Source organism: Heloderma suspectum, chromosome 3 (assembly GCF_057233095.1).
Source record: "Heloderma suspectum isolate Gila_16-S chromosome 3, 16-S_ref, whole genome shotgun sequence".
Taxonomy (NCBI): domain Eukaryota; kingdom Metazoa; phylum Chordata; class Lepidosauria; order Squamata; family Helodermatidae; genus Heloderma; species Heloderma suspectum.
The window spans coordinates 157,609,085-157,681,173 of NC_139460.1; the positions used below are offsets into that span (position 1 = coordinate 157,609,085).

The 72,089-nt window shown below is 43.8% G+C and overlaps 1 long non-coding RNA gene across 2 annotated transcripts; it reads right to left on the reverse strand.

The window, feature by feature from the left end:
• Nucleotides 1-7,382: 7,382 nt before the first annotated feature.
• LOC146350369 (uncharacterized) lies at nt 7,383-50,786 on the reverse strand. 2 transcript variants are annotated; one of them, XR_014789267.1, is made up of 4 exons: nt 50,590-50,786; nt 34,080-34,119; nt 11,588-11,725; nt 7,383-8,502 (listed from the first exon to the last, which is right to left on the reverse strand). It is a non-coding gene; the product is annotated as an uncharacterized LOC146350369 (long non-coding RNA). The 2 variants fall into 2 exon arrangements; XR_014789268.1 differs by lacking the exons at nt 34,080-34,119; nt 50,590-50,786 and adding an exon at nt 32,786-32,922.
• Between the last annotated feature and the right edge of the window lie 21,303 nt (nt 50,787-72,089).

Sequence of the window (72,089 nt, forward strand, 5' to 3'; positions counted from 1 at the left end):
CCCCCTTTCGAATTACTTGTTCCCCCTGAGCTTAGCTGCAATTGTCACAGTAGCTCAGGGGAAATGACTATTCCCAGCAACAACATATTGTTGCCTGTTGTAATGCGATGTATTTTGGGATGGCTTGGTCTTGTATGGGCAACTAAGGCCCACTGGCTTTATGAAAGACCTGGTGGAGATGAAAACGTGTTTGTTGACATGAATTGACACTGCTGCCTAAATTTTTGGCCTCCCCTTGTGAGTGTGGCTATGGGGACTGTCATGATGAGCGCCCGCACTTCAACATTTACCACTACACCGCTGGATACAACTCGAAGAAACAAAGTGACACATAACTATATCAATCAATGAAAGTGACATTTGAAATGTGCTGAGACTGTCTAAACCTAGGCTAACTTCACCATGGAGAAGACCCTATCTTGTGTACTTCCCACAGCAGTGAGACAACGAGACCAGCTTCTCCTGCAGACCCAAGGACATGGGCAGGCTGATACAGGGGGAAGCGTTCCTTCAGACACCTGAGGACCAAGTTGTTTAGGTCAGGGGTCCCCAACCTTTTGGACCCATGGGCACATTTTGGATTTTGATAAACTGTTGTGGGCACCACCACAAAATGGAAGATGTGGCTAGCCCCATAACAGCTGTCGTGGAGGCCTGGGTAATCAAATTGGTGGTGGGGGGAGATAGCAAGTCAAAGGTACAGAGGGGAGAGAAAGAACAAGGCTAGAGGTTAGGAGGAGGAAAAAACAGCGAGGTAAAGAGGTGGTTAGGGAGCGAAAAAGCAAGGCTAGATAGAGACTGGGAGTGGAGAGAAACAGGAAGATAAAAGAGTGAGTGGGAGAGAAAGAGCAAGGCTAGGGGGCGAGCAAGGGAGAGAAAGAAGAAGGCTAGGGATGGGGAAGGGAAAGAAACAGCAAGGAAAGAGGTTGGGTGGAAAGAAAAAGCAAGGCTAGAGCCTGGGAGAAGAGAGATAGAAAGAGCAAAGGGGAAAGTCTCTGTGGATGGAAGAAGATTGGGTGGGCCCAAGAAGCAACTCTTTCCTTCTCTTCTTGCCTGCTGAACAGCTAATCAGTGGCAGGTTCAGGAACAGAAAGGAGAACCTTTTTTCAAGTTTTTTTAACATTAAAAACAAACTTTTGAACGGGACAAGGAGGGGAGAGTTTCATGGGCACCATTGGAGGCCTCTGGGCAGCATTGGGGACCCCTGGTTTAGGGCTTTGTAAGTCAACACTAGTTCCTTGAATTCAGCCTGGAAACAAAGAAGCAACCAATGCAGCTCTTTCAGGACTGGTGTTCTATGATCCTTGACAGCTGTCTCCATCAGCATCCTGAGAGCTGCATTTACACCATTTTGTAATTTCTGGATCATCTTCACAGGCAGGCCCATGTAAAGTGCATTACAATAATCAAACGAGAGGTGACCAGACCATGTGTCACAGTGCCTAGGCTATCTTTGCCGAGGAATGGCCATAGCTGGTACACCAGCCAATCTCGGCAAAGGCAGTCTGTGCTGCTGAGGCCACCTGGGCCTCCAGTGACAAAGCTGGATCAAAGCTGAATGTCACCAAGGACAAACAAAGCCAATCAAGAGGCAGGAGATGAGGGCAATGTAAATGAATGGGCAAAGATTTTCATAGGCATTGCCAAAAAAAGAGGCAGCTTCTTTGACACTGCCAAAAATATTCCAGAACCACCATGAATAGCTTTGGCTCAACCCTCGCACAGCTCAACTCTAGCAATACTCATTTTTATGAAAAATATTTTACTCATGGGTAATATGCCGTATCAAATCTAAAGAGCCTCTTTAACGAGCATACTCAGCAGTCAATCTATCTTGGGTTCTATTTCAACCAAGGGACTTTGACTTGTTAAGCCAAATATTTAACTACCGCTTGGATTTCTAGTATCTACTTGAAGTCTTTATCAAGCCACTCCAATTCATCTTTGTCAAATAATAAATCCTTTGGCCACAGACCCTCATTCTCTCCACAGGTGTCAAAGAAATATATCGCTGCAATTTATAAACACCCGAGATGACAGAATCCCCATTAGTACAATTGTTAGCCAATGCCAAAAGGTAATCTTGTTACAAATATCACCTCCTTCTCATCTGTATTATTTTCCGGGTGGTCTGAAAAGTTGATTCAGAAAATAATGCCACAAACAGCAACTTGTAGTTCCCGAGGCCAAGTGGCCAGATGTGTCAATAACCAGTGCAAATTAGAAACAGATGTTGGTCCATCTTGAATAATAAATATAATGAGAATACTTCCTTTGGTCTGTTAGGTCTTCAGCAGACTATATATATATATATATAAATATATTCCTGAAATTTTATAATCCATTTCCTTGAGTTTATCTGTTCTTATTATCTTGACATGGCTGAATTCCAAAACGCATTTACCATGGCTTGGTATACCTCTAACAACAATGTGTCTGCACAAACATTGCTAACCATGTGACCTGATTGTTTATACATTGCCAGTGTCTTTGATCAGGTGGTAGAAGTAGTGATGGGAGTATAATAACCCGAAAATGACCAATCATAGAATCGTTTAGTCTATGATTCTAAATATAGTGTACGATCTTGCAGCAGGACATGGAGGCTGGGAAGGTGGGATGGAGACATGACCCATGGGCAATGGAAAAATGGTGTGTGCAATGTACTGAGTCAGAGGCATAAAGTATTCAAACCAGCAGGTAGATTTTGAACCAATAAGTGGTGGGTCGTGTTGCAGGAAGGGTGGCTGAATGCATTTTTCATCTACTGCTGTTGATTCATAACAAGGGCCAGGAGCCCAAAGGCATCCCTTAGCAGTGGCAGAGGCTGCATAGTCCTGCATGGTGCTGGAGCGATGCTTGGAGAGTGGATGGCAGCATCTAGCTATGGCATAAGTCAGGGGTGAAGAACCTCAGGCCTGTGGGCCAGATTTGGACTGCCTGGGCTCCCCAGATGGCCACGCCCCTTTCTCTGCCCCCACCTTTTCCCTCTGACTGCTGCCTGTTTGGTAGTTTTTCAGCTTTTGCATGCCCCCACCTCACCCCCCACCCCCAATTCTAAAAGGTTGAAATGGCTTTTAGGCTTAGTTACTGGCAGGAAGAACTTCAATTAAACCTTGCTGGTATTTGGGGGCATTTTGGCCCTGCCCCCTTTCCCTCAGGCCTTGCCGAGTTTTGCCCACCCCTGGAATGTGGACCCCAAGAGCTACTTCAAAACTGAATTTAGTCCTCGAGCTAAAAGAGGTTCAATACCCCTGGTATAGGCCATTTATGCAACTTGTCCATGCTAGGCACTAACAATAAAGCAACATCCTCTGGTAATGGCTGCCTCGTCCCCACCCACCAACCCGGCATTGCTGGTAGTGCATTAACTCCTCCCCCCGGCCTGTCTACATCTCTATTAGCAAAAACAAAAAAAGAACTTTTGCCTGGGGGGATCCTTCTTATAGGGGATTTGTCTGTCAGAAAAAATTACCTAGGATGTAAAATGATTTCCCACTAAAACTGACAACATTTCAAAGGTGAAGCAGCTCCCACCGTAGGAGGCTCTGTGAAACTCTTTTTTGACTGATGTCTTGTGTAAACAAAAGTGGCTCTCCTAACGTGATCAATAGTACGGTTACATTTTGGCTTCAGGACATGATCAGGAAGAGAGACATTGGTTCTCAGGGCTGACAAAGTCTGATAGGGCTGACAAAACCGGTGCCACCTCCAAAAGCTGCCACAGCTTTTCTCCCTTACTGACAGCTGATACTACAGCTGGCAGGGGAGGGCTCCCCCCCAAACCCATATTCATCAGGGTCATAACTGAACCCATAGGGACACAAAAATAGAATTATTTATCTTCTAACCCACGTCGTTTCATACCTGATGTGTTCTTTTACAATAAGGAATAGATCACTCAGGGGTGGGGTGTGTGTGTATGAATTTAATTTAATTTAATGTGTCTCTAAAAGGCCATTGGAATCGGTTGGACCCCGGATCTAATCTGATAGGATCTGCTAATATGGTGAGCAGTGCCCAGAGGCTCCTTGGGCAAGACACCCTCAGTGGGCTTCCTCCTTCAGTGAGTCTACCTTCTCACCAGCTGCTAGAGCTCCTCATCCTCTTTCTTATCATTGCTACCACTTGCTCACTTGACAGGCAGAGAGCCAGTGAGCAAGTAGGCAGGGGCATCTCCTGCTCCTCATCCTCACCACCACTGTTGCCTACCCTTGATACCATCCCTGATGGTAAGATTTTGCAGCAAAACTTCGGGTAGGACTCTGTAAGGCCCTACTCTGAGTCTCCCACCCTCTTTCTTGGCTAGCAAGCCCCATTTCCCTCCCTCCCTCAATGGAAGGCCTATCCCAGGCACCTGCTGGTCACCCTTTACGGGGGCCAGGAAGGAATCTTTTCGTGCCATCCCAATTGGCCAAGGATTGGCACATTTTTCGCCTTCTCTGGGGTAACCATGATAGGTTTAGGGAGCAATCCTATGGCCACCAGACACTGTCTAGAGGACCATAGGATATGCTCATTTCCAGGAACTGACCTTGGAGCCCATGCTCCAAGGTCAGTTTCTGTAAAACTGACCTCCCTGCTTGTCCATGCTGCCTCCGAGGAGAAGCACCATCCTCCGCGCTCAGAAGAGGAGCGTGGAGTGACTGAAAAGGGGCATTCCAGGGCAGGGAGAGTGGAGCTGCACGTACAACACATCCAATGTGTCGTACGGCAGCTTCTTCTCCCAGCTGTCGTTCCCCCCCCCCCCCCGCAGCTAGGCAGTTGAAAATGGCTGTCTAGCAAAAATAGCAGGGCAGGAGAGGCACAGAGGGAACGATCCCCATGTGCCTCTCCTGCTTTGCTTTGGATAGGCGGTCACCTCTGAGTTTGGAGGTGGCCACCTATCTTGATAGGATTGCACCCTTAATGTATATATTTAGACTCTCATAGAGGTAGTTCACCTTCAATCATGCATTGTAACCTGGCAGGCAAGACAGCATTGGGGGGGGGGGGGGAGAAGAACTAGGCCCACAATCATGCTAGAGACTCCTGTCCTAGAAACCAGGAGGGAGGAACTGCCTGTAGGAACACAGAAAGCTGCCTTACACTGAGTCAGACCATCTAGCCTAGTATTGTCAACACTGACAGCAGCGGCACTCCAGGGTTGCAGGTGGGAGTTTTTCCAGCCCTACCTGGAGATAGTGGGAATTGAACCTGTGACCTTTTGCATGCCAAGCATGGGTTCTAGCAGCAGGGCAAGGCCCAGCCAGCTGATCTTGGCAGCCGTTGGAGGTGGCACCTGCTCATAGCCTAACCGTTGCATGAGGGTAGAGGCTTTTACTGCAGGCTTTAGGCTCCAGAGTGAGCACAGCCCCTGCACAACACATGCAGCATGGAGAGCCAGGCCTGTTCCTGAGCATAGGGCATGGGGCCCCACTCTTTAACCCCCCCCCTTGACCTATCCCCCTCTGCTCCACTACTCCCAGTCAAAACCAAGGTTCCAGCAGCTTTGCATCCACTATCAGTGTCTACCTCTTTATTATCACCTCAAATGGCTGACTGCTGACAAGGGTTAGACCTCTCAGCAGGTAATACTGCTTGCTACACAAAATATAATAAACATTTGACAGCCCTTTCTGCAGAGTTTTCTCCCCCCTGCCCCCCACCACCTCCTTTTTTGGTTATTAGTTTTCCCAGGGCTGTCTCAGTCCGTTCATTGCTTCTCAAATTCAGTTTGCCAATTGTTTTTCGTTTTATGCAACAGGCTGTCGTTTCCTTTGAAGTCCCATCATCCTTACCTACAAACTTTGATGTAATGCAAAGCTCTTGAGTGGAGTGTGAAGATCAAAGGCAAATATGACAGTCTAGCTGTTGCTGCTGCTACTGGCCCTCCCAGGTTAGAATGGGGAAACTAAGCTGACATGCCCTGCCTGCCTTGGACCTGTTCCATGTGGCTTGTGCAAGAAAGCAAGGTGCTCCATGAGTGGAAAGCCCATCTTTTCACCAAACCAGTCACCACCCTCTAATTCTGCCTCCCCCAACCCGGTGCCCTCCAGATGTGTTGAACCACAATGCCCAGCATCCCCAGCCAGCATGGTGGGAGTTGTAGTCCAACACATCTGAAGGGCACCAGGTGGTAGAAGGCTGTAATTCATCCCCATTATAGGGCCTGGCTGCAAAGGAGAGGAAAGTGAGGCTCCAATCCTATACACACTTGCCTGGGTGCTAAACCCCATTGAACTCAATGGGACTTAATTTTGAATAGGCATGCATTGGATTGCTCTGTGAGTCAGGATACTCAGAAGAAATGGTGAGTGCTAGGACTCAGGAGGGTTGACCGGAGGCTAGCTGGGAGACAGTTGAGATGGAAAGGCCAGGTGGCCAAGCTATACAACCTGGAACAGGGGTGGGCAACTTGTGGCCCTCCAGACATTTTGGCAGACAACTCTCATCAGCACTAGCCAGCTTAGTCAATGGTGAGGGCTGATGGAAGTTGTAGGTCAAAAACATCTGAAAGGCCACAAGTTGCCAACCCCTGGGCTGGAATGGTCAATGGAGACCCTGGCCATGGGCGGGGTGGATCTAAGTGTGGCCTCACGAAGCAGAAGGGAGCTGTACAGTTAGGACAACCTGGAGTCAGAGACAGGGCCATGGTGTGGGAGTGAGGGGTCAAGGATGCACGTCTCCCTACTTGTACCAGGAGGGGGCTCATGTCAAAGGATTTGAGGGACAGTAGATTCAATGTCCTTCTCTGAGTCATCTCTCCTTTATGTGGGGTAGGGTGGGTATAGGGTTTTAGGTAGTTGTTCCAGGCAGTCCGGGAGAGGATGGGGCAGGCATCATATCCAGAAATGCTACTGACATCATTTAGAGATGGGAGAGAATTTGCCTTGGTTTGTTTTTTGATAAGAACTTACCAAACTGGCAAATGTCTTCAGTATATGAGATAGAAAGAACTTGAAATTTAAACAACATGAATGTGGGAGAAAGCAAAACTGACAGATTTGTCCACTAAGGTAGAGGACTTTGAGTGCTTAGCTCTTAAAAGTGTGCTTTCAAATCCCTGTGTGGGATGCTAAATTAGGTGTGATATGTGGTTGGCCCCTCTGTTTTTTGAGAGCCTCCTCATCTTTAACAGCTACACAGCAGGCAATGTAAGTGTACCTGTTGAATTTGGCTGATGCAGATGAGGGAGAATTTCATTCAATTCATCACGTGATAAGAAGCTAACAAAATTTGCTAATTTCTTCATACACAGGATAGAAAGAACTTGAGTTAAAAAAAAGCAAATGTGGAAGAAAGCAAAGCAGACAGATTTGTCCATCCCTAGACAGTTTTCCTCAAGCCTCCTCATGCCCTTACATTAAGCTCAGCAGCCCAATAAATACCTTTAGAGCATCCACATTCTTAATCTCACTTTATTCTGTACATTAAACATTATTCGTCCAATCCGTTTGTTCCTCTGCCAAAACCTCTTCCATCTTCTGCAATCAAACCTTTTTTCCCATAGCTCATGGGGCTTTCACCCACACCCTATTTTCTTACCAGGTTTCTAAAAAATAATAGAGCTATTCCCTCCTCCAATCAACCATCATACCGTCACTCCTTCCAGAATCAGGGCAGCTGCACTTCTCTACCTTCTGGACATGCCAGAAGGCATCTTTGAAGCTGTAGCTCAGCTCTCCCCAACTTGGCCTCCAAATGTTTTTTTGGATTACAACTCCCATCATCCCTGACCATTGGCCATGCTGATGGGAGCTGTAGTACAAAACATCTGGAGGGTGCCAAGTTGAAGAAGGCCGATGTAGCTAAACCATCGGTGACCTTCTCTTTTCCACTTCTGTCTGACTGGAGCTTCATGATGTGCCAAGGCAAGGGAGCCTGGGTGGCAAAGTTCATAGAAGATGCAAGGAAGGTATGCCCTCATTTATGTGTACTAAAGAACTATGCTTGTATAACCATGCCCAAGGCTGCTGTCTTTAAATATGCATATATTTTCTGTTCTCTATGCTTGTAACCCATGGCCAAACAAAATAGCCTTCTCATCTCCTTATATGTGTTGGTGGTTGCTCTACCTTGCCCTGCAATTATCAGCTAGCTCAGGAATTCTGAATTATACTAATGTCAATGAATCACACACAGTATCTGAGTACGTGTAAGGTAGCCAGTTCAGTCTATACATTGGTGGGTTTCAGCAGAACCCTCATCTGCTGAGAAACCACAGCAGGTTGCAGAGGATTCTAGGGCATATTATCAGGCACATACACAGTTCATGTCAGGCAGTAGCTATGGCTTTTGGGCCTCACCATTGCCTCATGGAAACTGAGAATGCAACCATGTTGAAAGGTTCCTGGTATGGCTTGGATCTGTACTTTTCATACCTGTTATACAATGTTCTCTTCCCAGGTTCATATCAAACAGCTGTTACACTTCTCTTGTTCTGCCACAAAATGGGCCATTTCCATTTCTGGAGTCCTCTATTGAAGGTGTCCTCTATTTGAAGGGCTGTGCATTCCAAGTCTGGTGTGAAGAGACAGAACCATAAGAAAGGAGAGCAACAGGGGCCTGGAAATTGCCCATCAGCAGTTAGCACCTGGTGACTAGACTGCTTTAGTTCAATAATATGGGCATGTTTGCAAAACAGTTTAGCACACAGAAAGTAGAAAGGAAAAATCGGCTAATCTTGTATCACACGTGTATACACATTTTAAGTTTTGCCTCTGTGCATTAGGAAACAGGCCAATCCTGAGCTGGAAAAGATACAGAAGGGAACAATAGGGGTGTTTCCATGACAACAGAAGGAGAAGCGAATGGTGGAGTACCAGATTTTTTAAAAGGAATCAGCTTTGTTGAGCTTTGGTCCATGCAGGACTCCACAAGCGAGTGCTCTGCACCAGTAAAAATTACTTCACAGGACATACTTCCCACTGGGGGTGGGGGTTGGAGTGAACATCATCTGACTGGCAGGGGGTGCTCAACCAATAAGAGAGGCTTCCCCCCCTCTCCCCCTCCCTTTCTCCTTTCCCCTGAAGCTCCACATGCACTTGCATTTCAGGAGCAAGCCTCATTGACCACAATGGGAGTTACTTCTGAGTAGACACACTTGTGCTGGGAAAGACTGGAGGTGGTGGGGAGAACACAGGGATTGGAAATCAGCCCCCTTTCTAACCCTATGCTGCACAGGATCTCTATAATGAAGGTGTGAAGTAGTTACTTCCTAAGGCAATAAACCAAACAATGGAGAATTGGAGCTTCAAGATCATGCTTTAGAGCATTTAGAGACTTTGTGCTTTAAACTGTGCCATTTCAATTGAGGGGGATCTCCTTGGTAAATTCTGATGTGGGCATTCAGGGGAGAAGCCCCATTGAGCACAATGGGAGTTACTTCTGAGTAGACCTTACTTGGTTTGTGCTGGGAAACACAGGGACAAGAAGCACCCCTTGACCAGGGTCAGTGTGAAAGGCACACCCCTGGGCAGTGGCAGCATAGCCGAGATAAATGCGGGGGTTGGGGCACACAACAACGATACCGCTGAGAACCCAACTTGAGGAAAAGAATCAGACTTTAAGCAAACTCAGGAAATCCAGTTTTTGTGTGATAAGCTCCATCATGGCTGCTGGGTGGCCACGACGTCATGTACCCCTAATGACCTCAACACACAACCAGCTCAGAGCAAATCGCTGGTGGAGATGGCCCCAACATCTCTTACGGGAACCTTAAAAAGTTAACCAGGACTTTTGTTTTGCTTTTTTCACTCAGGAAAGGAAAAAGACAACTAAGGTGGCAAGGAGATATGAGATAATACAATTATGAACAGAACAGAGATATTGTATTCCCCCTCTCCTCGTATTATTAACTCAGGGTCACCCAATGAAATTTATTGACACTAGTTAAGGACTACCAAAGGAGAAGGGATGTGGGAGTGTTTCCTCAAAGAGGTATGGTACCTCAACAAAAAAAGGGAACACAAATATCAAAGCATACTACTTAATTACAAAGCATACTAATGAATTACATACTAATGCAATGTACTTCAAGTGAAAATATACTGAGGTATATGAACCCTAGATGACACAGCACAGGATAGTCTCCAGTTCCCTCCAAAGCCTCTTATTTTTTTCATTGCTACTCCTTATGCTCCAAAACGCCTCCCAGTACATGATGCCACCTCTCTTTCTTCCTTCAAATCCCTCCTCAAAACCCACTTTTCAGTGGACCATTTGGCAAATCCCCCTAGTTCCCATGCCCTACGCTTGTAATCAAGCCTAACTACATGTAACTTGAATAATTACATACAGATCTCCAGATGTTTTGAAATTCAACTCTGAGAAGCTCCTGCCAGCATGGCCAATGGTCAGGAATGCTGGGAGTTGAAGACCAAAACATCTGGAGGTCTCCTTTCTGCCTCTTCCCTGGTGTAGTGGAGAGGAAATGTAGAAGAGTGACGCTCCGGGTCTTTTTTCAGAGCAGGAGCAATGACAACAATGGCCATGCTGGATGGGAATTACTGGAGATGTAATCCAACACATCTGGAGGGCACCATGTTGGGAAAGGCTGCTTTAAGGCATGAATAAAACTGTAAGTTATGGTACTCACAACCACAAGATGTAGTAGTGGCCACTAGCTTAGGGCTAAACAAGACATGACATTTGTTTATTACTTCAACTATTTGAAGATTCCCAAAGCTTCAGAAATTAATACTTGACTAATTTTAGATAGCTAGATAGATGATAGGTAGATATTCAGTTAGTGAATTAGAACAGCTTTATTCTTAAATATTTCTACCTCCTAGTTGGCCCAATAACCTTTCCTCTGTCTGAATTTGGAGAACTTTCAAATTATCATTTTAGTCTGCTTGAAATATAAGCACCTCGAATTACTCTGGCTTGGCTAGAGATTTGAAAACTGGAGTCTTAAGTTCAATTGACAGTAGGGTGGCCAAAAATCTTACACATTGCCCAAAAAATATGAAATGCATCATTTGTATATAAGTTAGGGTGACCTAAAAAGTCAGTCAAAAGAGGACATAGATTTTCATAAAATATGCACATGCTTGTTTATATGTATAGATACAAATTCAGAAACTATAATTTAAATAGAAATACAATATATCTCCCTGTAGTGGAGAAAACTGTGACCAGGTGACCTGTGTGGCTGCTCCATCCACTGTCCAGGTGCTAACTATTGATGGGCAACTTCAAGGTCCCAGATTTCTCTTCTGATGGTTCTTAATCTTTTAACTGGACTTGGACTGGACAGCCTTTCAAACAGAAGTGACCTTCAAATAGAGGACTGTCCTCTAACAACCCTTCAAACAGAGGACTGTCCTTCATAAAATTGGCTACAGGGGCACCCTAGTGGCCAGCCCCACACATCACATCCTTCAGATTATAGTAATCTGTTCATTTTATAACAGTTTTACAATAGTTCCTTCAATCATTCAGCTCACAGCTATAACCCACTTCTGGTGTTTGGAAACAGAACACATGGAAGAGAGGGGCTCAGGCCCTGCCCTCTCCACATCTACCTTTCCTGTGTTGATGGGGAAGGTGCAAGCAGAGGCTATAGCTGCATTTGGCTGAATATGATAACAATCCTCTGTACCGTTCAGAAGACTATGCAGGGCTCCCAATTCCGTGAAGACTAACTGCGTCTACTCAGAAGTGTCCTGTCTCTGCATTAATGTTCTCCTTCACTTTTTTGTCTTGCTTCTTCTTCTTTTGATCTTTCTCCTGTTTCCTTCTAAACAAAAAAGAAGATGGTGATCATACCATGACCCACCTAAGGTCAGAGTGCAACCCACTTGTGGGGCCTGGCCCACTCATTGGCCAATGGCCTAGGTAATTCACTGAGTCCAGAGTGGAACCATGGGCTACATTCTAGCTCAGTTCTTGGAAAATCCAAGGTTTTGATCCTCTGCTGCTGATACTTACAAAAGCTCTACCAACCTAGTGCTTTCAGTGCTGAAACAAAGGTGAGAGAACATATTTTGTATTCAACAAACTCCCCAAATTCCAATTCACAATTTTACATATTCAATATATGAATGCAGCAAACAACATCTTTAATTACGTAGGATAAATTTCATAGCCTCCTTTCCAATACAGAAATTTCAGGTTTGCTGCTAAATTACATTTTTTGTACTGCAAGGGGGGGCACTAAAATTCATTCTGCCATTTAAAAAAAACCTTTAAAAAACAAAGACAAAAAGGAACTTGCATCAAATTTGATCTACAAAATAGAATTGTGATCTTAATAATAAATTTTTAAAAGTTCACATGCCATATTTCTTTCAAATTCAGTTTTATTATTTGCGCGGTTATATTTTGTAATTAAAATGCATGTCGGGTTCACTGCATCTTGGTTGAGACTTATCCCATTATTTATTACTTTTCCCCTGTTGAAAATAAGGTAGACAGTAATTGGCAAGCAGGGAATCTAATAAGGGAAACCCAGAGATAGTCATGGGAGCAGGCATTTGAGCAAGTAGGCTTATACATCTTCAGCACAAGATGGTTTTGTTAGGTTCTACTACTGTATTTTAGGAATGTGCGAATCAGCGAAATCTGAGGTTGCCGAAGTTCTCCAAATTCCATCTTGAGGCTCGTTCTGACTCAACTCTGTATCAGATTGTGAACTTTGGGTTTTTGTTTTTGAATGTGTATTTTTGTGTGGCTTTTTCCAAATGTGCACATCCATGGTGCACATCTTTGAAATGTACGCATTCTTCTCCCATCAATTAAAGCATATTTGTGCACATTTTTCAATACCACACGTTTTTTCATCCACATTTTTCAAATGCACGCATGCTGTCAAACACATTTGGACAAATCACATCGAAAACTCAGAAATGTATGGACTTCAACCGCAGACTGCATCTGCATCTCTGCTTGGTCTGAATGGTGTGAACTGGATAAATCCTGATCAAAAACGAACTGAAATGAATTTCTCACACATCTCTACTTTTCGTAGATTCTTTTTGCTACCGGTCTTTTTCTCTCCAGTCTTTTTCTTAACTGACATTCACGTGAGATTCTTCAGGTAAAAGACTTCCATGCTGGCCCAGGTCAGATCGAACATTTTGCACTCTCTTATCCATGGTTAAGAGTTCAGCAGCCCCCATCGGGAGCACACTCCATCCCTCATCCTTTATGCTATGGGTGGACACCCTCCAGCCTGCAGGCCTTAAACCCGTCTACAGTGGCTTGGGTCTCTCCATGAGCCCCTCCCTCCACAAGGACATCCCCTGGCCTAGATGCTACTGGAGAGTAGTGATGGCGGAGAATTCCACCACAGACTCCAGTGAGGCAAGATTTTAAAGAATCTGGCCCCCCGGAGTCTGTGGCGGAACAGACCACTCACCTCCGCCTCTCCACAGGAGCCGTCCGGGTCGGATCCCTGTCCATGTTGAACCTGCGGAGCCGGCCACCAGCTCTGCAGCGCTGGAGAAAGTCAATACGGCTGGCAGCCATTGTCGTATCTCTGTCTAAGTCAGTCCCCCGGACACAATTGGCATAGTGGGAGCCATTTGAGGCCGTAAAGCTGGTTGATTAGCCTAAATGCAGCCATTTACGACTGCATTTAGGCTAATCGAGCAGCTTTACGGCCACAAATGGCATCCGCTACACCATTTGCATCTCTATTTTTGGCTGTGATAGGCTACATAAATATTTGCGTAGCCTATCACGTGAACAGGGACGCAAATGGCCATTTGCATCCGGGGGACTGACTTAGACAGAGATACAGCACGGCAATGGCTGCCGGCCGTATCGACCTTCTTCAGCACTGCGGAGCTGGCGGCCAGCTCCGCAGGTTCGACACGGAGCCGGCCTGGACGGATTCCGGGGGGGGAACAGATCACCTCCCCCCCGTTGAGGATTCCAGGGGGAGGAACGGATCACCTCCCCCCCCGGCGGACCCACCGCAGGCAGCAGGTAAGGGGATTCGTACATCCCTATTGGATAGCTTTGCAGGGAGGCGGGGAGAGGAATCCTCTTGTTATCTCTGATCTATGATTCCCATAGAAATTAAATGTATGATTTAACGGTGCTTAACTTTGGTTGGAATGTGTCCATAATGTATGTAATGGAAAATCAACCAATACCTATGAATAGTATTACTAGCATGAGTATAAAGAAAAAAAGTACATTTGCCAAAACAAAAATAAAACAAAACAATCTATTTACATCTGAAATTTCCCATTTAATTTGACCTGTTCTAAAGTCAGTTACAGTGCTAATGAGTGTATATCATTTATTCCTATCAACTTTGGCTCACACCATTAAGAAAAACAAATAATTACATTTTATATTCTATTTACATGCAGTAGCATGCACTTATCTTCTACTCAGTGGCATATGTCAATGTGAAGGGAGATTTTGTCTCATCATAATATGTTAATTAGCTTTGCATATTTTTTTAATTAAACATGGCCAAAGGGGAGAATAGAAAAATATTTCTATTCTTCTATATTTCATCTTCTTCACATTACTTGGTAATTATTGTCTGTGTTATGACACAAAGCATTTGGGCTTCTGAGCAACTTGCAGGTTTTTGCTTTCCAACTGCAAAGTACACAATTAAACCCAATGTTTAATTAAACTTGCATTGCTTGCAGCGGTTGTTTAATCACAAGACAATCAATGCCTGTTTCCAAAAATCTTAATAAACAAGAATATTTTTAAGTTAATGGCATGTTGGCACATCCTCCCAAGAAATAAACCGTGCAATGTATTAATTTTTAGTTTTTTGGAAATGTGTTTGTTCTTACTCTGCAAAAATTGCCTTAAATGAATGGTGTCTCATCTAAATTGTGAATTTCCCCTACCAAACAACCGTAGCCGTTTTAGAAACAAATTGAGATATACACTTGTTTAAAAACTGCATTCACAGCAGTGAGGCAGAAAGATTTGTGGGCAGGGGGAGGGGAAATTTAGCCAGAGGAAAGGTCTACACAACTTTATTTATTGTAGATTATGCCAGAATGAATCTCTTCATCTTGAAGGTGCCCTATGACTCCTTGGTGTGTGTGTGAAAACTAATGTATGGGCTTTATCTGGGCTAGAGTTTAGTGCCCTATCAGCAGCTTGGTGTCCTATCAGCAGAGTGGCAGTGGGATATTATGCCTGAGAGAGGTTCGTATCATCTGCAGTGGTGTAGTAGTAAATTCTGAAGTGCAGGGGCTCCTCATGACGATCTCCATAGCCACGACCCCAAAGAAAGTCCAGAACTGTTGATCCGTATCAACAAACCAGTTCTAGCCATTTTCTTCCCCACCAGGAGCAGCTCTTTTGTAAAGGTAATGGTTGCCCATTCAAGACCAAGCCGCCCCCAAATACTTTGCAATACAACAAGGAACATTATCGTGTTGCTAGGAGAAGTCATTTCCTCCCAGAACTGTGAGGACTGCAGCTAAACCCAGGGGGAGCAAGGAATTCTGGGGAGTGGGGGGCAGATGTCGTCAGCATCCCTGCTAATGTGCTGAGGCTGTGTCCATGCAAGCCCTTGGTGTGCTACACCGCTGATCATTTGCCACCCCTATTCCCATGCTTTAATCTACAGGGATACTTAGCAAGAGGCACCATGGCAACATTAAAGGCCTTGAGAGAAGATTGCCCCATCACAATTTTCCAGCTGCTTTGGCAGCCATTTCCAGGGCAGGAATATTTTAGGTAACCTTTCTGAGTTGCCACGAGGGTGAGGGTGCACCTTGTTTCTGGTTTAGGAGGTGGGATCCAGATGAGAGGAGGGTTTCTTCTTGGAGCAAGAGGGTGGGTTAGATTAGATGTAGGCATCCTGGAGTAGGCCCAGGGCCAGCCCTACTGTTAGTCAGACAGAGATGCAGGGCAGGCCCAAGACATTTTGTTGCCTGAGGCAAAGGACAAGATGTCGACTCCTCCCCATTCTGTGTACAGGAATTGGCTGGTTTGGCAGCTGAATCTTACTTCAATGCAGTGTTCAACACCTGAGGCAGCAGGGTAGTTTAGGTAGGCCAGGACAGGTTGAGTACACAGCTCAGATCTCCAACAGAAGGGAACAGCTGGAGAGCCCAGGGGGAATAGGCAGGAGGCTGCCCCTGCTGCTCCACACCATCTGCTGCCTGAGGCAATTGCCTCAATCTGCCTAATAGTAGGGCTGGCCTGGGAGATGGGTACTGCAGGTAGCTGATTTTGAGTGTCACAGAACAGCAGCAAATGGCTAGTTATTTAATGTATTATTGTTATATTTTTACTCATGGGAAGAGGCACGTGTGAGATTTTCAGTCTCAGGTCCCAAAATAACTTGGCCAGCTTTGGGTACTATTCACCTGGTCTGGGGCGCCATTTGCTATTCTGTCTCAGGCAGCAAAATGTCTTGGACCAGCCCTGAATGGGACCCTGGTAAAAGGAAAGGAGCCAGTCTAGCTCAAAACGGGGTACTTAAGCTGGAGATGTAGTGGCAGTGGGTGTGCTCAGAGGAGTTAGTGTGGTTTATTTGTGTATTAATTTAATATATTTTTTAGCCTGCCCAATAACAAAAAGTTTCATCTGGCTTGTGTGGGGGCTGCTGATGTTCTGAGATGTTTTTAGTTCGAGATTAGATATCTTGCTTTTGCTGCTCATACTGAACTGTGTTCTTATTATTGTTAGGCCCTATTAATGTAACTTCTTAGTGGACTATTTAATCGTAGTGCAACTTTGAATTTATTGGTATGAGTTGACTTGGTTTGGTTTGTTGATGTGTGGCTATGTGCCCTCTTTTACAGGGGACAGTTTGGATTTGTAGAGCTGCCAGAGGACTGGGCTTATTTGAAAGGCATCCTCTATTTGAAGGGCTATCCAGTTCAAGTTTGGTATGAAGATAAAGAACTATTGAAAGGAAGAGCCCAGAGCCTTGAAGCTGCCCATCAAAAGCACCTGGATAGCAGACTGAGCAGGTAAACACAGATCACCTAGTCACACTCTTCCACGCTAAGATGAGATGTACTGTATTTCTTTTTAAAGGATAATAATTATCTCTAAATTTGGATCTATACATATAAATTAGCATAGGGAAATATTATGTAAATCGGTGTCCTTTCGTCCTCTTTTTTGGTGATTTATGTCCTCTTTTTGGTGACCACCGTAACTGTACACTCATTTAAGTTTAGATTATTCATGTTGAAATGAATGGCTTAGACATTATATTTTGCTTTAAATGATTGCCCTTATTGTCATTTAAGTTGCATTGATATATTGCGTTGTGATATATTGCATCGAGAGCCGGTGTACTGGTTAGAGTGTTTGTGACTTAAGAAATCCAGATTCCAGTCCCTGCTTGGCCATGAGCTCACTGGGTGAGTTTGGGCCAGTTACTGACTCTCAGCCTAACCTACCTCACAGGGTTGTTGTGAGGATAAAATGGAGATGAGGAGGATCAAACCACCTTGGGTTCCTTGCAAGAGGAAAAAGGGCAGGTTATAAATGTAATTGATATAAATGTAAATAATAATAATAATAATAATTTGGATAGTGTTGGATAGTGGTTTGTGGCTTTTAAAACATTTGATAAAAATGTACTTTCTATGTGCATCTACTCAGAATTAAGGTAAGGTGTATAGGATTGCAGCCTTAGGGTTATTTCTGAGTAGATGTGCATAGGATTGCACTGTCAGAGATGTTAGGAACATAGGAAACTGCCTCACACCAGACCAGATGATTTGTCCATATAGCTCTGTGTTGTCCACCCTGACCGGCAGCAGTGTCTGGTCTCGGGAGGGATCTTACTCATCCTCTGCTACTTGATCCTTTTAACTGGAGCTGAACTGTCTGTGTGCAAAGGATATGATTTACCAGTGAGGTATGGTTCCTTCCTAACCTCATAGAGTTTAGGAATGAATAGGGCTTGAGCTGAACCTGCTACACTGTCCTGTTAGGACAGAGAATCACATTTCTCAATTTATGTTCTTTACAGCTATATTGCTACAGTCTGAGTTAACATTACAAAATGCATGGCTGCAAAACACTCAATTTACAAGGCAGTAAAAAGGAGCTAGGTATTAAGAAGCTGTAACCCCCTTTCTTGAGTATGAAGAAATGCGTTCGATCTCAAGAGCACATCTTATATACAGTCAGAGGGAGAGACAGCACATTTTCATAGCAATACCATCCATTTCCACCTTTTCTTAAATCAATTTTTTATTGTGAGTTTCAACAAAACAAACAAAAACATAACAAAACCAAAAAATTGAAAATATAACAACATACTCTAAAGTCCTCAGTTTCAAATATTACAACATTCTAGGGAGAAAAAAGGGAAAGAAAAATACATTACACATAAACTTCAGCAAAAGCAAACCAATCCAAATATAAGTCTATTCGCAAGTGATGCCTACATACCACTCTTTCAAACGTTGCTAATGTTGTCATTTCCTAACCCCCTTTCTTGAGTATGCATAAATGCCTTCGAACTCAAGAGCACATCTTATATACAGTCAGAGAGAGAGAGAGAGAGCACATTTTCATAGCAATACCATCCATTTCACCTTTTTTAACATGGTTAATCAGGGGCATCTTTAATTGATTTAAACTTTAAAAAATTATTAATCTAAGTGATAAATCAATTAAATGTTGCATCCCTAGTAGCTATGCATCAAATAAGTGGCATTCTACGGATCCAATCAGGTGAGTTAATTCTGTCATATCCAGAACTGTGCTGACATTTTTAATCAGGCTTATATTATTCAAGAGGGCCCACAAAAGGAAATGGGTGCTCTCTCTCTTTTTCTTTTTTTTTGGGGGGGGGGGGTCTATAACAGAGTCCGCCTAAACGCCTGTGTTCAGTTGGTTATCATCTGTCCCCTTAACCAAGGCTGTAGCCAAAACACGGTTGAAGTGGGCAGTTGAGTCATGACATCCATGAAATCCTCATTTTTCTGTTATGAAAATGTATCCCCATGCAAATGTCCACGCACTGTTTTAATATAAAGAAATGGAGGGGTGGGGGTGGATGGGAAGCTTATAAGCTCCAAACACTAAATATTAAACTAGTTAGGGTATAAACAGGCAGAAAGCTTGTAGGAAAAAATCCAGTTCAATGGTTGCCTATACACACACACACACACGTGTGTGTGCATATGTGTGTGTGTGTGTATTATATATATTACCCCTCACTTAACAATTTGCAGGTTGCAACTGAGGTTGAGCTTACAGGTGACAGAGTCCTGAAGAGGCAGAGTGGACTACATTACTTCAATTCAGACTACAGATGAGGCGATTCACTTTTTTTTTAATTAATACCCTGCATTTGCAGTGAAGGCTGGTGGCTCCAATGTCAGTGCAGCATTGAATCTGCTCTGGAAGCACCTTGGAAAATTCCTTTAGAGTTCTGACTGGTTCTGACTGAAACCCGGAGCGAATTCACCGCCCCACTGACGTCTGAGCCACCAACCTCCACTGTGTATGTTTAAAAAAAAAACAATTTTAAAACCATTTAAAATTCTATATATCTTCCCTCCCTATACATTGTTACTTGTGTCTCATGTCTTAAGTTTAGACTGTAAGCCTGAGAGCAGGGACTGTCATGCTAGTTATCTTTGCAAGCCATCCTGGAAGACTTTTTGGCTAAAGGGCAGTGGATAAATGCTAGACCTGTGTGCATATGGCCTCTTGAAATTCTCCACCTCACTTGCGGGCAGAGAAATTTGGGAGACAATTTCACCGAATTTTTCCAGAGGGTGGAGAAATTCTCAACCATTAGGGCTCCCTATTGGCAGGGCTTATAGAACAGCTTCTTTTTTGATGAAGGTTTTGGGTTTTTGTGCTGCAACAGCATCAACTGTCTTGGCAGGCAGGCCCTCAGTTTGCATCCACCGCAATTCAGGTGGGGCAGTGTTGTGTCCAGCTCCAGGGATGAGGTGGAGCTAGTGCTCTGCCAAAATCTGTCCTCCAGTTTCCTGAAAGCTTTCTTTCCCCATTGTCTCCATTCTCTTTCATAGTTCTGCCTCATGCAGGATGTTTTATAGTTTATTTTTGTGGTGTTTTTGAGCTTACCTAATCACAGCTAGCCTTCCAGGCTGCCCACACATCCTGATCCGAAAAAGCCCCATGGGAGGAATTACCTCATGGTGCCTTAAACTGGGCTTTAGTTGAAGTGGGAGAAGCTGAGGAGGCTACAGGCTGCCAGAGAGATGATTGTACAATGAAAAACAGGACTCTTGTGCTCACTTCTCGGCCACCTCCTAAGTAAGGTAAGCCCAAGAAACCCAACCCCAACCCATGAGAATTTCTCCAAAATTTCTTCATCATTGAATTTCTTTTTAAAAGCAATTTCTCTTCTATCAAATTGAATGAGAATGGTTGAGAAAAATGTGGGATAAATTTTCGGCACAGCACTAATAAATGCTGCAAATAAATAAACACACATCCCTGCAAGTAGATAACTAGCACAGCCAACTAAGCTGGAACTTTTCTCCTTGATGTAGTAGCTCCCACCCCCACCCCCCACACAGATATTTTACAGGGAGGCTCATTCAAAAATGCCATCCCCCACCTGCATACTGAAGTACTACAATCTACTTTACCTCCTTGGCATTCTAGCCACCTCATTCTGCTTCTGTGTAACCCAGACAAACTAACTCCACTGAAGAAACTTTTGCCTGAGATAATATGAAAGTTCTGTCTGTGGCGTGTGCTTGATGATGTGTCATCCACACATGCAAGTTGTCACTTCATGGCACAGTCATCCGAAGATGAGCGTGCACATGTGTGAACCAGCTTTCAGCTGAATATAAGAATTGTTATATTAAACACAACCTCCCTCATCTGATTAAATGAGGAACAACATTTTTACTCCTGTGCTTTAGGTGTGACATGTACAGTTTGTCTGGGAGCGGCAGTAAAAAGACAGATGGCTTTATAAATTAAAGCTGTCTTCACAGTGCTATTTCTCAAAATTAATCACTGTTTTCAAATCAACACATTCTGGATACAAAGTTGAAGCATGCAGAAAAATGTACGTTTCTGCGATCTTATCATGATCTCTGTACATGCATACACACCACTATCCTCATACACACCACTATCCTCTTCTCCTCCATGCCAAGGATAAGAATGCCTCCAGTCTGTTTCTGAGGAAATATTTACCTCATAACGTACAATGCAAGTATGGCCAATACCATCACCATGCCTATAAAGAACACAGACACTATTATTTGTTGACAGAGAAGTTAGAAACCAGGTTTCAGCTGCTCAGGGGAGTGAGGGAGAAAAAGATATGTGAATTCCACTGTATTCATTTTAACTTCCGTAAGTGGATTGGCAAATATGCCCTTGATGATCCTTTGAATGTGGTGATGCTCCCAAGAGAATACAGGTTGGTCAGATGGCTTGATGGTATGGATGATATGTCACTGTCAACTCCCCAATTCCATACAACTGCACTAAATGTTAACTTCATCTGACCTAGGATCCAGCTGTGACAAATGCTGAAGGATTAATCTCAACCAGGATGAATAAGTAGAAGGTACAATGGGACCTACTTGTGGATCTACTTGTAGATCAGCAAGGGTCTCCAACTCCCAATGGGTTAATAACTGCCATTTTAAAGACTAAATCAGACCATTAGAATCGCTGATGTGCAGTCACTCAGATGAGGTTTTGTATTTGTGTATAGAGTGTTTGGCTTTGGGGTGCAGAAAGTAACTGGCTCTACCTCCTGAGCCACCATTTTGTATCTGGCTGCAGTTGGTGGGCCTTGGAGTTGTAGTAAAAAAACAACAACACCTGACAGCAACAAAGTAGCTAGTCAAAAGAGGTGGGAGAGGGAGAAATAGCAAGGCTAGAGGCTGGGAGGGAGGGGGAAATAGCATGGCAAATCGGTAGAGGAATGAGAAAGAGTGAGGCCAGATGCTAGGAGGGGAGATAAACACTGAGGTAAAGAGGTGGTTGGGGAGAGAAAGAGCAAGGCTAGAGACTGGGTGTGGAGAGAAAGAGGAAGATAAAGGGGTCAATGGGAGAGAAAGAGCAAGGCTAGGGGCAAGGAAGAGAAAGAAAGAAGGTGGCTAGGGACAGGGAAGAGAAATAGCAAAGCTATGTACAATTGTTGGAAGGTTGTATTTTCATATAAAGGCATTTCATATGTATTCATTGCTATGGATATATACAAGCCTATGAAAGTATATTAAAATATGGAATTTTTAAAAAGCTTTATGGGTGTCCATGGGTGCCACATTGGGGACCCCTTTGTGGATGCAGCTGGAGGGCCCCACAGGCACCATTGCACCCATGGATGCCATGTTGGGGACCCCTGCTGTAAGCTCTTAGGACCTCAAACAAACCATTTCAAGCTCCACCTCCCCCCTCTCGGTTTTCCATTTTTCTTTTCCAACAGACACTCAACATACTTTGGATTCTGTTCAGGAATCGCTCATGGTTTTTGAGGGCCCTTGGACAGTCACCCTCACTAGGTGCCCTCTCTCATTGAGTCTATCTTCTCACCATCATTGTCACCAGCTGCTATTGTTCCTCATCTTCTTTGTCATAATGGCTACCACTTTCTTGGTTGACAGGCAGAGAGCTAGGGAGCAAGTAGAAAGTGGCATCTCCTGCTCTTCTTTCTCACTACCACTGTTGTCTGTGCCAGAGCAAGAGGCAGATGATCAAGCAGGTTGCAATGGTGAGGAAGAGGAGCAACTCCATGGGGCTCTTGTCAGTGGGCCTCTGCTGGGGTGTGGGCCTTCAGAGATGCCCAACCATGCCTACCCTTGACATTGGCCCTGGTTCTGGTGTCCACTGAACATGTTCCATCCTCAGTGGACTGTTTAAGGGTGTTGCCCCCCTTTGGTATTGTTTAGGATTTATGATGTTCTGCAAAACTCAGGATCCCACCGCCCCAAGCATGCCAACATCCTCCTCTTGTTTCTCAGTGGTCCTGTTTTGACTCCATTTATGTTCGCACAGGAGCACTGACTTTGCTATTAGAAGGACTGATGATATGTTAGGGTAGGGTAGGATATTGCACTGAGATCTTAACTGGACTTTTAATGTTTTGGGAAAAGATTTTATTCTAGCAGTCTATGTTTACCCCATTAGGTGTACACAAAAAATGTGAAGTGTGAATGCTACAAACACGTGTTGGAAAGCCCCTTTATCATATTCATTCCAGACAGAATGAATTGGCTGCAGGCAGCTCCCCACTGAGCATACATTGGATGGCAAACTCGGGCCTGCCTCTTTGTGCAACAGCTTATACAATTCAAGGACTAAAGAACTTGGCTTCCTGACCCAAAGATCACCCAGAACAATCCCCCAGAGTGAGTTCAAATATCTTGTACTTAAACATCCCTGGAAGATGAGGTCATAGCATGGCCTACTGCCAGATTATACAACAAGCCACAAACCAAGGGCAGGTGGGACCAGAGAGCACCACGTTAGAGGTGTTTGTGGGTCTAATAATTGCTTAATGCAAAGCATACTGTGGAAGCTCAAGCAAACTAGCCAGATCATACTCTAGAGGGACGGGGTGGCGTCGGAACTGCAGTCAGCAGGCTAATCTGCTCTGAGAAGAAATTTCATGCCCCCTCCAAAAACATGGCAATCACTTTCACTCTGAACATGAAAGCGAGTGGTGTTCCCCTTATCCTCAGTTCAGAGAAAATACATCATTAACAATTTTAATTACTTACACTATCTAATATTCCACTCAAGTTACCTCAAAGAACAGGGTTTTTTCCCCTAGCTCCACCAGTCCATTAGTCAGTCAGGCGTGAGATGAAAAGTCTTTATACAGCACACTTCAGAAGTGTTAACGCACACTCTGTTTTAAAGTGCCTGAGTTCCTTCACTTCCTCCGTTGCTCTAGGGGGAATGTTCTAGAGTTTCACTTCTCTGAAGGTTAGAATGTTCTGATCTCTACTCTAAACTTACTAATTGACAGCTTATACTCATTTATTCTAATACCCATGCTCCCTTTTAACTCTAAAAAAAACAAAACATAAAAAGAACACCTCTTCTTGTTACTCAATTAACTCTTTCATGTTTAGTTCAAAACAGCTATATGTGCAAGTGTGACAACACAGTGACGACAACAACAAAAAGGAGCTTCTCAATTCTGTTTCTTTAATCTGAAATGAGAAATGCAGAAAAAGTTGCTCTGAAAAGGAGTTGTTTCAACAAAGCAGTCAAACAGGGCTGGTTCTAGATAATCTGAGTGCTGCACCCCATAATGGTTCATGACTTCCCAAAGGATCTTTGGATGCACTCTTGAATTGCGTATTCCTTCATTGGTATATGACAAATAATTGCCCAAGTGGCTTGTGTTGCTGGCATGACTGGTCTGTCACATGGCGGGGAGCTCTGCCCTGGTCCCATAAAGGCAGGCAGGTTGTGCATGAAGTGCCACAGGATAGTTTAGCTCTGGAAATAAAGAACCTCATGGGATGAATCCCCATTTCTTTCTAACTTGTACCTGTCAGGACGAGAGGTGACAACTGGAAGGTGGGGGCGGCGTCAGGCAACTGGGAGGGAAATATCAGGTAGGGTGGCTACTTATGAATCACCAAAAAAGAGGAAATGTATCACCAAAAAAGCAGCCATCAATTTGCATCAATTTTTCATATGCTAATGTTAATATCAGGCTTGGACTGGACTGCCCTTCAAACAGAGCATGACTTTGAAATAGAGGACAGTCTTGTGGCAGCCCTTCAAATAGAGGACTGTCCTCTGTAAAAGAGGACACATGGCCACCCTAAATCTACACTGGCAAAAACCCTTCCCCGCTTCATCCCATCCCTTGCTGTTGGCACAGCCCTACAACCATTACAGGTCCCCATCTGTCTACCGGGGCCCAAACAGACATTACTGTAAATCTGTGTCTAGTCTTTTCTTTTTTACTCTACAGTAGGTGCAGGACCCCTAATTTAGATCTGAACCTCTCCACCACACCCACACTAGGGTCCTGATTTGGATGGAGCCCCCTGCACCTCCTCTAAAGTAAAGCTTCTAGATATGGATTTAAAGTAATCTCTGTTTCCACTCTCACCTGCAATACTGATAGGCAAAGGATTGACCCAGCCTCTGTTCAAAACATGTCAATTTGCAGGGAACAACTACATTGGATGTGTGCATCTGATTCCCCCAATCATTAAAATCACGTGCAGACTCTCCCTTAAGCCTAGCAAGTCTATTTAATAATTTACAGCATATTTATTTACTCATTATACTCTCTGTCCCCCCTCCCCCTTCTGAAAGCTCAGAGAAGCTTACATAGGGCTCCCTCTGGTCTTACCCAGGCACGGATTACATCCACAAAGGTAACTTTAGCAATGCAATTAAACCAGCCTTCCCCAACCTGGTGCCCTCCAGATGGCCTCCAATTATGTTGGCTGGGGGTTGGGCTGGGTTGTCCTAGATTTGGGAGTTGTAGTCCAACACTTCTGGAGGGAACCAGGCTGGGGAAGGTTGTTCTAGATTTGGGTGCATTTTAATTCACAGAAGCTATTACGGTGCATGAAAAGCAAACCAATCTCAGAAATCTACTGATTTTTTGAAATTGCAATACCAGGAAAGAACAAGCACGTTATTACTAAAGACATGTCCTTCTCATCTTGTATTATTATTATATCAACCTCTTTATGTTGCATATACATGCAAAGCCCCACAAGCTTTGTTATTTTAGCTGTCATCTTAAAAAAAAAACACCACACATATCTTCTAGTATTTTTTCCCCCTTTATGTTACAGCCTCATGATTCATTCTTGCCTGGCTACAGCACACTTTTCCACCCACATAGAAAAACATGCCAAACCTCTGAGGTTTTGCAATATTCTTTTGTAGCATTGCTTTTATCAGGCAATCAAGTCAATATTAATGTAATTTTTTTCCTAAAGCAAAAGCAACCTTAGCTGCCAAATGCACACAACAGCTCACTGGGTGATAAAGTATCAACACATAGTTCCCCACCCCCCCAATTCAACTGAGATATTCCCAAAGATTTGTGGCGTTCATTTTTTTTCATGCCAATACGTGCTGTACTCAAGCAAAAACATTCATAAGGCTCTGATCCTAAGGATCCAATCTTAAAACATGCCTATTAACATGAAAATTCCACACGATGTCATGAGAATGACTCATAAACAAGCATGATTGTAGCCCAAACCTTGTAGATTTCCTTTGTGAAGATAATCCTAAAACTATAAGGCAAGATTTTGTTATGGAATGAAGGGGATATAAATTAGGGCATGCTGGAACTATTTACCTCATTTTATGTTGGGTTTGTCAGTGTCAAAAGCACCTCCTGTTTTGGGTGATTTTTATAATTTTTGGCACTCACTGCAACCACAGGGTGCTTCCAGATTAGGCCTTTCTTGTGCAATCACCTTGCCTTATTCACAGAATTTCATGGCAGTCCAGACGACAATGTCTTCCATTTGTAACCTCCTATGTTTTCCCACTGCTTTTTCTGTCTTTTTCTTACCACAGAAAATGCGTTAAAGGGAGAAAGATGGAATAGCTGCACAACGCCTTTTTATTGGTAGTACTGGGGGATCCTTCACACAGAGGCGTGTCCTGCACTAAATGCCCTTTGTCCCATTTTTAAATAGATCGCAGATAATGAGCTATCAAATTATCCCATTGTGTTCCACTTCAGTTTCCTCCGAGTAAAAGTAGCAAAAAGGGGAGCAAGATCAATCAAAGATAATGGAAGATTCAGATACAGGGAGAAGGAGGGGGAAGGGGGTACAGGAAAAGGAAGTGGCTGAAAAAGGGAGTCGTTATGATCATGCATTTAAAACGGAAGCAGAAAGACCTGTTTTAAATGCAGGATTTTAGACTGGTGTAAAGATGCCCTGGGAGTCATCCATCTGGAAGCACCCTCAGTCAGATGATTTTGTTGATAATTTCATGATGCTAATGTCAAAGATGATAAACAAGATCATGTGAATTACCACTGCCCATTGGACTAAATGGTAATGTGGGTAAATGAGCCCAAGGACATAAAACACTTGTTTGTTTGTTTATTACATTTCATTAATCTGAGTTCTTTTTGTGGTGTACAAATTAAAAAGATAAAATACAGATAAGAATACAACAATAAAAAAATAAATTAAATAAAATCAAGATAAAACCAGCAGCAGAGGTGACATATTGTGAAGGTCTAAAAGAACTAGCAACAATTCCTAAAATGCCTGGGAAAATAAAAGGGTCTATATCAGGCACTGAAAAGATCATAATGTAGGCTGCTGGGCAGGTTTCTGTAGGGAGGGAATTCCATAAACAGGGTGCCACCACTGAAAAGGTCCTCCATTGAAAACACAAAGAAGGAAAACTATATAAGTAGAAGAAACTTCAGAGAAGGAAACAAAATAGCATTGAACAGTATTGGACAATATAAAGAGTTGGCAAGGTGGGTATTTTTTTCAATAATGTGCTTGGGTGTATCAAATCGACTACTTTCAAAGCAGGTATCAAAAATTTGTATTAAAGGGTGCAGCCCTTTAATAAATTGAGGGATTACTATTTCATAGGTCAACTAATTTTCAAAGTTGTCATATTCAGTGTTGTCAAAGTTAGTCATGATGCAACACATATAGTTACTGACAAAAGTAATAATTAGAAATAAAATAAAATTTTAAAAAATTAATTCAATATTTCACAAATCTGGCCCCATCACTTCCTGGCATATAGAAGGGGAAGAAATGGAAGCAGTGACAGATTTTACTTTCTTGGGCTCCAAGATCACCACAGACGGTGACTGTAGCCATGAAATTAAAAGACGCTTGCTCCTTGGGAGGAAAGCTATGGCCAACCTAGACAGCATAGTAAGAAGCAGAGACATCACCTTGCCGACAAAGGTCCGTCTAATCAAAGCTATGGTTTTCCCAGTAGTAATGTATGGCTGTGAGAGCTGGACTATAAGGAAGGCTGAGCGCCGAAAAATTGATGCTTTCGAACTGTGGTGCTGGAGAAGACTCTTACGAGTCCCCTGGACTGCAAGGAGGTCAAATCAGTCCATCCTAAAGGAAATCAACCCTGAGTGCTCATTGGAAGGACAGATAATGAAGCTGAAGCTCAAATATTTTGGCCACCTAATGCAAAGAGAAAACTCCCTGGAAAAGACCCTGATGCTGGGAAAGACTGAAGGCAAAAGGAGAAGGGGACGGCAGAGGATGAGATGGATAGATAGCATCACCGATGCAATGAATATGAACTTGAGCACGCTCCGGGAGAGAGCGCAGGACAGGAAGGCCTGGCGTGCTATGGTCCATGGGGTCACGAAGAGTCGGACACGACTGAACGACTGAACAACAACAACAACAATCTGTGCTAAAGTAGCTAAAGTACAGTCCAGATGATGAAATGCAGATAGAAAGTCTAATGTCACTAGGGAAATTCAACTTTGGGCACCAAAATCCACATTTTAGAAATTGTCCAAGAAAATGAACATGGACTTACTCTGAACCTGGGAAGTTCAATATGCAAAATTGTTGAATCATACTCCCAAAGGAGTTGAATGGAAAATTGCAGAAGTTCATCAGTGGAATCTTATGGTGAGGACAGCGGAGCAGAGAATCAGCATCCCTTCTTTTCCTTATTTTTTATTTTGTTGTATTTATTTTATTTTATTAATTGATTGATTACATTTATATAGTGCCCAATAACCGAAGTTCTCCAGGTGGTTCAGAAGCAGCATAAAGGCTAAAAGTGCCAGAAGACTTAGGAAGACTTATGAGACACAGCATTCAGGAAGCTAGACAATAACTTTTTTCAAGACACAGCATTCAGGAAGCTAGACAATAACTTTTTATGTCTCAAGAACATAAGAAGAGCCATGATCAGTCAAGAGTCCATCTAGTCCAGCATTCTGTTCACACAGTGGCTAAGCAGCTGCCCATGGGAAACTCACAAGCAGGACATGAGTGCAACAGCATCCTCCTATGCACATTCTCCAGCAACTGGTATACATAGGTATACTGCCTCTGATACTGGAGGTAGCATAGAGCCATCAGGACTAGTAGCCATTGATAGCCTTCTCCTCAAGGAATTTGTCTAACCCCCTTTTAAAGCCATCCAAACTGGTGGCCATCACTACATCTTGTGGTAGTGAATTCCATAGTTTATCTATGCACTGTGTGAAGAAGTACTTCCTTTTATCTGTCCTGAATCTCCCACCAATCAGCTTCCTGGGATGACCCTGGGTTCTAGTATTATGAGAGAGGGAGAAAAATGTCCCCCAATCCACATTCTCCACACCCTGCATAATTCTGTACACTTCTTAAACAAGAACAGAACAGCCACAGGAACTCCTGACTCCAGCCACATACAACTAAGTCCAGTGCCACCAGCAGAACAATCCTAAATTGGGGGTGGGAGTTTCGTGGTGGCTGATCTGCCATCTCCAAAGCCTTGATGGTCAGGGCAAGAGGTAGGCAGTTGTGTTATCTGTCTTTAAATTTTCCAGTGGAGCTGTTTTTGGTTTTAAATGTCCTTCCCACTGAAGCCAGTGGAAAGCACATGTTCCAAGGTGAGGGGCCCAATCCCAGGGTCTCCCCAGGGAGCATGAGGGCTTTGAATCCAGCCCTTCTAAGTCTTCCCTGGCCCCTGGAACACCCTGTTTGGGGGCCTACCTCCAGCAGAACCAGAACCAGAAATATTCCTTTGCCCCCAGTGCTTTCCATGAGTGTACCAGGGAACTCCAGGGTAGACAGACCCCTCCACCAGTGCAGCTCCTCTCCACTGATGGAGGGGCTCATCCTAACCTTCCTCAGACAGCCTTTGCTGTTGGGTTTATGTGGTATTGCTGCCTCCTTTTAGAAAGGCATTTAGCAGAGGGAAAAAGGCAAAGCCAAATGAGCATTCCACCAGTCCCACAGGCACACAAAGGCTGTCTTAATAATGACTTCTGGTCGGAGTCAATGTCGCCCTTTCAGCATCCCGCGGGGTCTCTGCGGGACGCTATCTCAAACAGCTTTTTAAAAGGTTGAAAAACCTTTTTATCTCTCCCCTGGAATTAAAAGGGGAGGCGGGAGCAGCTCTGGATGAAGTTTTGGAAGAACAGATCTCTCAGCGTGGTAACAGGGGGCCGTACTCTGAGGCTTGTCTGCCAGAACTTAATCATCGCTCAAAGCTGTCTGAACCTCCTAATTAATTAGGAGAAACTAGGGCTGACGTGCTCCATTGTTTTTGGATTAAGAAACGCCAACAACATCTGAGGAATGGATTAAGAAATATCAATAATATTTGAGGACCTGCAAGATTTGTTTGAAGAGAAGGATGATTACACTACGGCGAAAAAAGGATCTCTGCCCGCCCACCCCCCTACACCTCCCTTGGCAAAGGCTTCGAGAAGTGGAGATACAGAGGAGTACGGATGTATGAAAGTCACTTACCATTTCGTGGATCTGCTTCGCGGTGGGGGGAGGCGCTCCGTCCCTCCCCCTGGAATCCTCGACGGGGGGGGGAGACGCTCCGTCCCTACCCCCGGAATCCTGCCCGGCCAGCTCCACTCTGCAGGGATTCTGCGGAGCCGCCGGCCAGCTCCACCACGAGCCGGATATCCGGCTGCTGGGCAGCAGGGATGCAAACAGCGGCGGCCGTAGCCACCGCTGCTTGCATCCCTGTACTTAACCGTGATAGGCTACGTAAATATTTATGTAGCCTATCACGGCAAAGTTAAAAAAACGCGTACGCAAATGGTGGCGGCTATGGTGGCCGCCATTTGCGTTCGCTATTTTTCGCCGTTCTAGCCTACGTAAATATTTACATAGTCTAGAACGGCTAAAAATTGCGAACGCAAATGGCGGCCACCGTAGCTGCCGCCATTTGCATACGCTGTGCCCAGTCGCGGCCGGCCAGGAGACCAGCCGCCGCCGCCCCCACCGCAACTGCCGTCCCCGCCGCCACACCTGCCGCCCCCGCACTTTTCGTTGCCGCCGCTCCCGCTGCCCCCACCGCACCTTCCGCCGCCGCTGCCCCAACCCCGCCACCACACCCCCACACCTTCCGCCACCCCCGCCGCACCTTCCGCCGCCACACCTGCCACCCCCGCATCCGCCCCAGGTAAGTGCCGTCCTGGGGGGTTCCGCGAGGCAGGCGGGGGGGCAGGAGGCCGTTCCGCCACGGATTCCGGGGGGCCAAATGCCAGTGCATTCGGCCTCACTGGAATCTGTGGCGGAATTCTCCGCCATCCCTACAGAGTAGTTACTTGCTTTGATAAAAACTTTGTCCTTGCAATTTGCGGAACAGGCTAAGAGGCTGGATATTTGCTATTTGCGTTGCCCTGGCTATTTGCGTTGCCCTTATTTTCGCCGTAGTCTACGTAAACATTTAGGTAGACTACAGTGATCAAATAAGGAACACGAATGGCGGCTCCCTATGGGGGCCGCCATTATCCGTACGCGCTTTTTTTTTTTTAAGTCACCCGTGATAGGCTATGTGGCGATTTACGTAGCCTATCACGGCTGACTTTGCAGATCTAGCCGTGATAGGCTATGTTAATCGTCACGTAGCCTATCACGGGGGCGTTTTTTTTTTTTTTTAACTGTTCAGTTCGCGGCCAGGCGAGGCGAGGCGCCTCCTCCCCGGCCTGAATTTTGGCCGGGCGAGGCGGGAAGCCTCCCCCCCCCGGCCTGAACTTCACGGGGGGGAGCAACGAAGCGCCTCCCCCCCACCGCGGGAAATCTTCGAGGACAGGTAAGTGACTTTCGTCCACCCCTAGATTATAGTTCAATTTGCAAGAATCTCCACAAAAAATTATATCCTGCGTTTGGCAAGAGAGGCTGGAATCCTTTTTTGGAAACAAGATAAAGTTATGCTATTTCTAGATTACATCAAATAAATTGTTGATAAAAGAAGGCAATTTACCAAGACGAAAAATATGGCAAAACAAATGAACTTACAATATCACTTAAAATATCCTGCTACATTTTGCATTTTTTCTGAAGGTCAGATGAAGAAGTTTCTAAATCATGAAATGGTGGAGATGTGGCTAAATGGAAAATCACATGAGATTTCTATTCCAGCACCATGAACTGGAATCTACAAACATGTTTTGCTAACTGGCTATGTTTAGTCTGGAAGATATAGGCTAGGCCAGAGATGTGTTTTTTCCCCCCTCTCTTATTTTCTCTCTCTTTTTCTCTTTTCTTTAAATCCTTTCTTTTTAAAATGGATATCATATACTGTACATTGTATACACTCATCTATATATCTAGTACAAAATATATTAGTGACTGTTGTGAGGTTGATTTTAAGCTTTATTATTATATAACATTATAAAATGTATTAGTGATTTGTTATTATGATGATGATGTATCCTTTTAAATCTCCCTTTTTAAATTATTATTACCATTATTACCAGTTAGTAAGATTTTTGGCTGGTTAAATTGTTAAGTTTTATGTTAGCTGAAGGGCAATATATGGTTACTGGAAATGAACTGTAGGACTGCTTCCTTGCTATAAGACTGATGATATGATATTGAAATGTTAGGTTGATTATTTATGCTGTACTGAATGGTAATATTGCCAATGTTATAGGTATAATTTTTAAGCAGAATGGGGTTTGAAGTTTCTGTGTAATGGAGTTTAAATTTAATTTCTTTAAATAATTCTTTATATTTTCTTTATGATTTTTTTTCTTCCTTCTGTTATCTCTTTCTTTTCCATTATTGCTGTGTCCTCTTAAGAATACTGTACTGTTGGGAAATTGTAGTTATTGATTAGGTTGCTGGTATTGTTTATTTCATTTATAAAGTTAAAAAATAGAATAAAAAGTATTTTTTTAAAAAAGCCTGTCTTAATTAAAAGTGCCTACACCGTTCTTTTGGTAAATGTTAAATGGTTTACGTACAGTTTCTTGCATTAAGGTATTCAGGCACAGCTTACAGTTTCAAAAGAAGACTTTAGTTCCGCCCATTTCTTGGAGTTCAGGCAGGACAGAGAGCACAAGCACACCATGTGCTTCCAGCAGTGGAGAAAGGTGTGTGTGTGGGGGGGGGGGGGGGAAGCAGGAAGGAAGAAACAGGAAACCACTGTAGGCTATAGAGTTCCTAAGGCTAGCTATGCCCATGCATTAACTAGCTAACTGCCAAACTGCCGCCTTCCTGTAACTTGCAGATGAGGTTGCAAGATGTCCTACATTTGCAGGGGCTAGGATTGCTGTCCTAATGGCTCAATTATATAATGATACTATGCACACACGGACCATGTATGTGATTATTTCCGAAGAAGCACTTATATGTTGGTTTTGCACATGAAATGACAAACAATTAGATGCATGCACAGTTAAATGCATCCACCTCTTAGGTGTGCATCTCAAATTCATACATCCCTTTCTTTAAAAAAAAATAATCAAAGGATAAGTTTGACTTCTGTGAATAATAATATATTTAATATGAGATATAAATAATAAATTATCTGCTGTGGCACCCCAGTTGTGGAATGCCCTCCCCTTGGAGGCCTGATTGGCACAGACATTGGTCTCGTTTCGGTGCCAAGTAAAAACATGGCTTTTTACCAAAGCCTTTGAGGGTTAAATGCATTCCCTAGCACAAGCTTGTTTAATAGTTTAATATGTTTTTAGGTGTTTAAATTACTTATTGTTTTATACTGTTTAAATTGGTTTTATCTGTATACCGCCCTGAGATCTTAATGATATAGGGCTGGACAGAAATGTTTTAATAAAATAATACATAAATAAATAAAGTAACCATGAATACAGGGTTGGATCCAGAATAACTTGGTTGAATTTAGGTCCCATTGGTCACACTGATTTCAATCTATCCCCCAACCCTCCTTCAACCTACTGCAGTCTGAAATGGCATCCCTGAAAAATTAAACATAACAGTTACAAAAGCATATTAGGATTGAAAAATGGTGGAATGACAGATGATTAGTTGGATTCCAAAGGAATTTGGGGAATGGAGTAGGCATTTATGTGATCATATATAACAACCAAGTGGAATTACAGTTGCTGTGGGAATTCACTGTGTGTTGGACCTCTTTACAATTTTTTTTTTAAATCTGTAGATTAACTTGCCCTGACTTGGTTTCCAGTGTGTACTGACTGCAAAAGTCCAATGCATGTTGGTTCAGTGCATGTTGGGGGTAGAGTGGGAGGAATGGTTGTCTAAATCCACACTTACTGTTTCATTTCCCAGCAGTCCCAAGATTTGTATCACTGTCCTGTCAGAGAGAGACAAAAATAAGTTTGCTAGAAATGTTCCCCATAAGAAAAACCTGCTGCTGGCTCTGCCTACTTATATTGAGGGGTTTAATCAACCACGAAGCCAAGGACAGCTTAAGATGTGTTGGTGCCCAAATCTACAATTTGGATTGTAAATCCAAACATAATAAAATATTATCACTCTCAGTAATAGTGAGTGCCGACAGGATTATAGCCAAAATGGGCCCGCTGAGAAAAAAGAGGATGGCTTGGAAAAACCTCAAGGTTTGCAGAAGTACAAAAAATCTTTAGGGAAAAAACCACTAAGACAAAAAAAAGCCCAAAACAGTTCAATGAGGACTGAGCATGCTCAATGTCCACAAGACACTGTGGGCAGTATCGAATACTGTGGCTGCACTTCCACTGTTTCTGTTGCAGTAGCACGGGGGGGGGGACTTCAGGCCCAGGGCCAAATCCAGCCCTCCTGGGGTCCCAATCTCGCCTTCCAGTGTTCCACAGATGGCCATGCCTGCTTCCCCTAGCCCCGCCCCCTTTCTCCCAATCGCCAATGATTTAGTGGTTTCCTGGCTTTTGTGCAGTCCCCGCCCCCCATTTTAAAAGGTTGAAATGCTTCCCCTAAGGCTGAGTTATTGGATGTGAGAGCTTTGAGCTACTATATGCTGTTATTTTTGCCCTGCCCTTTTCACTTTGGCTCCACCCACCACTGGAATGCTGTTCTCAAGAGCTTCTCTGAAAGGGAATTTGTCTCTTTGGCTCAAAGAGTTTCTCCATACCTGCAGTAGGGTGCAACTGTGAGTGCAACAGGAACAGTGCTTCCAACAGCAACCCTGGACATGAGTGGACATGCTAATTTCTGGAGCAAGACAGGTCAGCGGAGCTCCTTTCTGCAATTTCCGCTGCCCTGCCCTGTTCTGGAAATGAAGGTTTTGACTCATTTCCGATTGCTGCAAGATCTGCCAGCTTCTAGAGGTGGGTCCCACTGATACTGCCCCTGTGTGTTGAGAGAAAAAGCCAGAACTGCAGCGGGGGGGCGGAGAGAGAATGGAGTACTCTGGAAGAAGGCAGTGCTTGCAGGCTGCCCAGAATACTGTCCAGGAGCAGTCCACACCGCAAAACGTCATTGTTATTGAATAAGATTTACATACCTGGCTTTTTGCTGTTATTTAATACTGCACAAAATCTCCTGCCCATCTGCAACGGGCCACTTCACTTTGCCTAATGGCAAGGGCATCCCTGCATAGACTGCTCCATTCCTTGTGTGGAAGCCCTAGTCCTGATAGTTGAAATAGGGATGGGCAACCAAGCAATATTCGAGATTGCTAGGAATCTTGGAACATCATCTTGCCGCTCATCTCATGTCCCATTCTTGTTCATGTTTGCGATTGCTGCTTGCTCTGAGCGAACATGAAAATTGAGCAAATTGAGCATGTGAAATTTGCGCAACTTTCCTCCATAGGTTAAAACAGGGCTGATTCAGTCTACAGTGGAAATTTGCACAAAATCAAACTGGGATAGGTGTGCAAATCAAACACAAGCATGTGTCCAGCAATTTATGAACATTTTTGGTGGACACGTGCTCATGATCATGAAAGTGTTCGGGACTTCAAACAGGGCATGCTTGCATGTTTGGCAAGCAAAAACAAAGTTCTCCTACATCCCTGCTTTGAAACATTGACTGCCTCTTTAAGCTACCAGGAGCTTAATTACTTTCTTTTATACATTTATGTTGCTCACTACACCCCAATACTGATTACTGATTCTTCTGTGCATGACATGATGTTTTTTTCTCCAATGTCCTGGAGGTATGGCCTACATTATTGACTGCACAAAGTATTTTCAATGTGCATATATAAATTCTTCGACTAGCACCTTCCATAGATGCTATGTTCTGTTTGTTACATTCTATTTAGGCAATCATATGACTCTATTCTTTAAACAGTATCTCCTTTCTCTGGAGCGCTTCTTCATTGTACCTGGTATGCAGTAACCAAAAAAGAATTCCTCATCTGCTGGTAAGGGTCACTTAGTAATGCCCCTGGATTAAATATTAGCTGATGAGATCCAGATGATACCATTTTTCTATCTGAGAGTAGTCCAATTACAAGCGCTTGGGTAGGAAAGTCCTGGAAGAACCGACTTGCACTGGTCTCTCTCGATGAGAAATATTTCCAGTTTTCATGCTTATATCACTGATTTGTATCTCTTAGTAGGTAAACACCACGGTTTTGTACTTTTCCAGATACTTGGGATTCTGTCTTGAAAACACATACTCTGGAGTAGTCCCAGATTTCAGACATGATACTGAATGGGACTGTTCCACTATAGACAAGGACAGTACTAAAACATAAATCACAATCCCCAAAGATTCTGCATTGAAAGAAAAATAACTTTTGCAGACCACTATGTCTGCAGCAGAGAATCATTCAATATCTTGGTCTCTATGTAGGGTCTTGATTGATTTTATTTCTAAAGTTTGTATCTCATTTGCTAATCCAGAGAGTTTTACAGTGGCTTGGAAAGCAATTTTAAAATAATAAAATACACTGAAATATTTAAAATCTTTAAAAAATTAAGAATAAAATACGAAAATCAATAGTCAAACAGAGCCCATGTTAGGAGGTTATATAACTAGCATGATAACTAATGATAAAAGGAAGGACATTACTTCTGCTGCATTTCCTGTCTATACTCATGAATCCCCATTGATGGTACAAGATTCCAGCATGGCCAAGCTTCTGAAGCATGAAAATAATTTGCAACTTTATGAGTCTCCCATGAGACTGGCTATTGACAATCATTTTCAGGAACTGTCTTTTAGTGAGGGTAAAGTTAGAATATAAGAGACTGTAGAGATTGTCCTGGAAATTCTGTTACGACATATTTAACCGGTGGGCCTAATAAACATTTGGCACAAGTTTGTCCTGTCTAAGTACTAGTGAAACGAATTGCGCCACAATTTCATGGCAACTAAGTCCTAATCCATTACAGTCAGTCAGTGAGAGTTGCAACCAAGCTTTGCTAACTGGGTAGCTAACTCTGCAATGGTCTGTATCTAATTTATAAAGTAAAATGGATGGGTTAAATACTGGATGATTGGAAGAACAGTTACATCATCATTACTATGAGTTGTTACCTAAATTAACCTTAGGACCATACACAAAATGGCACATCTCAAATGGATCTGACAATTGTAGAGTCTAACTAAAGCCTTCAACTAAGATATAATCCTTTACAATACAACTAGAAATTTGGTGTGTGATGCAATTTGGGTGAGGGGGGCAGAGTGCCAGCAACACAAACAGCTTTTTGCTCTTTCTATCACTACCAGCAAAGAGTGGATTCATAGGAGCAACCCTTCTGAAATGTTTTGGTATAGCTAGTCAAGCTCCTGAATTATCATACAGAAACAGTGAGTGGGTCCATAGAGAGTATAGCCTCTGTCTCTGCCCACCCCCCTTCCCAAGATAGGGAAACAAGCACATTAAGATGCACAAAGGTACAAAATTCTTCCAGCTTTGAGCCAATTCATAAGACTCTCTTACATACTCTGACCAGCATTTGACCAATGGGGGTGGCAAAAGATCAAACAGAATACTACTGCCAGTTGTCCTGTTTCCTCTTCTGCCTTCAGAAATCTCTGGTCTGCTCAGGACTGAAAAGGAGATCCGATTCCTTCAACTGCTTCTTACAAGTCTTCAGCCTGCCTTAGGTCATCAACATTCCTGTAAGGAACTGATTGTTCATCTCCACATAACTAACTCTCCTACTGTTCCCTCTCTCTAAGGAACTATAGGGTGCTTCCAGACAAGGCTTTCATTGTGCAATCACCCTGTCTCATTCACAGAATTTTATGTGGGTCCAGATGATGACAGCTTCCAGTTGTAACTCTCCTGTGTTTTCCCAAAGCTTCTTCCATCTTTTTTTCTTTCCACAAAACAAAATTAAGGAAGAAACAATTGAGAAGCTGCACAATGACTGGTAAATCTAGGAGCTATCCGTCTAGAAGCACCTACAAGAGAGAATTAGCAGAGTGCCTTCAACCAAACCACAATTCCCAGAATTATTTGGAGGAAGCCAATATTAGGACCAACCTTAACCAGTATAGGTTTGTAGTGTTGACAAGGTCTTAGAGTAAATAGCTAATATAAACTGGTCAAAAATACCTCAAATAATACCTCAGATAATTGACTGAAATAATTTCACCAACTAAACGTGGAACATGTAGGAGGGGAAAAATAGATTTTTAAATCATCTTCCTTCTTTCTCACAGCTATGAGAGTACAAAGAGGAAGTCCTGTTTGACCTGGAAGTACATTCATACAAGTCTACATGGATTGTCAGCAATTATCTCAGCAGCTCCAAAACCAGCTACCAAATTCGTGAGAATACCACAATCCTGTGCAGATATGTGGCAAGTCTGGGGACTCCCAGGACCACAGGAACCACTACAATCACATGTAAATATGACATGTATGTATGTTCTTCCACCTTATACTGGAGTATCTCCACTCAGTCATAGATATGTCTTAGCCCAAAGATTATCGTCATGTATGAACTGGCCCATAGTGAGACATTTAAGCTCATTTACGTAATTATTATTTTGTTGGGGAAGCTAGAAGAGAATATGAAAACCTTAGCTTGGTGAAAGAAAGAAAAATCTCATTACCAGGTTATATTTAAATTCTTTTATAGGACAAAGTGCATGTTGGAGACAATAAAAGAAGCCTGAGCTCCCTGTGATGCAGGAAAGCTTTATTATTTAATTGTGCTCATAATGACTCATGATAGCTCATTTTGAAAGGAGAGAAACTGGATGTCATGCAGCATTTCCTCCCTGTTCGCTGGGAAAAGACCCCTCTAGCCCATATCTGGAAGTCCAGTACTTTCATAATAAAAGGCACTCAGTGTTACTGGGCATGAGTTTCAGGCAAAGAGCCAAATATGTTATGGGCGATAATGACAGGCTAAGGCGGCATGTCATAAGTCAATGCAAAATAGCAAAAATCTAAATGCAGGCTGTTGAAGTGATTTGATTTAATCACACCCTTGTTTTTTGTTTTTTTTACTATTTATGATTACAAAGTGTTGCAGTGTGGAGTGCTCCTTGAAGAGCGCTATCATATCTCCCCTCAGTCTTCTCTTCTCAAGGCTAAACATGCCCAGTTCTTTCAGTCTCTCCTCATAGGGCTTTGTTTCCAGTCCCCTGACCATCTTCATTGCCTTCCTCTGAACCCTCTCCAGTTTGTCTGCATCCTTCTTCAAGTGTGGCGCCCAGAACTGGACACAGTACTCCAGATGAGGCCTAACCAGTGCTGAGTAGAGGGGAACTAGCACTTCCCAGGATTTGGAAGCTATACTTCTATTAATGCAGCCCAAAATCGCATTTGCCTTTTTTGCAGCCACATCACACTGTTGGCTCATATGCAGCTTGTGATCTAAAACAATTCCAAGATCCTTCTCACTTGTAGTATTCTTGAGCCAAGTATCACCCATCTTGTAGCTGTGCATTTGGTTTCTTTTTCCTAGGTGCAGAACTTAGCATTTATCCCTATTAAATATCATTCTGTTGTTTTCTGCCCAGGACTCCAGTCTATCAAGATCACTCTGAATTCTGTTTCTGTCTTCCAGGGTATTAGCTATCCCGCCCAATAGAGATCGCCTGTACTGTGGGTGATCTCCAGGGACTCCTCCCACAATACCTGACTCTAAGAAAGGACCCCCCAGAGCCAGGCATGTTGACATGGCCACCACTCTAAAGAGCCATGCTGGCTGCTTTTCTGGCTGACAGGGCTCTTCAGAGAACTTGGCTGATCTGAAGAGTGGGTAGCGGTGGCAATGCGGAGGGAGGGAGGAGGGAGACAGACATGATGGGTGGGTGGGCAGGATGGAGCCAGACCAGGCAGGTAGACAGAGGGAAGGAAGGCGACAGATTGGGAGGGCGGGCAGGCAAGGAGAGAGTCAGGAATGGCAGGTAGGAGGACAAGGAAACTGATGCGGCAGACATAGGGGAAGGACAGCTCTCATACTGAATTTTTTTTGCCAGAGTGACTCCCACTTGAAAAATAGTGAAGACTACTGGTATATACAGCCTAAGGAATGGGAGAAGACAATTTACATCATTTTCTGCCCTGCTCCTAGCCTTCATTTGTTATCATTGCCACAAGATACAGCCAAGAGCTGCACACCATCTAGCTGCCTAGGAGAGAAGAATCCCTGTCCCCAAAGTATGAAAACATCCCGTCCTACTTGGCCCTGGTTTCTAAGGTAGCATAGCTCCAACCGGGTGACTTCCAGAAGTTTTGGACCACAACTCACATCAGCCACAGCCAGTATGCTATATGGGGATTATGGGAGTTGTAGTCTAAAACGTCAAACAGCAGCAGGTTGGAGAATGTTGCTTTAAAGAATAGCAGTTAGAGTGGCAGTGGCAGTGGGGAGGGGAGGACACTTTAGCTTACTATGTCTCAATTTTCTCTTCTTGTTAGACACCTTGGAGGCCCGTTCTCAGGAAGAAAGGCAGCATGTAAGTATTTTCAATAAAGTAAGTATTTTACTGCATCTTAATCCCACCCTTTCCCCAAGGAACGCAGAGTGGTGGACATGGGGTGATCTCATTTTATCTTCACAACAACCATGTGAGGTAGCTCAGGCTGAGAGTTAGTGACTGACCCATGGACACCCAGTGAGATTCATGGCTGAGCAGAATTTGAACCCTGATCTGTCTGCTCCAGGTCTAGTCTTCTATCCGTTACCCATACTGGCTTTCCATTTTATTTTAAAACAAATGAAGAATAAATAGCAAGAGCTTGACAATTGTCCCTGGGCTTTCACTGACCAAAACACTGGAAGGCAGGAGCAGGCTTACTTCTTACTGAATAATCAGAATAATCTCTACATGCTTTTCTTTATACACTCTTTAAAAACAAAAGCTGAAAATTAAAGAGAGAGGCCTGAAATACCCACTGAGAGAATCAGTCTCCCCGTGCCCCTGTGGCTACAGCCCTAGTCTGCGGAAGATGGAAATGAAGAGCTACATATGAATTGGCCACAGGCATTTGATTTACTAGAATATATATGAATATATTTGTATGGGTGAAAGACCCAGCAATGAAAGTGACGCAAAGGATGCAATATTAGCCTCAGTTTGCAGATTGGATTGTGAATACTGTGACTCATTCTTAGATCTGAATGCACATATGTGTAAGGGAAAGTTCATTTACAGAGTCAGTTTCGAGGATGGCAAACATGCTGGCTGGCTTATCATCTCCTCGTTTGTCTACCCTTGTTGGATAATTGCCTGAAGTGATAAGTAAGGCGATAAAAGAGAATGATATTCCTGATAGCGACTCCACACCTTTAGATAACCAAGCAATAGCTGCAATTCTAATACATCTTTATCATACAGAAACCAGTTCAAGAGGCTTCAATCTCTTGATCATTCCAGCATTGCTCCCTTCCTGCTTCACCTGGGCTGGATCCCTGAGAACTGTATTGGGATGGCAGATGATCTCACTGTGCTGAAGGGCTTCTCACTAGAGTTGCCAACTGACCCCCATCCCACCCTGAAATGTTCCTGCCCTGCTCCTGTATCTTTAACAGTAGCTGGATCTGCAGAAATCCACAAGTGTAGCTTTTATTGGCATGAGATTCATCATCTGCTAATATTTAGCACACCGAGAGCCAGTGTGGTATAATGGACTGTAAAGTGTTGGACTGGGAGTTGGGAGATCCAGGTTCTAGTCCCCACTCGGCCATGGAAGCTCACTGGGTGACTTTGGGCCAGTCACACACTCTCAGCCCACCCCACCTCACAGGGTTGTTGTTGTGAAAATAAAATGGAGGAGGAGGAGGACTATGTATGCCGCCTTGGGTTCCTTAATAAGGAAAAAAGGTGGGATATAAATGTAATAAATCAATATATAATATTTGCAGAATGATCCTGCAGCAGGTCTTTGATTTCTAGTAGGATTAATTGTGAGAAAGTAGGTCAAAATGATACCTTCAGTCCTAAATGCCCTTACTAGGATAGGGGTCCTCAACCTTTTTGGATCTGTGGGCACATTCAGGAATTTGAGAAACTGCTATGGGCACCACCACAAAATGGCTCCCATGGAGGATGTGGCTAGCCACATAATGCCATGGGGGCCTGGCTAGTCAAATGTGAACTTAAGAGGGGTGGAGGAGAGAAATAGTGAGGCTAGGAGGGGGAGGGGAATAGTAAAGCAAAGGCACAGAGGGGAGAGAAAGAGCAAGGGGGGAGAAACAGCAAGGCAAAGGCATAGAGGGGAGAGAACTAGTGGGGCTAGAGGCTGGGAGGGAGGGGGAAACAGCAATGCAAAGGGGTAGAGGGGAGAGAAAGAGCACGGCTAGAGGCTGGGCGGGAGGGGGAAGCAGCAAGTCAAAGGGGTAGAGGGGAGAGAAAGAGCATGGCTAGAGGCTGGAAGGGGGAGAAACAGCAAGGCAAAGGGGTAGAGGGGAGAGAAAGAGCACGGCTAAAGGCTGGGAGGGGGGAAACAGCAAGGCAAAGGGGTAGAGGGGAGAGAAAGAGCATGGCTAAAGGCTGGGAGGGGGGAAAGAGCAAGGCAAAGGGGTAGAGGGGAGAGAAAGAGCATGGCTAGAGGCTGGGAGGGAGGGGAAAACAGCAAGGCAAAGCAGTAGAGGGCAGAGAAAGAGCATGGCTAGAGGTTGGGAAGGGGAGAAACAGCAAGGCAAAGGGGTAGAGGGCAGAGAAAGAGCACGGCTAGAGGCTAGAAAGGGAGAGAAAGATGATTGCCCTAACATTTTTCAAGGTGTTCTTCAAACAGTTTTTGTTAAGGGGGCAGGGAAGGGAGAGCTTCATGGGCACCACTGGAGGTCCTGGGAGTGCCATAGTGCCCACGGGTGTTGCGTTGGGGACCCCTGTACTAGGAGGTAAGCCTCACTGGATATTGTATGGCTTACTTCCAATTAAACATACATTGAACTGCACTGTTGGAATCACGATACTTACAGGATAGATCAGTAAAGTGATATGTCAAACATAAAAACAATTGCTGCAAAAACAGTGCCATGTTTCTTTTCTGCAGTTTCTGTTCTGAGATTACCTGCTCTGTTCATTTCCTCCAAACAGTCAGAAATGTGCAAGGCAGAGAGCACATGGGAAGAACAGCTTTCAAAAATAGCATGTTTGAAATGCGAGTACAGGAAACAGGGTTGAAGAGCTTGTTTGGAGTGCCTGACGTGCTTCCATTTGAGCTTGAGGAATCCTTTTTGTGTTGAGAGTGACTGGAAATGCAGAGAGACGTGACATTCACTTCCATGTCAGTTAGTCAAACCTCTTCAAATTAGCACTCACAGCAGCATTCCTTTTAAAATAAGCTTGTTCTGAGTCACTGGGATGGGTTGTTTGTGTTGGCAACTGAACATTGGCTAATGGCAGATGTAACATTTACACCAGGTACCCACAACCCCTGGGAGTTGTAGTCCTGGTTAGGGAAAGCTGATTTAAATAGTCATCATATGGGGGTTGTGCCTGTGGCACAATCGTAGCTTCGTAACTTACCTTGAAAGCGTGCTTAACAACAAATAAAATGCTGGTATGTCATGACCATCACCCTTATTTCTCCCCTGGTGCATCAGTGGACTGGGAGACATAGAGCCCACCTTTAAACCGTGCCTGGAACATAGGAACCCCCCCCCCTTTAATTTGTTTTCTGGATGTCTTTTTTGTTCTCCTTTTCCATCCCTCCTTTCCACCTTCTCTCTCTCTCTCTCTCTCTCTCTCTCTCTCTCCCCACATCATGGTAACATTGCTGGTACAGCCCAGTTTAGGTCACAGCACAGGCCACTTGTAGGTCAGTCCAAAGGCTCCTGTATGTTTAAACATTTATCCAGGGCTGGCATCAAGGGTAAACATGGTTGGGCATGTGCCTACACCACAGCAGAGACCCACTGACAAGAGCCTTCTGGACTTGCTCCTCCGCTTCACCATTGCAACCTACTTCTTCACCTGCCTGCTGCTGTGGCCCAGACAATGGTGGTGGTGGGAAGGAGGAGCATGAGATGTCCCTGCCTGCTTGCTCACCGGCTCTCTGCCTGTCACACAAGCAACTGAAAGCAATTATGAGAAAGAGGATGAGGAGCAATAGCAGTTGGTGACAATGATAGTGAAAAGGCAAACTTACTGAGGGAGGGGTCCATTGAAGATGTCTTGCCCCAGGGCCCTCAAAAACCCGGAGCCAGCGCTGCATTCACCCTTCACTTCTTTTTTTTATTTCTGAAAGGCTGCTCTTGGGGATTGAGAGAAAGTATACTGATGACACTACAATCAGCTGTTTGCCATTTAAACATCTGTCTTCAAAGTTTCTTCAGAGCTTTCCTCAGCAGAGAAAAAGGCATGTCTGAACTGAACACAGCAAGGTGACTTCTGAGGTGTCCCCACTGCTATATATAAGTTGCATCTGTCCTTGACCTTTGTAAGGAGACAGGCTTGAGTGGCTGAATTTCCATTTCCATTATTGTCAGGGTGCTTGCAGTTGGGGCCTTTATTGTGCCATCACCCTGCCTCATTCACAAATGTTTAAGGTGTGTGTATGGGGGGTGCAGATGACATTGTCTTCCCATGTATTCCTACCACTTCTTCCATCTTTTTTAGTACTATGGAAAATCCATTTAGGGGAAAAAAGACAGAATAGCTGCACAGTGCCTTCTGATTGTTTGTGTGAGGATTCCTCTGTTTGGAAGCACCTTTGGACATTCTAACCATGCTTAAGAAACAGCTTTGTGCTGTTTCAAAAGCTTTTATGGAAAAAATCTCTGGTGTGAAGATTTGACAGGCTCGAAATTTGCCAGATTAAGTGCAAACATCTTTGCGTAATTATTTTAAAGGTGCAATGAATAATGCTGAGAACTTGGGAAGCATTCAAGCCAATGGCATGCATACAGAATCAATTTAACCTTGGGTTTTCCAGTAGAGTTCTTCCTGTTACACTACTACTTACAGCCACAACCAGCTTTCCCAGACCAATTCAGCAACCTCAAACGTGTTTCGCCATGTTGGGGCTCTTTTTTTTCTTGTACAGCACTCTTGGTACAACTTGGCATTGCTTCAAACCACCCACACAGTGAACGGATGAAAAGATCAAATTAGAGGGAAAATTTCCCCCTATTTATTCTCAAGAGAAAAAACAAACAAACACTCAGTTGCACAGGTAGGCACACCCAGGTTTGTCCTCGGTACACCAAGACTTAAAACAGCCTTCCCCAATCTGGAGCCCTCCAGATGTGTTGGACTATAACTCCCACCTTTCCCAGCCAGCATGTCCATGGAATGCAAGAACATTTATGGATGACAAGGACCCCATCTACACTGGACTTTTACTCCAGGGTGGGTACGTGTCGAGGTCCCTCATGATAGATGATGCAGTCATGACTTTGCAGCCATCCGTGGTTTTCGCCCAGAAAAAACGGAGTTCCAAAGAGCCATTTTACTGCGATTTTGGAGGTTTGCTGCAGGTTCCCCTGCGGTTGCGGGCTGTCTGTTCCTTCCCTGACTTCACTCCGCATCTTACAGTGGGCGTGTTGCAGGCGTGTGTAGTGCCTGCATCACTCTGTGATGTGCCTTTGCTCCCCCATCCCTTCGCAGCTGCGCAGTTACAGAGGCACAGAGGGGCATTTTCATCTATTTAATCACAGTTTCGCACATTTTTGCAGCTTCGTATCTTCACAACGGTTGCTTTTGGACTCAGTACCCAAGGGTTGTGGCGGTGATCTTGAGGGAGGAACAGCATCGCTCTGGCCACCATTTCAGAGTGATGGCTAGGCACGTAGAGCTCACGCTTGTGAGCATGAACCATCACGAGAGTCTCAGGCCGGAGAGTCTCAAACTGATGGTGCGGAAATGAAGGAGCACAAAATACCCAATTTTTACCTAAAACAGGGTCAGAAAGCTACAGCAGAGCCCCTGAAATATAAAACAGCCACTGAAGTGTCGCATCCCCACACTCATGGGTCTGCACAGCTGTGCATTTCAGTGTAATGGCAAAAAAAAGGGCACAGAGAGTCTGTTAGGGAACCGCGCGGTACATCGCGAGTGTATCACAGGGCATGGTGATTTGAAGCCGCACTGCTGCGCAGTTGTGATGTGGGGGGGTCAAAACGGTGCCATATAGATGGGGCCCAGTTGGCCTTTGAAAGCTATCTTCAAGCGCTACTGATACCATGGTCTAATTTTGGGGCCCTAGACAAGTTCTTTCTTGCCACCAGTTCCTTGCCTATGAAAATTACCTACCTGATTGGGGTTGTTATGTGAGCAAACACAATACAGTCTATACACTGTGTTTTAAATTAAACATACTACATAAATCAAGGGTGAGCAGGTGGTACATCAGGATCTTTTCTGACTCCCAGTGCTTTAACAAGAGCAAGAAAAAATGCAAGGTGTGCTAATCTCAGCCTCAGTGTTCCTCCTCTGTAAAAGAGGAATACTAATTGGTTGCTTTTTACTAGGTCCTTGTTCAGCTCTGCTGGCCACTTTTAGAGAGTTGTGCTAGAATCCCTGATCTCTTGTAACTCACAAAACAAATTTGTATATACTCCAATGTATGGTTTGTGGAATGCAGTAGATAACAGATTCTGTATGCTGTGCCACCGCTCTGTGTCAGGCTCCAGCAGGGAGACCACAGTGTTCTAGTGAAAAACAAAATAGATCCTGTAAGCCAGAAGTCTGCCTGTCCCTGGTATAAATTATCAGTAGAAGTACCCGATCTTCTTAGCTTTTAAGAATGACTGAAGTCTGCATTTACTTCTTCTAAGTCTCTCCATGGCCACCTTCCATCTTATTTTATTCTTCTAAGTCTCTCCACAACCTTCTCCTCCCTTCTTATTGCTGCTTCCTCTTTATTGTCCTCTTTGTTCTCTCTCCACATCAAGTACTATTCTGTACATATGAGGCTGCCTTATGCCAAGTAAGTCAGACTGCTAGATCTGCCCTTTTTAAAAGAAATAATTGAAAATCCATCTTTTTCTCTCTCTTTTACATTTTCCTTTTGACATTGTCCTCAAACTGTTTTCAGTTCACCCAAAACTAAATATTGCCCAATGTCCAGTATATCTTAGTTGTGTGTACAGTTGTGGTGGTGGTGGTTGTTATTACACCAACTCTGTACATGGTGGTTTGCAAAATATGTATTTGACAGATCTCAACTTCATGGGGCCTTCAATCTAAAATAGACACAGGGAAACAACAGAAGAAAGGGGTGACTGGATGAAGACAAGGGGAAGGGGATTATGTGAACTTGGCTCAGTTACAATAGGGTCTTGCGACTAGGGGGATGTTCCAAAGGCTTCTTGGAAAAGGTGGATTTTCAGGAGAGAGTTAAAAGAAGGGAGGTAGTCACACAGAGGCATTCTGGGAGGCAGGTCCAGGCATACGGAGCATAACATTCAGTTATGACGATGGTATGATGTCTCTACCAGCATTTAAGATCCACAGTTTAAGGCATCGGTTTAGGAAAATAAAATTGTCAAAATGAAAGGAATTGTAAACAGTAAAGTCAGCAGGAAATTTAATACAGAAAATACTGACAGTGACAATAACGTGATTGCCACTGTCAATACTCCTTGCATTTAATTTCCCTCTGGCCTCACTGTTTAAAATCCCCATGCAACACACACACGCATATATGTGTACCATCTATATACGTGAAACTTTGGATAACACTTCATTTATCTGATAAAGTGGACTGTAGTCCATGAAAGCTTATGGCATAATAAATCTGTAAGTCTTTAAGCTGCCACAAGACTGTTCTTTTTGGTACAACAGATTAACACAGCTACCCCTCTGGAAATAGTCACACAGTCAAAGCTAGTTGGGATTCACTTGTATTAAGCCAGCTGCACAACACTTATTCACATTAACAAACCCATTGCAACCTCCTCAAGTGAGTAATAGCTTTGGAGTTAGTTCTGTCATCACCTCTTATGAATTTGCATTCTTTTTTTAAAACTTAAAAGTGCCATTCAAACCATTTTATCTCCTGAAATTATCTCCTGCATAGTTTATTTCCAAAGATACCATGGCATATCTTGTTTTATTTATGATTCTTCTAAAAACTTTGATCTGGATGCCAATTATGATAAAAGCAGAATTTCTAATGAACACATGGAACTATACAGGTAGTTTAACAGCCAGTTTGTCTAGTTTTAGTGTGTGTGTTTTAAATGGGCGTAGGCATTTATTTTTAGTTGTGTAATATCTAGCTGAGTGGGGTTACAATGCTGTGTCTATTTTGATATCTTAATTGCTAGCAATCCCTGAAATGCCAGTGGTACCTTACAGGCACACATCAGAACTAATGAAAGCACAGGAGAGGTCTGTATGCTCAGTAATTTATATAATACATGGATCTTTGTCCATGCAACAGCTTTGCCATAGGCTGCCTGTAAGAATTTCTTTCTTGGATCAGTCCAATGCCCATCTAGGGCTCCTTCACATGGGACTTTTATGGCATGCTCGTGATTGGTCACTCACAGAAGTTTGAGGGTCCCTTACATGATGGCATCAACCTCCAGAGCATCTCCCACAGTTTTTTACCTTTATCCCACTTTTTAAAAGATCGGAGATAATGTAGTATTTAAATGTAAATCTGTGTTAATAGCCATGTGAAATTGTGCAGTTCTGCTGTAACCACAGCACCATGAGGTAAATATAGGGTGGCTTTATATGATAAGCTACTCCATCATGGAAAGAGGGAAGATAGTCTGGGCTAGTCTCCCCCTCCCCTTGCCTAAGCTACCTTGCAGGATTTTTCTATAATGGACCCCCTGCTCCTCTGCCTAAGCTACCTTGCAGGGTTTTTCTGTAATGGACCCCCCTCTCCTCTGCCTAAGCTACCTTGCAGGGTTTTTCTATAATGGAAAGAGACACGTATGCTGCTCTGTGCTCTTTGGAAGAACGGCAGGATAAACATGTAATATGGAGTTGATGTTACATATTCTAGGTGGTTCTCTCTGACTGGGTAAATTGGGGCACCCTCTCTCCTACCTCAGTGGAGTCAGCAGGATGAGGAGAAAAAGAAAAAGCATAGCAAATTCTGACAAAGCATCCCCCTCTCAGCATTTTCTCCCCCCTCCCCCCAATTCCTCGACCAAGCAGAGAGAGGCAGCAAATTCTGAGGAGGTTGCAAAAAGGCTGCAAGAACTTGCCGAGAAAGACAGCCCCAAAAAAACAGCCCATGTCAGCCCGTGTAAGGGAGCCGATCTTAATCCTGAAAAGAATCCATAATCAGAAGCCCCAGTAAATTGTGGGATACAAAGCCCCATGTGAAGAAACCCCTAGTCTAGCATTCTGCTTCTTCCACCATTAGCCAACCTGATTCCCCTAGAAGCCCATAAGCAGGGCATGATGGCACTGGCACACGCACCAGCTATTCCTGTTTCCTGGTGCCTATCCCTTTTGGGGATGCTTTGCAAATGCTTGTTAGTGTGCGCACATCTTCTAGTTGCAGCTCCCTCCCCTTTTGTCTTGGGCAGGGGGAAGATCGGAAGATAGGCAGCTGCCTTATGCTGAGTCTGACCACTATACCATCTTGCTCAGTATTGCATAGACCTGCCTTCTGCAACCTAGCGCCTCCAGATGTGTTGGGTGACAACTCCTGGCTGGGCATGATGGGTGTTGTAGTTCAACACTCCTGGAGGCTGCCAAGTTGTGGAAATGCTGGTTTACACTGACTGGCAACAGATCGCCAAGGTTTCAGACAGGGGTCTTTTTCCTGCTTGGAGATGTCAGGAACTGAACCTGAGACCTTCTGTATGCAAAGCATGTGCTCCGTCACTGACTTACAACCCTGTCCCCAAATCAACGGGACGGTAGGCATATGCATCTGGACTCTAGTACATCAGTTTTCAACTAGTGGGTAGGAAACCAAAACCAGATCACGGATCAAACTTAAGTGAGTTGCATCAGACCACTTTTTTAAAAGTGTTGGTAAAATGAACGGAAAAGAAAGGGCAGAAAGATGGGAGGGTGGAGTCATGGGGGCTGTCTTCACAAGCAATTTGATGCAAAGTTACAGCAGTCTGAGCTCCTTCTTGATAGATGACATCGTCACCAATCCGCCGCCAACCAGCTGCTTCGCTCTTGAAACGCTGCATTGCCTGAAACTCCTTTTACTCCAACTTCTTTACTTAAAGCAGCTCCCTGGCAGTTTTGCCACAGTGTGCCATCCCCCCCACACATTAATTCCTGGGCATGCCTCTGTGACTTGGCAGTGACGTGGTCAGGGCGGTGGGATGCCCCATTCCCTTTTGTTTCCCCAGTCAAAGTACTTTTTCCCATATCTCCCCTTTCTGTGCACATTTACTCCAAAGTAAGAAATAAATCTTGCTCCCCTGCAGTGAATCTTTAACAGATCTCAATGCATATGGAGACACAGTAAATCGCTAAATTATTAAAGCGTTTAAAGGGTTAAAAGCTAACTTCAGTAGCTCACCAGAAAGTGCTCCTTCGCTTCTCTGTGAAACCGCTGTCTCAGTGCTGTGCTTCTTTGATGTTCTGTAGTTTCTCTGTTGTTATGTAAAGTCGCAGTAGTGCTAGTTCAAGATCACGGAAGCTTCTCATGTAATTGCAAGCAGGGAGAAGGAGAAAGGGGGGTAGAAAGGAAGGTTGGAAGCAATAATTCCCAGCGGTGTAGTGGTGGCGGGTTGCGCTGGGGCGTTACTCCAGCACTTTTTTTGAAGCCAATCCCCAGCCGGGTCGCAGTCTGCTAGGGAAGGAGGAGGGAGCAGAGGGAGTGTGGGTGGCTGCCTCGTGGCTACTAGCCAGACACAGGGAGTGAGAGAGGGAGCCTGCGGGAGCTCTGCAGCCTCCTCTCACCCCCCCTTCTCTTCCTCAGCTTGGCTTCTCCGCCCATCCCTGCTCCATGCCTGCACTCCTAGTGCTGCCCTTGTCTCCTGCAACACCGGCCACCCGTTCAGGGCTGCTGCTGCTGGCCACGGCAGCAGCGGGGGGGGGGGGGGGCGGGGCTGCCACCCTTATTTACTTACGGAGCAGGGCAGGTGGCTGGTTTTTGTGCCATTTTTTAGGATTTATCACACAGTTCTATTCATATTTACGCAGAAGTCAGTCCCACTATGTTCAATTGCCAATTGGGCTTTCTCCCAGGCAAGTGTGCATAGGACTGCAGCCTTAGCTGCCTTCCCAAGATCTCTGTAAATTTAATTCGAAATAAACACCCATTGGATTGCACTATTAATTCTTGAACATTAATTTGTACCGTAAGCAGAATTGCCAAATGCAACCTGCTCTGTCAGCTACACTTTTTGGTACAAGGCTGGCATGTATCTGGGCAAACAAACCCTGGTGGAGGGAAGGGAAACAAAAAAAAATCAGTTGTGGGGAGAGGAGAAATAAGGTGTGTGTGTGTTTCAATCCAGCTGGGTATGCGGACATTTCTGTTGCAGGATGGAAGAGATATAATGAAGGAGCTTAGGAAAGGCTAATGGGTAATGTTGGGGCACTAAGGGAACGTGCACGGGGGCTGTTTAAATGAGAAGGGATCTGTCCATAAAGGCTGAGTTGAGAGGTTGAAGCTTCCATAGAGTATCATATTTTGAAAGCCTAAAATGTTTGTGTTTGAGTGAGTGAGTGAGTGAGTGAAAAAGATTAACACCTCTGCATTTTTTTTTCTTAGACATCCAATTGAAATACCACTGTCTTACTCTCAGCTGCACTGTTTTTGGATCCCAGTTGAAGGCTGTGTAACTTACAAGGTTGTACAATCTTAGAAGGGGCGTGGCTGTGAGGGAGCATGGCTGTGGCTGTCACAAAGGGACCCTGCACTTCTGGATTTGCCACCACACTACTGATAATTCCATGGCACAGCGCTGGAATGGAATGGGGTGACATTGAGGGTAGGACTGCTTTCATGGGAAGCCTTCAGATCCTGCACTCCAGAATTGGGGATTTTGATTTCTCAATTCAAAAGTATGCACATTGGGGAAAAAGTGGGGGCAGATAATGTAGTAGCAGGAGGGAGCCTTCAGAATTGTGAATTAGTTGCTCTCCATTCATAATAACGTAATAGCAGGGGGGAGCCTGGACGGGGGGGGGGGGCAAACAAGTCTCTCTCATTGGTTGAGCAACCCCTGCCAGTCTGATAACATTCAGTTCTACTTCCCCCACCCCACCCAGTAGTATGTTCCTTTCAAGTACTGTGTGACCCATGAAAACCAGATTTCAAAGGTACAGTGCACTCAGATTTTCTTGCTTTGTGTGTCCCTGATGGACCAAAGCCAATACCATGAAAATCCAGGTAACCCTCCGTGAAGATCCCCCCCATGGAGAGAGATAAGGAGAAATTGCAGGTGGGGGCTGCAGAGAAATACAAAGACAGACATATATATCAAAAACATAAGAGAAAGTTCCTTCTAGCAGATTGGGGCTAAAGCTGGGTCCAATGTCTGAAAGGGTTGGAGGCTACTGCTCTAGTCTACACACATGTAAATACAGACACATGGATACAAAATGCCGGTGGAATTTGTCACTAGATGTGGTGACAGGGAATGGCTTGGAGGGCTTTAAAAGGGAACTCATGGGGGATAGGATAGGAGTTGGATAAACATCTTAATAAAATAGAAGTTAAAACAAGTATGTGACCCAGTAGTGGTAAAGAATGAATATAAGGCACAAGAGTTGGAAAGGAAGATTGAAGAATTAGATAATAAAGAAAGGAGGAGTGGGTTCAAAATAAGATGATTAAAAGAAAATGTAAAATGAGCCAATCTAGGAGAATATTTAGAAAGGGACTATTCATCTTTAAATAAAATTTACTGCAGAACTGGCTCATTTTTTATTACTCCAGGGATATTAAAAACAGTTTAAAAAGCAGAAATGACCATTTATTTTTCCAGATCATATCCCCATTTATCTGGAAAAACATAACTTTGAAAACAAAACACAGGAAGTCTGGAGGCTCGACAGATTTTTATTAAAAGATATGGACTTCATAGCAAAAATATAAAAAGAATTATGGGAGGTTTAAAAAAAATGAGAGGAAGTATCTAAAACAGCTATTTGGGATGCTAGTAATGCATTTACACAGGGACACTTTATTACCATTTCTTCACAGATAAATAAACCAAGACAGAAAGTTAGGGGGAAATGTATGAAAGAAATAGAAAATCTAGAAAAAAGACAAAAATAAGAAAGATAATATAGATTTTGTTCAATTAAATACAGTAAAGAAAAAAACTAGATGCTTATAGCACAATCTTATGCATGTGGTACTTATCCCCAGATAAGTGGATATAGGATTACAGTGTTAGAGAGCAATCCTATGTGCTCTGAGTGAAGTCTCCAATATTGGAGGCTGTGCTCTATCCTATGCCCCTGTCAATAGAAGTGTGGTGGGATGCAGAGCTTCCTGTATTTTTTTTTCATCCACAGACAGAGAAAAAAGCAGTCCCTTGCCCTGGTAGCCATGGGAGGAAGACATTCAGATGTGCTCTTGAGCATGTCTAAATGTTTTCATGGGACGAGGTTGTGGTTGGGGGCTGCAAGGCTTCCAGGGTGGGTGGGAGAAAAGGGTAGGCTGGGGACCTTCAATTGGATCTCCTCTTCCAAAGCTGAAGTTCTGCCTCCAGCCTTGGAGAGGGAAATCCACTGCATCTTATGGCCCCTGGGATACTGTCTAGGGGCCAGTGGATTGCTCTCTGATTCTTGACCTAAAAGGGAATGGTGTATTCAAAACAAAGATATTCCAAATAGTATGATCTTTGAAATTAAAAAACAAGCTTCAGGACAAACTGTGACAGAAAGAGAAAAATAAAAGAAGAATTTATAAACTATTATAAAGAACTTTATACAACAGAGCAAGTAAAATCTAAATATATTAATTTATGTATGACTCTAATCAGACTGCCACAGTTAACACAAGAAAATGTTACATATTTGGACAAATAAATTGATACTTGATACTGTTTCAGAACAAACAATATATTTGATGATGGTGATGATGATGATGATGATGATGATGATGGACCCAGACAGCTTTACTGCAGCACATTACAAAAGGTCTATAGATATATTGGAAGAACTACTAACATAGGCCATAATTAAGATTCACAAGTAAGGTAAAATTCCATCAGATAAGGTGCTAGGAGAAGAATATTTGTGAGGAGACTAAATAAGATCATAGCCAAATATATAAACATAGATCAAACTCATTTGTAGTAAATAGAACATAAATCCAACACAGACTTGGCATGCTTAAGCCCATAGATTTCAACAGACTTAAGCAAATTTAACTCTGTGTTGGATTTAGCCCTGGGAGTTTAACACTGAAAATCTGAAAAATTAAATATTATTGCATTTAGAAAAAGAAAGCAGATTCCAGCAACTTGTATTTTCTTGGATACAAAAAAGCCTATGACAGATTAGAATGGAACAAATGAAGGCATGTTTAAAAATAAAGGCATGTTGATTGCTGGGAGTATTTTCAGAACTTGATAAATGTATATTTAAGTCCAGGAGCATCTTAGACAAGGGGGATTTTCAGAGGTTTTTAGTTTAAAGAGAGGAGCTAGACAGAGGTGTCCCCTTTTTGCATTATTGTTTGTCATCTCAGTAAACTACCTCTAGCATCAACTGTTGTGGGGGGGCAGGGGAGAACAGATTAAAGAAGTAAAGATTTTGAATACAGAGCACAAGATAGGCTTGTACACAGTTAATGTGTGTGTGTGTGTGTGTGTATATGACAGATGTTAATAAATAAGTGGAGTTTCTACATGATATAAGATAAAGATATGGGGAAATGGCAAGGTACAGAATTAATAATGATATGACAGAAATCCTCTCGTTTTCTTTGAAAAGAAAGATAGAGCAGCCACTTATGAATATCCAAAAAACAGGAAATGTATCTCCAAAAAAGACAAAAGAGAACAGCAATTTGCATAAAATGTGCATATGCTAATTTATATGTATAGATATAGATTTAGAAATAGTTATTATAATTTAAATAGAAATACAGTACATCTCAACCTAGTGTGGAAGACTGTGAGCAGGTGACCTGTGTGCCTACTCAGTCTGCTGTCCAGGTGCTTTGATGGGCAGCCTCAAGGCCCCAGCTCTTGCTCCTGTGGGTTCTTTATCTTTAAACTGGACTTGGACTGAACAGAGGGCAGTTGTCTGGTAGCCCTTTAAAATAGAGGCCTGTCCTCTGTAAAAGAGGACACATGGACACCCTATGTAATATGGTGTGGAAGAAGGAAGAAAATAGATATCTTGGTGTAAACATTAGTGGGGGGGAAACCAACAGTTTATATAAGAATAATTAATTTTAGAAAATAAAGGAGGATTTAGGAAATAGGATGAAACTGAGATTTCTCACTGCCCAACCTTCCTGCATAGAACAGATATGTCTGAAGGGAACTTCTGCTTATGCTCAAGGGAATGCAAGTAGAAGCCTCCTTTAGACTTCCTCCCTTGATGCAATTTTCTTTATTTTCTTTATTTATTTGTGACATTTATATACCACTGAATATCACAAAATCTCTCAGACATAAGAAGGTGATGCAGGAAGACTGAGAAGGCCAGAGTGCATGCCCTGTGCCCCTGACATGCATCGATATACCTCAGGAGTCCCCAACCTGTTTAGGTCAGTGGGCACATTTGGAATTTTGAGAAAGTGTTGTGGGTGCTCTCACAAAATGGCTCCTATGGGGGTAGGGTTGCCCACATGAAATGGCTGCCATGGTGGGTATGGCTGGTCACAGAACACTCATTTCCCAGAAGGCAAATGGTGAGACTAAAAGAAATGTAACTTGCCCAAGAATCTAAATACAAGGCAGAGGTAGGGTCTGAGCTCCAAATCATGAAACCACTCTTTTGAACCCAAATAAAAAATGGTGCTGGAGGGCAGCAGTTTGTTTTGCATCATGCCAGCATCCCAGTTAGAAAAGTAATTAATTAAAACTTCTTAAGAAATCAAATAAAAGTCAGGAGGGGCAAGGAGCCTGGCAGGTGCCAAGAGAAGTGTTTGTGGGCACACTGGTGCCTAGAGGCACCATGTTGGAGACTCCAGAGAACAGTGCTTTAGTTCTTGTACATATGTACACATGACTATAGAAAAGGTCTCATACTTTGTATGGAGACCTTGATTCTCATACGTATGTAAGAATTGTCACACATCTGGCAATACTGGTACAAGCTCTCCCTAATGTTCATCAGCCCCATAACTATTGATAGACTTGCTGTGGGCATGGTGCCATTGAAAATTATATATAATGAATCACTCAGGCTTAGTCCCATCAACACCGGCTGAAGAATGTTTATATTCAAGGGCTATTTAGTAGTAACAAAGTGGATATGTTCCTCATTAGTACACTGCGGTAAATCATTGTTCAGTCAAAGGGGCATTTTATTTAGTTCACTGCTCTGCAGCAACTGCTGTTAAATTCATTCAGTGTTGCCCTCCACTTACACACTGGTGGTTGCTAGTGGTTGCTTGCATGCATGTTCCAGACAAAATAGTGGCCTCTTTGTTGTGTCCTTAGGAGCCTTTGAAATAATAGGCACGAGACCTAATGTTTTTACAAAAAGCCAGCATGGCCAGCAGAATATATATAATGTCTGGTCACAACACATCCTTTCCGCCAACTCACTCCCTTGTTGTAGACCAACAACATCTGGAGAGCCACAGGCTCCCCAGCCCTGCTGCAGACAATGCTAGGCTAGATCAGCCTTCCCTAACCTGGTGCCCTGCAGATGTGTTGGAGTACAACTCCCATAATTCTCACTCAGCATGGCCATTGAGAATGATAGGAATTGAACTCCAACACATCTGGAGGTTGGGGAAGGCTGGGCTAGGTAGTACAAGGCAGCTTCCTAGGTAACGATTTAAAGAGTAAAATGTAAATATGGCACCGTCACCCAGCTGAACCCAACTCAGCCTCCCTTCCCGCAGCTCTGCATGCCTGCTATCTCCAAGGGGCCATGATTGCTCTTGTCCCCACTCCTTTGGTTGTTCCCCCAGGGAGCATCGACAAAGGCATATACGTTATCAACAGCAAATGGATCTGCCACTACTAAATATATCCTCATCACATTCAGGAGGTCATGTTACAGATCTGCAGAACAGACAACCAGTGAATGAAATTAGTGCTTTTCATCCAGGCTTTTTGTTTCTATGTTTGTTTGTTTTTGGTCACATGATATTCCTGCACAAAAGATACAATTTGCCATTGCAGGCTCTTCCCCCTGCTATCATCATTGCATGGGCTCTTGAAACAGCCCTTCTTTTCTTCACTCCCCACAAATGCCTCCAAATTGATATCTAAATATCCAGAAGCTCTTGCTTTGCATAAATATCTTTTAGGAGAATTTGATCTCTCCACTCTGGTTCTTCCCCACGTCCATTAGCCTCTTTTTTATGGCAGCCAGTCTGAGACAAGTTAATGAAGGGTCATGTTTCTGTTGACTCTGGGATTGTGTTGGTAAACAAAAGAAACAAAGGTTTAGGCAGGCATTAGCGAGATCATTGCCAAAGAGCCACTATTTTCTTGTTTGTACTCTAATCAGCATATGAAATTACAGTCCAGTTGCCTGCCGGTTAGGAAAATGCACAGGCTTTCCCAGCAAACAGCCAGTGTTTGGTTCAGGGCTGCTAATTAAAGTCTGGGGAAGGCAAAAAGACATTGGGAAAAAGGGACAATAAAGGGAATATATGGGTTTAAACATCTAGTTTAAATGGGGTTGGATCCAGATTTATGCTGAATCAACTACCTTGATGGACATGGACTTCCCCACCCTGTCCTTCCTATGACGGCCCCACCAACCTCCTGAAAATGCAATACAGAGAGACGGGAGATCCTGCTGACTGGGGTGTGCTGGGGTGTGGGGTGAGCGGTGACCCCCCAGAATCAGGCGGAGGGACCTTCCTCTTGCAGAAGGTCCCTTCTGCTCAGAGGAAGCAGATGCTGGATCTGGCCCAAATATGTTCAAATATTCCATAAATATCTCCTTGTGTTGAGTAGATGGCAGTTCTAGTCCACCAGTTTTAAAATGTTCTACCATCCTTCCCACACTGATTTGTCTGCTGAGGGACTCTTCCACATCTGCTGAGGAAGTCCCATGTGTAGCACAGAGCTCATTCCCATAACACCATGTCATAGTTTGGTGTTATGTCTGAATTAGGAACATAGGACGTTGCCTTATACTGAGTCAGAACATAGGTGCACCTAGCCCAGTACTGTTGACACTGACTGACACCGTTTCTCCGGGGTTTAAGGCAGAATTCTTTCCTAAGCATATTTCCTATCTGGGGATGCTGGGGATTGAACCTAGGACCTTCAACATGCAAAGCAGGTGCTCTGCCACTGAGCTACAGCCCTTCTCCTAATTGACCCACCCTCTAAGACCTAGTTATTATCGAGGTAGTACACCTGAGTCTAGGCAAGCATTTACAGTCTGGAATGCTCCTCTGTCCAATGTAATCATCATCATCATCAGTCCACATAGAAAGCTGGATGTCAGGGGAAGGATTCCAGACTTGCCTTCTCCCTGACAAATACCATGCACTACTATTTGATGTGCATGAATCTTTTTTCTTCTTCTTTTTGCCCTAGAGGAGCTTCCCATCTTGTGAGCCCTAACCTGCATTTTCAAGTGGTACAGCCCAGACCCAGGTTCATCATCTAAGCGAGAACTAGGCCTAAATTTCATGATTGCTGTTATGCAGATAATCTTAAAATCTCATAACATGCCCATTATCATTAACAGAGCATAACATTAAAGCTGAACTTTTATTTAAGCCTTATGCATCATACCAGTCAGGTGACCCCTTTTTAGCCTATATGATTCTGTTATAACTTTTTAGGAGCAGCAAGGAATTATGACAAAATCCCATAACAAAATTAAGATTAAAACAATAGCGATTTTAACTAGGGGTGCTTCCAGACAGAGGGATCCTAATGCTAACAATCAAAAGGCATTGTGCAGCTATTCCATCTTTTCTTCCTGAACAGATTTTCCACAGTAAGGAGCGGCAGAACTGGTGGGAAAACAGAGGATGGTTACAAGGGGAAGACGGTGTCGCTTGGACCCCCTATGAAATTTTGTGAATGAGTCAGGGCAGCAGCACAATAAAAGCCTCATCTGGAAGCATCCTAAGACTGACGTCCTCATTAGAACCAGAGTAGTGTAGCAGTTTGAATGTCAGACTAGAAGCAGGGAGGCCCTGGTTCAAATCCTCACTCAATCATACAAAGCTGTCTGGGTGACCTTGGCCCAGTCGCTGTCTCTCAGTCTAATTTACCTCACAGGCTTGATGTGGGGGGTGGGGGTAGGGAGACCATATACCCCACCTTTTTCTCATTGGAGTAAAGGCACAATATAAATGTAATAAAAATAAAATGTACTTAGAAATCCAGTTGAAGCCAGTGGGACTTATTTATTTTTAATACTTTCAAGATTTTTATATCACCTTTCTGCCAGTGCTACCAAGGTGGTGTACAACAATCAACAACAATGAAGCCATAAAAATAAAAACATGAAAAACAATAAGCCATCATTATACAAACAAGAACAAACACTACTTAGTTATGGCCAGGTATTGGACAATTAATGTGAAATAAATATCTATGCTTGGAAAGATTATAATGTGTGAGGTATACCCATAATGTGAGCCACCTGTAAGAAGAGCTTGGGAATCAGTGATGGCAAGGAGGTGGTTGGGTGGAGACAAAGGGGCCCTGAAGAAGAAGTGTCCTTCCTGAACGATCCCGTCGTGGGGCAAAGTGAGAGTGGTCCTTTGCAGAGGAGGCTGGTGGCTCTGCTCTCAGTGGAGTGGTGAATCCCCTCCGGGGTTCAGCCAGAACTCTAATGGAGCTATCCAAGGTCACTGGTTCTGACTGAAACTGGGAGCAGATTCACCGCCTTACTGACATCAGAGCCACCGGCCTCCACTGGTCCTTTGCCTCTGCCTCCAGTGTGCATGAAGGAACACCAAGTTTTGTTTATATGGTAATTTGGAGTGAATCTTTCTTTCTTCTTAAAACTTCACCTCAGTGAGAATTTGGTATTGCCACCACAGGGCAACTAACATTGATTTATTCCATTCGTTGTTTTGGGGGCAATGCCTGTGGTTCGCCTTCCCTGAAAGAATTGATGTTTCCACTTAATTCAATTACTAGCATCCCAATTCTTTTTAAGCATAATGTTAAGCATGTGGACACATGAATAACTGTGTGAAGAAGAAGAAGAAAAGACCAGCATGCCTGTTTGATCTTTTCTTGTGACTAAAAACAAACACAAAAATCTCAAAGAAACGTTAGGGGCCTTAGTAACAGTACATAGAAATAGACTTCCTGTAGCAAAATGTAAATGTGTGTTCCTTGATAGATACTCCAACACTTGACAAGCACTGAATACCTCACCAAAGAGGGAATACAAAGCTGCATTTGAACAGGTGAGGTTGCTCTTTCAATCTAGTCTTTTGCTAAAGTTCAGTATTTAATCATTACTAAGTAAGCAGGATTTTTTTTTAACTGTTTACCATCTCAAACATGAGCTTCTGGCTTCAGCTGAACTCCCTTTGCCCACCATCTTGCTCCAGATTTTTTTTTTAAGGCATGCATGCGAGATTTGCTTTAACTTCGGCAGCAGCACTCAGTGGTTTCTGTATGTCTGCTTTGTTATGTGCTAAGAAACAGGTGCCAATTTTTTAAAACTTTTTTTTGCAGTTAACACCATCCAACTTCACTCTATGGTTTATTTGCTACTACTAGTAGTACTTCTGCTAGTAGTAGCAGTAGGACTAATAGTGAAAGGCCTGAGAAATTTCACAATGGGGAAGGCATACTGATAATTGCTTATAACGGTTTTTAAAAGTGGCTTCAGTTCAAATCTATCGTGTGAGCATTTTCTAGATCTGTTGTCAAAATTCATTTGAATCATGAGCCTTGTAGTTATTAGCAAAATTTCATTTCACTGTTCACATTGAGGATTGGTTCAAGATCATGTCCAAACACAATCCAAAATCCCACCTCCCTCATTTCAGTTATTGTCCGAACCTTCCTGTCATGGCTGTCCTGGCTTCTCCCCTTTGATGCATGACAGACTTTACCTGCCCCCAAAATCCTTTCCCAGCCTGATGTCCTCCATATTGTTTAGGCTTCACCTCCCATCACCCTCAGCCATCATGGCCTATGGTCAAGAGTGCTGGGAGTTGTAGTCCAAAACGTTGCTAGGCGTTGCTAGGCCTGAGCCCATGGGGCCTGAGCCCTGAATCTATTCCCCGGAGCCCTGAGTGTCCATTGGTGCCAATTGAAGTTTTTTCCCTTAGCTTAACTGCCATGCTGGGGGGGGGGGACTTTCAAGGGGGACTGCAGCTGAGGAGGGAAGGGTTAACTCTCCCCTCCTCATATGCTGGAACACTCCAATCCCAAACGTCTCCCTGCATGGCAATCAAGCCTGGGGCAGGGGGGAACCCTTTCTAGAGCAGGGTTGAAGGATTTATTTTATTTGAGATTATTTGGATGAGAAATTATTGCCCCTTGTGATATTTAAATAAATCCTAGTATTTATTTCTACATTTGCAGATATAGATATAAATCAACATATGCAAATTTTTTGCAGGTTTGTGCCCTATGGGCCTGGGCCCCAAATCTTTTAAGTACCCAGCAACACTCCTGTCTGGAGTTCACCTGGCTGGAGAGGGCTGCCCTAAAATCTTAACACTTTTGCAATTGTTCCCAGCCCAGGTCAGAGCTGGCTCTATGCATCCCATCAGTAATCAAGCACAACAGGGGAGCACAGACATCAGGCTTGTGGGATCTACTTTGTGTTTTACTAGAACTCCCAAGGTATACCCCAGCCTTACCCAACCTGGAACCTTCCAGATGTGTTGGACTGCAATTTCCATTATTCCTAGCCACCATGCAGTCTAACACATTTGTAAGGTGCCATTTTGGGGGAGACTGGTCTACCAGCAGGAGCCAGATGCAAAATGATAGCTCTGGGGATGGATCCAATGACCTACTCAACCCCATGGGCCGAACACTGTGACTGGGATTATGTTCATACCCAAATACAAATCTATATCTGCCCACTACAGATCAGGGATTCCAAGAGTCTAATTTAGACCTAAAAAGTAAAGGTAAAGGTGTCCCCAACCAGTCGTGTCCGACTCTAGGGTGTGGTGCTCATCTCCATTTCTAAGCCGAAGAGCCAGCGCTGTCCGAAGACGCTTCCGTGGTCATGTGGCCGGCATGACTGAACACCGAGGTGCACGGAACGCTGTTACCTTTCCCGCCGAAGCAGTACCTATTTATCTACTTGCAATTTCTTGCTTTCGAACTGCTAGGTTGGCAGAAGCTGGGACTGAAGACGGGAGCTCACTCCGTCACGCAGCACTCGGGTCTCGAACTGCTGTCCTGCCAACAGTTCCGGTCCTTCCGGTCTGCAGTTCAGCATCTTAACCACTAAGCCACCGCAGCCCCTCTAATTTAGACCTAAACATTGCTAATTATGGGAGTTGGAGACCATTGCTGACCTACCGCAATTCATTCACCCAGGAGATCCTGAGCTCCCTCCCCTGTTGTACATGCAGTGCAGTGGTGGGTGCATGCATGATGTAATGTGTGACACCGGCAGTACACTCATAGGGGTGTACACATGCATATCCAACCTGTGCAATCCTTTCCCTCAAAAAGAGAGGCATATCAAACAAGTTATATGTAGATTTATTCCACCAGCATCATACATACTGTGGGTGTGCACATATATGCCCATTGCCCCTGGCGATGGAAGTGTGTGAATTATTTCTTTAAAAAAAAAAAAAAAACCATGCAAACACTCAGCAGAAGGATTGTTCTGTTTCCCTTTAAGGCAAAACTCTAATATCAGAAAGTCCATGCTCTTTTAAGCGCTGCATTTTCTGTCCGCGACAGCTGAGCAACACTCTCTCAATGGAGTATAGAGCTTGTTGGACCAGTCTGTTCTTTCAAATGAGAAGGATTATATCTGTCACAGTTTTTTGTTCTGAAGTCACCATTACAATGCAGAGCCTAAGTTTCAAGTTCCCAAAGGAGCCATTAAATCTTGCAGACAGATCTTGTAAAGAACCTCAACAGAAACGTCTTTTCTTCCACTCTTGTGACTGTGTGTCCCAGCACGATTACACTTACAGTCACATATATACTAAAGACTTAGGGCCAAGCTAGATGTGAAATGCAGTTAATGTGCAGTGCACAGTTTTTGCTATGTTATGTAAACAGCAGCTGTGAAGAAGCCTCAGAACAGTGTGGCGGGAAGTTAACTCTTCCGCGCTCTGCCAGAGTCTTGACAAAAATTGCCTCTCTCTGGGTGCTATTTGCATTTCAAGGAAAGCCTGTATTGGCACCAATAGCAGCTGCAGAGAGGGATTTTTTTGTTAGGACCATTGCAGGGAGAGAAAGGTTTTTCCTCTTAAAATTGTCAACCACGGAGACTGAACCTGTAAAAGCATGTCCATCCGCTTGTGGAGAACACAACACAATATCTATAGCAACTGTCTATTAAATCTTCTCTAATTTATATAGAGTTTGCACTGCATCCGTACTTGTACTCACATCAGTAGTTGGTTGATCACACAAGTACTGATGACCTGCCCAAACACTTGCATGGGGCAGCAATGCAGCAGCATATGATCTGAGAGATGCAACCCAGAATCCCTTGCAATAGCCCACTGTATGCCAGGGCATATAGCTCTTGGATTGGCCATGGCTGTGCATGCACTGAGAGTCATGCCCCAACAACCTGAAGCTTAAGCCAGATAAGATGGGGGTACTGTGGATGGGGAAATCTGCAGATGTGGATGGAGGTGTGTGACCAGTACTGGATGGGGTTGCACCCCCCCCCCCCTACCAGGGCTCCATCTACATGGAAATGGAATGAGAAATGCTTTCTTGTTTTATCCAGATTTTCATGAAATCCCTTTGGTCCATCAGGAGCACACAAAGCAAGAAAGGAGGAGTATACGCTACCAAAAACCCACTTTCACAGGTCACACAGCACTTGAAACCCCCATACGTCAGGGTTGGATGGGCGGTGTAGAAGTGAATGTCATCAACCCTGTAGGTGCTGCTCAGTGGGGAGGCTTGTTCTCTGCCCCTGTCCATGCTCCCCTGCTCAGGGAAGTTTTCTGGAAGTGCTGAATTAACCCCCTGTAATTTACCCCATACCTCTCCCCTCTCATCCACCATTGGGATATTGTGAAAGGTTAAAAGATACTGTGCTACTGTAAATGAGAAAAACAGGCTACATAATCTGAATGGGTGAAGCAGCTATTCCACTGTTGTGAATGCCTGAAATTGCACAACTGTGCTATTCTGAATGGGATATACAGGCTACAAACTGTGAATGGGGAAAGCAGCTACCTCGCTATTGTGAATGCCTGAAACAGTGCAACTGTGATACTGTGAATGGGAAAAAGAGGCTAGATATTTTGAATGGGAAAGCAGCCCTACTGCGAATGGAGAAAAAGAGGGAAGGGGGGTCGAGGGGGCAGCCCCACCCCTTGACCAGGTCACTGCCAGGTCATAGAAATAGGCAAGCCCAGGATTTAATGTGTTGGATTGGCACACTGCAGCAGAACTGCACAAGAACCGCGTTGAAGACGCACTAAAAGGACTTTAAGAAAATGTGCCTTTTCCAAAGGGAAGCTGTGGGGCTGGTGAGGATTGGCCACAGCATCATCTATTGCAAACAATCCTGATGTGCTGTCGCTCCACACTAAATCGGCAGTGTAGATTGGGCCCAGGTGTACAGTTTGGGTGTTCTCCTGGACTTGGCGCTATCTATGGTGGCGTGGGTGTCAGTGCCCAGTAGTGCCTTTGATTAGCTTTGCCTGATTTGCCAGCTGTGACCCTATCTGGAGAAGGCAGACCTGACCACAGTCATTCATGTCCTGGTTATATCCTGATTAGACTACTGTAACATGCTGTTCATGGGGCTACCCCTGAAGATGGTTCAGAAGCTTCAGCTGCAGCTGCCCAGTTGCTTGTGGGGGACAAGCAATTGGAGCAGATAACACCTATTCTGTTTTGGCTACAGTGGTTGCCAGTGCATTTCCTGGCTCACTTCAAAATTCTGGAAGTTACCTTGAAAGCTATGATGGGTTTGTGTCCAGGTTATGTGAAGGACTACAACAGACTTCCTCAGCGATGTGTCAGACTACAGCTCCCATCATCTGTAGCCAGCATGGCCATTGGGTGGTTGTGGATGATGGGTGGTATAGTCCAACACATCTGGAGGGCGCCCAGTCAGGAGGGCTGACCTACATCTATATCAATATGCCTGAGCCCTGTGATCATCTGTGACAAGGGGGTATATCCACCACCCCCTTGTCATGGTCAGATCACTATCTGGTGATGTTGGACTTCTCGGTTCCACAACCCCTCCGCAGGGGTGGAGAACCCATTAAAATGGTCCGCCCCAGGTGTCTTATGGATCCAAATGGATTCCTGAACGCGCTTGGGGATTCTCTGGGGCATGCCAACGGCCACTCGGTCGAGACCCTGGTGGGTGGCTGGAATGCCGCAATCACTGGGGCATTAGATTGGGTGGCTCCGAAACGCCCTCTCCCCCTAAACAGGGCTCGGACTGCACCATGGTTCAATCCGCGGTTACGAGCTCTGAAACAGGAGGTGAGACGGCTAGAGCGCCGGTGGCGGAAGTCTCGCTCCAAAGACGATCAGACACGGGCTAGAGCTGTATCTTCAGTCTATCACGTGGCGGTGAGGGCAGCAAAAAAGGAATATTATGCTGCCTCCATCGCGTCTGCAGAGTGCTGTCCCAGGAGGCTGTTCCAAGTGGTCCGGAGCCTGGTCGGTCCTGTGGCTCCGGAACCACTGGAGCATTCTAAGGCCTCCTGTGAGGCTTTGGCAAGGCACTTTGCAGATAAAATTGATCAGATTAGGTGTGTTACTCTGCACACTGTGGATACAATTAGTGAGCAAGAGGTGGCCTGTGGCAAACCGGTTTTGTGGGATCGGTTCCAGCTTCTTCCTCCTGATGAAGTGGACAAGGTGCTTTCATCTGTAAGGCCGACCACCTGCTTACTTGATCCTTGCCCATCTTGGCTCATTATGGGCTGCAGAGAGAGACTGGGTGAGGGGATCAAGGCGGTGGTGAACGCCTCCCTTGAGGAGGGAGTGATGCCATCAGCCCTCAAGGAGGCAGTGATAAGACCGCTCTTAAAGAAGCCCTCCTTGGATCCTCAAGTTCTGGAGGGGTTGGGCATTGGAGACACTGTATTGCGGTGGTTCCGGTCCTTCCTCTCCGGCAGGTACCAGAGGGTAGCACTGGGAGAGGAGGTTTCGGACCCGTGGCCACTTACTTGTGAGGTGCCACAGGGTTCCATCCTCTCCCCGATGCTATTTAACATCTATGTGAAGCCGCTGGGGGCTATCATCAGGAGGTTCGGGGTGCAGTGTCATCAATATGCGGATGACACGCAGCTCTACCTCTCATTCAAATCTTCACCAAGGTTGGCCGTAGAATCCCTGTCCAAATGTCTGGAGACGGTGAGTGGCTGGATGGGGAGGAATAAGCTGAAGCTGAACCCTGACAAGACCGAGGTACTTTTGGTGGGAGACAAGAGGAGGCTGGGGGATGTTGACCTGGTGTTGAATGGGGTACGGCTACCCTTGAAAGACCAGGTCCGCAGCCTGGGGGTCATTTTGGACTCCCAGCTGTCCATGGAGGCTCAGGTGTCAGCTGTGAGCCGGACAGCGCTGTATCAACTCCATCTGATACGGCGGCTGCGCCCCTTCCTTCCCGACCATCTGCTCCCATCGGTAGTACATGCCCTGGTCTCCTCTCGTTTAGACTACTGTAATGCGCTCTACGTGGGGTTACCCTTGAAGACGGTTCGGAAACTGCAGCTGGTACAGAACGCGGCGGCTCGCCTGATTAAAGGCAGCCGCTGGCGAGATCACATCACTCCAGTGCTGAAGGAGTTGCACTGGTTACCAGTTGTTTTCCGGGCCAAATTCAAGGTGTTGGTTTTGACCTTTAAAACCCTATATGGTTCCGGCCCAGCCTATCTTAAGGAGCGCCTCCACACCAGACAGGCCGCTTAACAAGATCAGCCTCGGATGGCCTTCTCTCTGTCCCATCAGCCAGGACAGCTAGACTGGTGGGGACGAGGGAGAGGGCCTTTTCTGTGGTGGCCCCCACTCTGTGGAACTCCCTCCCTAGGGAACTCCATCATGCCCCCTCTTTAATGAGCTTCCGTCGTGCATTAAAAACGTGGTTGTTCAGGCAGGCATTTGGGATGGGTTAGGGTATTTTAAAAAAAAAATTATGGTAGAATTTTATTGTTTTAAATTGTTTTATGGTGTGTTGTACATCGCCCAGAGTGACTGGGTGACCAGCCAGATGGGCGATTAATAAATTTAATAATAAATAAATAAATAAAATCTACAGAAGTGATCTAAAGGCTGAATCTCTCTGGTAATAAAGCACAACCATTTAGGATTGCAAAATGCATTGGGCTGACCTTGGCCAACCTTCCAGATATATTTACTCAAGTAAAAACACTTTCAAGTGAAAGTAGAGCTTTCCTGATCTTGAATGGCTCCCAATTCTGACATTTTTACAGGCTCACTAGAGCTCTGTGCAGCTGTTTGCTTGCTCACATGTGTAGGGCTAAACTGTGTAGGGGTGCACATGTAAGCCCCTGCCTTATCAGGGTTTCCAATCACTGGATCTTTGTAAGCATGCTCAGCTGACACACTTACAGAGCCCTATACAAATCTTTGTGTGTCTACATGGAAGCTGGGTTCACTGGAATGTTGGGGGCGGAGCTTACGTACACATCCACACACCCCTACACAGTTTAGCCCTACACGCAAGCAGACAAATGCCTGCATAGGGCTTATATCTTTATGGTATTTGCAAAGGGCTGTGTTTTTGTTGTTGTTATTGATGATGGTGATTACAATGGTGATGCCTATGCAAAAATTAGGTACCTCATTATAAACTGTTAAATTGCTTTGTATTTAGTTAGATGAATGATATTTGAAAGGAGAAAACAGTTTCGAGAAGATCAGCTTTAGTTCTTTAATTATCAAATTCTTGAATGGCCAAGACCAGTGCTTTTTTTCTGGAGAAAAAGGTACTGGTTCTCTTGGATTACACTTCCTCAGGAGTAGATGGCGATTAAAGTGTAATGAAGAGCATTAAAATAGTGGACAATAGACACACACACACACACACACACACACATATGAAAAGGTGCCGGAACTCAGTTCCGTTGAGTTCTACCAGAATAAAAGCACTGGCCAAGATTGAAGTGAACAAGTAATTTTTCAGCTGTCTGTCAGAATGCATGACTAGTGAAATTCAGGATGTGCTCTACTTTGCAAAGCCGTTTGTAAATGGAAAAAAACCGCATGGTTATCCAGTCATATTTTTATCTATTCTTCGATAGGATGGTGACACTGAATTGGGGAAAAGATAGCAAATACCTAAATTGGAAGAAATCCACTATCTATCTGTATATCTGGCATATTTATCCTATGCCTTTTCACCAGGGTTTTCAAGGCAGCTCACAATACATTTAAAATACAACAAAATAGACAAGAGCTATTAGAGAGGGGCAAATGTGAACACAAGTCCCCCCCCAACCTCAGATGTTTCAGCTGCTACTCCACTTCTGAATCTCAGCAGCCAGACCTGAGTCCCTCATAGGGTGAGGCATCCCTATCTGAGCTGTTGCTGCTGCTGCTGCTGCCGCCTCTTGCAGTTCTGGCTCTGGTGGCAAGACACCATAGTCACAGCCAAAAGTGTTTACAAGCCTCCCCCAATCCTCTGCTGGGCTTCGTAATTCTTTAAGGGTCCAACGTGGAGGAAACACATCGCAGATAGTGCGACTGTGTAAACATTTATGTGCTAACATGTTGACATTTGCCAATAATTCTACAGCAATTGTATCATCTCAGGATATAGCACACCTCTTAGCATACACTTGTGAATTAGTCATTCATTTTAGTTGGGATGAGTGGCTGACCTGCTGTATTTGCATTACGTATCACTAAAGGAAACAGCCTTTCTCATTTTCAAGTATGTCTTTCTCTCTCTTTCCCCCCTGCAAGGTTAATCAACTTGCCACCCTACCCTGTTTCTTCCAGAGTTAATCCCATCGCTTTCAATGGGTTTAACTTCTCAGCAAGGGCCAAATTATACATTCAGTTGGATTGAGTGGTAGTGCTTTTCCTGGACTGCGCTATCTTGGGCTGCAGATGTGGGGTTGCAGGTTTGTTATAGTTCTGCCATGAAGAAAACTGCACACAGACAAAAATTATACCGAGATGGAAGCTAAGCTAATTTTTTTCCCTGACATACAGGGTTTTCCATGTGAAAGGTTATTTTTCCCTTTCTGTAGACCATGTAAACAACAACAATCTTCTGCAGTATGAAGTGGTACAGCCCAGAAAAAGCTTTACCACTCAGTTCTGCTGAGGTATAAACTGACACTAAGTTTGATTTGGATTGCAGCCATGGGGTTTCTGTTTGTAGAATCTTACTGGCTTCAAGAAACAAAATGTTACTTCTATATTTTTGATTTCAGTAAGGAAGTGGGATGTATAATTTGTTGTTCTGGATACATTTCTATAGCAACCTTTTGAGGTTTCTTCCAGTTTTTTTACTGCCTATTTTGTGGGTATGTCTGCTTTAAATGGCTCAGCACAAAAGGCATTTAAAGACAATATCCCATTTTGTGTGCATGTATACCTTCAAATGGAAAGTACCGCAGGTGTGTGTGTATGTATGTGTGTTTAACTCTCCCGGGTAAATACATGCTTTCTGAAACCTGTTTTAGTCCATTAAAAAGCTAGGAGCAGCTCTTAAGGCCCTATGACAAGCAAAACATTTGTTAATCAGAAAAATTACAGCCTATTCATCCTTACTGTTTGATTTATTTCCATACTGGCCTCACTGATTTCCATTGTAAATTGAGCTCATAATAGGAACGTCTATTGATTCTCTTTCAGCCAGACCTTATGAGGGCAACTCTTCTTATCGTCTAGTGATTTATAGGCACAATAAGAAGCTGTTGAATGCGTTGCTAGGTTTGGAGAAATGCTCCAATCACAATTAGTTATTCTTTATCTGCTAAGAGTTGAGGCCTGGTTGAGATAAGTCCCTAATATTAAGCTTGAACTGCAAGTGCTGTTGCTGCTGCTTTCTTTCCCTTGATAGCTAAGAAGTGGTTCAACAGCTTTGCTGTTTCAGTACATCTGATTTAGGAAGCTATTGCCCATTCTTTGCAAGCTGAGTTATTTTGTTAATGCGTTTGGAGTGTTTGAGAGAAACTTGCAACGGTTGTATGTATTTGAACTCAAAGTGTGGCCAGAAACCTATCTGCCTGGCTAGCCCACAAAACCTACATTTTCATTTTCTTCTCTGTGTACTATTCTTAACCCTTAAATAAACTTGGAAACACAGGTTGGACCCAGACTTAAAGTGGACCCCTTTAAAACAATGGGACTTAAGTTAGTCATGTCTGATTTAAGTCCCATTGATTTAAATGGGTTGTATCCAGACTTAGGCCAGGTCTATACCTCGTGTCATATCGATATGATTCCATCATGGTAACGCTATATTCCTCTTGCGCATTATACCTCGTAGCACATACAACGACATCTGTTGCGGTATTTTGGATAATATGGAATAAAAGCGGGAAATAACTCTAGGAAAGTAGTATACAGAATGCATAATGTGCCCCAACAGTTATCAGTGCACTTTGATGCCGATAAAAAGCACTAGTGTAGATCTAGCCCCTGTCATGTTTAGAATAGACCAGTCAATTGAACTTAAACTAGGAATGACTAACTTCTCTCATTGATTTCTGTGTATCTATTCTAAGTATGACTAGGTCTGGATCCAACCCAATGTGTCTAAGTATGATTAAGTTCAATCCAATCCACAGATTCTAATAAGCATTATATTGTTATTGTCACCACCATAATTTTTTCTTAGCGTACATTGGATATTGAACAAATATGGTAGAGATATATTCCATACTGATGTTATTCGGCTTTATTATCCATTGGGATTGGGGGGGGGGGGGTCATTAGAGGTATCTTTTCCAACTCTATGATACAGTTTTTGAGATTGGACAACCAGAACTGGACACAATATTCTAAAAGTAACCATAACATTATATATATATATAAAATAAACCAGCCAATATTATAATGCATATATATATATATATATATATATATATATATATATGCATTATAATATTGGCTGGTTTATTTTCAATCTCTTTCATACTAATCTCTTACAAGAAATTTGCTTTTCTTATCACCACTGTGTACCGAGTTCAAGTTTTCATTCACCTGTCCACCACAACCAGAAGATCTCCACAGACTCTGTTGGTGTATATGTGAAGATGGTAATTTGTTGTTGCCCCAATGCGTATCACTTTAGTTACTTACCCTGAAGTTGTATTCACTTATTTGTTAAAATTATATCTCATCTTTCCAGCCATTAGTCCTCAAGGCAGTATCTCATTTGCCAGTTTGCTGGATTGTTGTCTATTCACCAGTCTGGAGAGATCCCCCTGGGGTTCTTTATAGACTGCCTGGGTTTTCACCATCCTGAACATTGTGGTATCATCTGCTACCTCTCTGCTCATACCTGAATTCAGATAATTTATATAATTATGTAATTTGAGCTGTGCAGTTTGAGGCCATGGGAAAAAGCCCATTTCCCCCACCCCATTTTTAAAAAGAAAAAACGGGGTGCATGGGGAAACATTGAAAAATATACAATTTACTTTTTAGCAATCTTTACAGATCTGAAATTGCTTTGTTACTTTAGAAACTCTCTCTCTCTCTTTAATTTGATAACTTGGTTTGTTCACAAAATAATCATTAAAATTACAAACATGTTAATGTAAACTCAGTTAGTAAATGTGTAATTATTGTTGGAATAAACTAC